The 70,363-nt window shown below is 50.0% G+C and overlaps 1 protein-coding gene across 2 annotated transcripts; it reads left to right on the top strand.

Annotated features, from left to right (window-relative positions):
• Positions 1-26,538: 26,538 nt before the first annotated feature.
• On the top strand, positions 26,539-66,632 carry LOC147108931 (neurocalcin-delta-like). 2 transcript variants are annotated; one of them, XM_086005887.1, is made up of 4 exons: positions 26,539-26,655; positions 52,552-52,946; positions 59,523-59,628; positions 61,203-66,632. In XM_086005887.1, the coding sequence occupies exons 2-4, from the start codon at positions 52,569-52,571 to the stop codon at positions 61,298-61,300; spliced, it is 582 nt and encodes a 193-aa protein (XP_085862013.1). In that variant the 5' UTR covers positions 26,539-26,655; positions 52,552-52,568; the 3' UTR covers positions 61,301-66,632. The 2 variants fall into 2 exon arrangements, with proteins under 2 accessions (XP_085862013.1, XP_085862014.1); XM_086005888.1 differs by lacking the exon at positions 26,539-26,655 and adding an exon at positions 50,867-50,999.
• The last annotated feature ends 3,731 nt before the right edge of the window (positions 66,633-70,363 follow it).

Below are 70,363 nucleotides of genomic sequence, written 5' to 3'. Positions count from 1 at the left end.
GAATGTAAGCGGGCCTTTCAGAAGTGTAAAGGCCTGATCACTTCAAGAGAAGTATTGGCTCACTACAACCCATCACTACCGATAAGACTGGCGTGTGATGCATCTCCCTACGGCGTTGGAGCGGTACTGTCACATAAATCCCTTGATGGTTCAGAGAGGCCAATAGCCGAGCGTAACTACGCCCAGATTGACAGAGAGGCCCTCAGCCTGGTGTGGGGGGTGAAGAAGTTCAATCACTACCTGCACGGACAGAAATTTACTCTACTAACTGATCATCAACCTCTTGTCTCCATTTTCAACCCTAAGAAGGGCGTCCCGATAATGACAGCACAACGGCTACAGAGGTGGTCCCTTTTCCTAGGGGCACACCAATATGACATCGAGTACAAAGGAACTAAACAGCATGGGAATGCTGATGGATTGTCGCGCCTACCGTTGTCGACGGTGGAAGAAGCACCTGCAGTGGATCCTGTGCAGATATTCCACTCGACCATAGTCGAATGTCTACCTGTGACAAATGCAAACATAGAAAAGGAAACACGAAATGACCCGACACCCTCCAGGGTCTATGATTTAACGGTGAAGGGATGGCCAGCACATGGCAAACCACTGTTGCCAGCATTCTCGCCGAGAAGAGAACAGCTGTCAGTGTGCCGAGGAACCTTGATGTGTGGATCCAGAGTAGTAATTCCACCCAAATTGAAGGATAGAGTGCTCAATGAGCTTCATGAGGGTCATCTGGGAGGAGTAAAAATGAAAAACTTAGCCAGAGCGTTTGTGTGGTGGCCAGGAATCGATAGAGAAATCGAAGAGATGACCAAGAGCTGTACAGGATGCCAGAAGGTCCAAAACGCCCCACCACAAGCCCCTCTACATCCATGGGAGTGGCCCTCATCTCCATGGCAAAGGGTACACATTGATTTTGCTGGTCCATTTATGCACTCGATGTTTTTAATTGCGGTGGATGCACATTCAAAGTGGCCAGAGGTAATAAAAATGTCCTCAACCACCACAGAAAAAACCATCACAGTCTTACGAACCATATTCGCCAGAAATGGTCCGACAATGGACCACAGTTTGTGTCTGAAGAGTTCCGGAGGTTCTTAAAGAACAATGGTGTTAAGCATTACACATCCGCCCCATATCATCCAGCCACCAATGGATTGGCTGAGAGGTTCGTTCAAACATTCAAGAAGGCTATCAAGGCAATGTGTAATGAAGACATACCCCTACAACACAAGGTGGATAACTTCTTGTTTGCCTACCGGAATGCGACACATGCGGTTACCAACCAAACTCCAGCCATGATGTTCTTCAATCGAAGACTAAAATGCCGCTTGGATTTGGTTAAGCCAAACATCAGAAGAGATGTGGAGAACAGGCAGTTTCAGAATACGAATGAAAGGCCAACCAGGAGTTTCAAGATAGGTCAACCAGTTTTGGCCCGGGACTACCGCACAGAGAAATGGCAGCCAGGAACGATCTGCACACGGCAAGGACCTCTAATGCATACCGTGGACGTTGGAGAGAGCATTGTAAGACGCCATGCTGACCAGATTCTAGAGCCACTGGAAAACGTCAAATCTACACCACGATCCTATACACCTGGTGATGAAACCAAAGTACCAATTGCATCTACCTCAGAATCGGTGATATTGGAAGCAGACGAACCAAACGACGACGTTGATCCCGAATCAACTTTGCCAGAAGAACCTGATACCCCAAAGAGGCGTTATCCGGACAGAATCAGGAAGCCTCCTCAAAGACTGAATTTATAATTGATTAACTTCAGCTAATGTGTATAGCAACTGTAATTGTAAATATGTTATTTAATTATTAATCGAATGTTATGTACTGTTTAGCCAAAAGGGGAGGAATTGTAGTGTATGTACCTTGAAGAAGGAACTATATTCTGCAGCCCCTGTATACTGCAGTACCAGTAGTGACCACCCGTGTATATAAGCCTGTGTAGTAACTTTGTATAGTAGTTCCAGTTTTGTCTCCATTCAGTAAACACCTGTTATAACCAACTCCTGCAGTCCGTGTCTTAATTACACACGGACATTACAAGTCTGGAGGTGACAAAGGCAGGGATGAGGATTTTAGCAGCAGATGGGCTGAGATGCTACAGTTATATAAAGCTCTGGTCAGACCCCACCTGGAGTCACTGTGTTCAGTTCTGGGCCCCGCTCCTCAGGAAGGATACACTGGCCTCGGAGGAGGAGCAGCGCAGATTCCCCAGAACAATACCGGGGCTAAAAGGGTTAAATTATAAGGACAGGTTGCATAGACTGGGCTTGTATTCCCTCGAGCTTAGAAGATTGAGAGGTGATCTAATCGAGGTGTTTAAAATGATTAAAGGATTCGATCGAGAGAAACTATTTCCTCTGGTGGGGGGAGTCCAGAACAAGGGGGCGTAACCTTAAAATTCGAGCCAGGCCGGTCAGGGGTGATGTCGGGAAGTACTTCTTCACACAAAGGGTAGAGAAAATCTGGAACACTCTCCGCCAAAAAGCTGTTGAGGCTGGGAGTCAATTGAAAATTTCAAAACTGAGAGCGACAGATTTTCGTTAGGCAAAAGTATTAAGGGTTACGGAACCAAGGCGGGTAGATGGAGTTAAGATACAGAACAGCCCATGAGCGAATTGAATGGCGGGACAGGCTCGAGGGGCTGAATGGCCTCCTCCTGGCCCGATGTCCTGACTGAGTCATTTGGCAGTGAGTTGACATCCTCAACATTGTCAGCGAGCGAGAGACAGAATCGGAGGCTGTCGCCACAGCTGCCAGTTTCACAGTTTCATTCCAGACATCCGACTACAATCTGGGAATCATTATAAATCCGTTTACAGACAGAGAAAGCCAGGTATTCTTTATTAGACAGAGCCTCAAAGCTTCTCGTACTCAAAGCACATTCCTGCATGTCCTTCTTCTGCCCTTCCTCACCCTGCCGCGCTCAGTAATGCTGATAGCTGCTTGTATCGCCGTGGGGCAATGTCATGTGGGACAGCAGCGGCGCTCAGTATCGGTGTGTGGGCCTGCGATAGACGCGGACCCAAGTCCCAGGCTCAGATCCCAGCCGGAGCTAGGCCGAGCAGTGAGGTGGAGAAAGGGGGAGGACCACGGGGTATTCTCCCCCCGCCCCGGAGGGCAGCGAGGGCCTGAGGGAGAGTCGTTTCCGAGCAGTGTACAGGCGACTAGCCACGGGAGAAAGGGAGAGAGAAAGGAAGAGAGAAAGAGATAGAGAGACAGAGAGAAAGAAACAAAGACTTGCCTTTCTCCAGCACCTTTCACCACCTCAGGACGTCCCAAAGCGCTTCACAGCCAATGAAGTACTTTTAAAGTGTGGTCACTGTTGTAAAGTACCACAAAATAGACTGTTAGCAACATTGAAGCCCTTGGGATTAATGGCACAGTGACAGCGAGGATATGGAATTCAGAAAACACGGCCGCCTAATTGTGCACAGCAAGGTCCCACAAACAACAATGACATAAATGTCCAGATAATCTGTTTTAGTGATGTTGGTTCAGAGATAAATATTGTCCCGGATGCCGGGCAGAACTCCCCTGCTCTTCTTCCAATAGTGTCATGGGATCTTTTACATCCACCTGAGAGGGCAGATGGGGGCTCGGTTTAATGTCTCATCCGAAAGGCGGCACTTCCGACACTGCAGCGCTCCCTCAGTACTGCCCCTCCGACAGTGCGGCGCTCCCTCAGTACTGCCCCTCCGACAGTGCGGCGCTCCCTCAGTACTGCCCCTCCGACAATGCAGAGCTCCCTCAGTACTGCCCCTCCAACAGTGCAGCGCGCCCTCAGTACTGCCCCTCCGACACTGCAGCGCTCCCTCAGTACTGCCCCTCCGACAGTGCGGCGCTCCCTCAGTACTGCCCCTCCGGCAGTGCAGCGCTCTCTCAGTACTGCCCCTCCGACAGTGCGGCACTCCCTCAGTACTGCCCCTCCGACAGTGCGGCGCTCCCTCAGTACTGCCCCTCCAATAGTGCAGCGCTCCCTCAGTACTGCCCCTCCGACAGTGCAGAGCTCCCTCAGTACTGCCTCTCCGACAGTGCAGTGCTCCCTCAGTACTGCCTCTCCAACAGTGCGGCGCTCCCTCAGTACTGCCCCTCCGACAGTGCGGCGCTCCCTCAGTACTGCCCCTCCGACAATGCAGAGCTCCCTCAGTACTGCCCCTCCGACAGTGCAGCGCTCCCTCAGTACTGCCCCTCGGACACTGCAGCGCTCCCTCAGTACTGCCCCTCCAACAGTGCGGCGCTCCCTCAGTACTGCCCCTCCGGCAGTGCAGCGCTCTCTCAGTACTGCCCCTCCGACAGTGCGGCGCTCCCTCAGTACTGCCCCTCCGACAGTGCGGCGCTCCCTCAGTACTGCCCCTCCAATAGTGCAGCGCTCCCTCAGTACTGCCCCTCCGACAGTGCAGAGCTCCCTCAGTACTGCCTCTCCGACAGTGCAGTGCTCCCTCAGTACTGCCTCTCCAACAGTGCAGCGCTCCCTCAGTACTGCCTCTCTGACAGTGCAGTGCTCCCTCAGTACTGCCTCTCCAACAGTGCAGCGCTCCCTCAGTACTGCCTCTCTGACAGTGCAGTGCTCCCTCAGTACTGCCTCTCCAACAGTGCAGCGCTCCCTCAGTACTGCCCCTCCGACAGTGCTGCACTCCCTCAGTACTGCCCCTCTGACAGTGCGGCGCTCCCTCAGTACTGCCCCTCCGACAGTGCTGCACTCCCTCAGTACTGCCCCTCTGACAGTGCGGCGCTCCCTCAGTACTGCCCCTCCGACAGTGCAGCGCTCCCTCAGTACTGCCCCTCTGACAGTGCAGCGCTCCCTCAGTACTGCCCCTCTGACAGTGCGGTGCTCCCTCAGTACTGCCTCTCTGACAGTGCGACGCTCCCTCAGTACTACAACTCCGACAGTGCAGCGCTCCCTCAGTACTGCGCTGAAGTGTCAGCCTTGATTATGTGCTCAAGTCACGGTATTGCATTAATGTTGTATTGAACTAATATTCAGTAGCACGAACTCCCAGTCAAACACACGCTCCCAGTATATCAGCTGCCCTCTCAAATGGAAAATATAAATTTTCCTTTCCTGCTGCAGGCAGATAATCAGCCCGGCTGTATATTTATGGAGAGTCAGTTTCTGATATTAAGCTATTCCATATTTCTGTTTCACTGTGTTAACCTCTCTATTGGTTAAATGGCAGTAAGGAGTCCCAGGGGAAAATTTAGATGAGATATCGATCTATAGCCAGGCGGGAAGGATGAGCAACACAAAGAAAACGGCGGCGGCTAAAGAGGGGGCGGGAAGCTGGCCCGGGCACAGCCTCACAAAAAACACAGGAAGATTCGCATTTCTATAGCGCCTTTCACAACCTCAGGACGTCCCAAAGCGCTTCACAGCCAATGAAGTACTTTTTGAAGTGTAGTCGCTGTTGGATTGTGGGAAACGCCGTCACAGCAAGGTCCCACAAACAGCAATGTGACAACAGCCAGATCATCTGTTTTTAATGATCTCGGTTGAGGGATAAATATTGGCCCCAGGACACCGGGGAGAACTCCCCGCTGCTCTTCTTCAAAATAGTGCCGCGGGATCTTTTACGTCCACCTGAGAGCAGATGGGGCCTCGGTTTAATGTCTCATCCGAAAGACGGCACCTCCGACAGTGCGCCGCTCCCTCAGTACTGCCCCTCCGACAGTGCAGCGCACCCTCAGTACTGCCCCTCCGACAGTGCAGCACTCATTCAGTACTGCCCCTCCGACAGTGCGCCGCTCCCTCAGTACTGCCCCTCCGACAGTGCGCCGCTCCCTCAGTACTGCACCTCCGACAGTGCGGCGCTCCCTCAGTACTGCCCCTCCGACAGTGCGCCGCTCCCTCAGTACTGCACCTCCGACAGTGCAGCAGTCATTCAGTACTGCACCTCCGACAGTGCAGCACTCCCTCAGTACTACAACTCCGACAGTGCGGCACTCCCTCAGTACTACCCCACCGACAGTGCGGCGCACCCTCAGTACTGCCCCTCCGACAGTGCAGCGCACCCTCAGTACTGCCCCTCCGACAGTGCAGTATTCCCTCAGTACTGCACCTCCGACAGTGCAGCGCTCCCTCAGTACTGCCCCTCCGACAGTGCAGCGCACCCTCAGTACTGCCCCTCCGACAGTGCAGTATTCCCTCAGTACTGCACCTCCGACAGTGCAGCGCTCCCTCAGTACTACAACTCCGACAGTGCGGCACTCCCTCAGTACTACCCCTCCGACAGTGCGGCGCACCCTCAGTACTGCCCCTCCAACAGTGCAGCTCTCACTCAGCACTGCCCCTCCGACAGTGCGACACTCCCTCAGTACTGCCCCTCCGACAGTGCAGTGCTCCCTCAGTACTGCCCCTCCGACAGTGCGGCGCTCCCTCAGTACTGCCCCTCCGACAGTGCGGCACTCCCTCAGTACTGTCCCTCCGACAGTGGGGCGCTCCCTCAGTACTGCCCCTCCGACAGTGCGGCGCTCCCTCAGTACTGTCCCTCCGACAGTGCGGCGCTCCCTCAGTACTGCCCCTCCGACAGTGCGGCGCTCCCTCAGTACTGTCCCTCCGACAGAGCGGCGCTCCCTCAGTACTGCCCCTCCGACAGTGCGGCGCTCTCTCAGTACTGCCCCTCCGACAGTGCGGCACTCCCTCAGTACTGCCCCTCCGACAGTGCGGCGCTCCCTCAGTACTGCCCCTCCGACAGTGCGGCGCTCCCTCAGTACTGCCCCTCCGACAGTGCGGCGCTCCCTCAGTACTGCCCCTCCGACAGTGCGGCGCTCCCTCAGTACTGCCCCTCGGACAGTGCGGCGCTCCCTCTGTACTGCCCCTCCGACAGTGCGGTGCTCCCTCAGTACTGTCCCTCCGACAGTGCGGCGCTCCCTCAGTACTGTCCCTCCGACAGTGCGGCGCTCCCTCAGTACTGTCCCTCCGACAGTGCGGCGCTCCCTCAGTACTGCCCCTCCGACAGTGCGGCGCTCCCTCAGTACTGTCCCTCCGACAGTGCGGCGCTCCCTCAGTACTGTCCCTCCGACAGTGCGGCGCTCCCTCAGTACTGCCCCTCCGACAGTGCGGCGCTCCCTCAGTACTGTCCCTCCGACAGTGCGGCGCTCCCTCAGTACTGACCCTCCGACAGTGCGGCGCTCCCTCAGTACTGCCCCTCCCACAGTGCGGCGCTCCCTCAGTACTGCCCCTCCGACAGTGCGGCGCTCCCTCAGTACTGCCCCTCCGACAGTGCGGCGCTCCTTCGGTACTGCCCCTCTGACAGTGCAGCGCTCCCTCAGTACTGCCCCTCCGACAGTGCGGCGCTCCCTCAGTACTGCCCCTCCGACGGTGCAGTATTCCCTCAGTACTGCCCCTCCGACAGTGCGGCGCCCCCTCAGTACTGCCCCTCCGACAGTGCGGCGCTCCCTCAGTACTGCACTGGGAGTGTCAGCCTGGATTTTTGTGCTCAAGTCTCTGGAGAGGGCATTGAATCCACAACCTTCTGACTCAGAGGCGAGACCCAGACACCAGCTGTTCCTCCAGGGCCCTGGGAATTGGGTTGCCATCCCTCCAGGATCGGCCTGGAGTCTCCAGGAATTTAAGATTAATCTCCAGGACACGGCTGGGAGCAACAGCCAGGAGAAAAATCACAGGGTCATTGGACAAAATCGTGTCTTTTTCATGTTCTTTGAACACTTCTGTTTATTAGTTTAAAAATTATTGGAGACGCGAGGTTGGAAAGCAGCTGTGTGACTGACCGTCAAGAATCATCCAATCGGGTATTGAAGAATCTGTTCCCTGTCCAATTGGCCGTGGGAAGGCGTGGCATCCTGAGGATGGACCAATGGCGGGAGAGTAGGGGCGGGGCTCTTCACGGTGGGAGGTCATGTGACGAGAGCTCCAGGAATAGACCCAACCAGAGTTGGCGACTCTATCTGGGAAGGATGTGTCAGGACGGAGCAGGGGGTGAAATCCGCCTGCTCCGGGAGCACGATCCGAACACCGCGGCCGATCTTCCTCTCCATTGACGTCAATGGATATAAAGATCAGGAGCGCTGTAAATCGGGTCTGCTGATTCGCTATGAGCCCGTTTCGCGTTAGCGCTGTAGACGGATTTCACCCCCAGAGTTGGAGAGTGTCTTTGGCTGGGGGTGGGGCGGGCAGTCATCCCCACCTTCCGAGTCAGGAGGTGGAGGGTTCGAACCCCGCTCCAGACTGTCCCGACGAGCAGAGACCGGAGCCCTGGCTCGGAATTCCGGGTTGAGATCCAGCGGGATCCTCACTTCCAGTGGGTGTGGGTGGCACCCCCCGTGCCCATCGCGTGGGGTTGTGAGAGCCCAGAAACCCCTCCCATTGTATAGGACTATCAGCTGGGGTGAAGTGGTCACGAATCACTGAAAGTTTACATGCAGGTACAGCAAGCAATTAGGAAAGCAAATGGTACGTTGGCCTTTATTACAAGAGGATTTGACTATAAGAGTAAAGATGTCTGACTGCAATTATACAGGGCCTTGGTGAGACCACACCTGGAGTATTGTGTACAGTTTTAGGCCTAGAAATTCAGTGGGCTGCGCCCAAAGAGGGCACTTAGTGGGTTTAGCGCCACTGGCCACGCCTCCCGCTAAATTTAGCAGGGCGCTAATGGCGGCGCTAGCCGTTAGCGCTGCACTGCCACCGATGACGTCATCGGTGTGCGCAGCGCCCCACTACCGCCCCGATCGCCAAATTTGGTAGCGCCCCCTGCTTTAACGCCGGTCACAATTTGCGACCGGTTCAGGGGGGCCTACCTGCAGCGGTAGAGGCGCTGAGGTGCGGGGCGGCCATTTTTTTTGCTGGCCACCTGCCAGCTCCTCTTCGCGCTGTGTCCCAAGAGCCCGGCACTTCTCCTCGGTGCCCGGCTCTTTTGCCGGCACTCGCGATTGCCGATCGCGCTGCAGCAGGCCCCTCCCCTTTAAGAAGGGGTGGAAGGCCTGCAGTACCGCAGTGCGCCGTGCCGCTGTGGCACGTTGCACTGCGATTTTCAGTTACAGCGCCCCAAGAGGAATGCGGGGCACCTCGAGTAGCGCCGCGCTTCCATTTGGGGCTCTGAAACTGAATTTCCGGCGGGCGCTCGCGACTCCTTCCGGGGCGGTACTTCCGGCGCCCTGGCGAGACTACGGGGCGCCAGTGAATTTCTAGGCCTTAGTCTCCTTACCTAAGGAAGGATGTACTTGTCATAGAGGGAGTGTAACGAAGGTTCACCAGACTGGTTCCTGGGATGGGGGGATTGTCCTATGAGGAGAGATTGAGTAGACTGGGCCTATATTCTCTAGAGTTTAGAAGAATGAGAGGTGATCTCATTGAAACATACAAAATTCTTACAGGGCTTGACAGGGTAGATGCAGGGAGGATGTTTCCCCTGGCTGGGGAGTCTAGAACCAGGGGTCACAGTCTCAGAATAAGGGGTCGGCCATTTAGGACTGAGATGAGAAGAAATTTCTTCACTCAGAGGGTGGTGAATCTTTGGAATTCTCTACCCCAGAGGGCTGTGGAGGCTCAGTCATTGGGTATATTCAAAACAGAAGTCGATAGATTTCTGACTAGTAAGGGCATTGTAACTGGTTTTTGCGGCGGCCAATTTCCTACGGCCCCTGCCGCAATCACCAATTATTGTAAGTGATTTCGCCCTGCCCGTAGCGAGCACGCAAACCCCCTTACTACAAGTTCTGGATGATCGGGATTACTGAGGACAGATTTGAACACGGACAGCGTTTTCGGGCTCACCCGTACTGTGTTTATTAAGTTAACAAAAACCACTGCACTCGCATACAGTACGAGCAGTGTGAACACAACAGTACAGTTTAAAACAGTACAACCCTGGCTTGTCCAACAAGCCCCTGCCGTGCTGACTTACCATGGCCTAAAAACACTCTCCCGTGAACTGAACTATCACAGGACCCTTCCAATGCTAAACCCCCTCTGGTTTGGTGGGAACATACAGGCACCCCCCCCCCCCTCACAAAGCTAAGTGATCTTGTGGGTGTGTAGGCTTGGCAATGCTCACTTAGATTGCCCTTTTGATCTTGCCTGCAGCTTCCTCCCGTACGTCTCGGCTACCTGGTTCCGTACTGGCCTTTGGCATGCGAGTCCCAGCCTCAGTCGAAGTCCGTCTCAGTTGGAAGAGCAAGGCTCTGCTCCCCTTCATGTTCCGTTGTGTGGAGGGCAGGAGAGAGAGAGAGAGCTATCCAAACTGCTGTCTTTTATACCCCTCCAATACACAGACCGCAGCCTGTGGTATTAATGGACACATGGCCTGGGGGAATGGTTTTCGATCTTTTGAATGGTTTTTGATCTCTTTTCGATCTTCCTGCCGATTAACTTAACGAGTTCATCTTGACTAGAACAATGAGTCGTCAGCCTTGTTAATCAAGACTTGGGAGTGGGCCTCTCGGGCCATTGTTCCCAAGGACAGTTCGTTTCCATACGAGTGAGTCATCTCCAGCTTGAGTGGGTTTTACACTGCTCCCCCCCCCCCCATCACCCCCCCCACCCCCATCACCCCCCCCCCCCCCGCCAAACAGCCTGTCCAGTTTTTAATAGGGGTTAAAAATCCATGAAGTCTGCATCGACTGCTACAGGATCAAGGGATATGGCGATCGGGCCGGTGAATGGAGTTGAGGCAGAAGATCAGCCATGATCTCATTGAATGGTGGCGCAGGCTCGAAGGGCCGAATGGTCGACTCCTGCTCCTATTTCTTAGGTTCTTAGGAGTGGGACTAATTGGATCACCTTTTCAAAAGAGCTGGCACAGGCACGATGGGCCAAATGGCCGCCTTCTGTGCTGTAAGATTCTACAGGAGACACTTATCTGCTCAAAGACTACACCGGGCAGTCAGAGAGCGATGCTCTTAAACTGACCTCACTGCATCAAAGTGTTCTTAGCTCTTTATATAATTAAACAGTCTCCAATTTGACAGACAGTTCTGAAGAGGCAGCTGCCCACTTTAAGTGGGCATTAACATTAACATGGGCTGTCACGGGCTCTCGTTAACGTGCTTTATACACTGGGTAATTGATTACCCCGAATGATCATTAAACCACAGCTGGAAATGATGGGAGCCATTGATTTTCTTTTTATCTGTGAGTATTTAGATTTCAGTGTTTCCTCCCTCCAACTAAGCACTGCTTCCCCCATCCCTGAGTCAGAAGGTTGTATATAAAACAACAACAACTTGTATTTATATAGCGCCTGTAACGTAGTAAAACGTCCCGAGGCGCTTCACAGGGAACGATTATCAGACAACATTTGACACCGAGCCACATAAGGAGATATTAGGGCAGGTGACCAAAAGCTTGGTCAAAGAGGTCGGTTTTAAGGAGCGTCTTAAAGGAGGCGAGAGAGGCGGAGAGGTTTAGGGAGGGAATTCCAGAGCTTGGGGCCCAGGCAGCTGAAGGCACGGCCGCCAATGGTGGAGCGATTAAAATTGGGGGATGCGCAAGAGGCCAGAATTGGAGGAACGCAGAGATCTCGGGGGGTTGTAGGGCTGGAGAAGGTTGCAGAGATAGGGAGGGGCGAGTACATGTGTGTATTATTATGTTACGACACTGAAGTATCAGCCTAACGTATGTGCTCAAGATTCTGGACAGGGCTTGAATCCACCCATATATATATGTCGTACGGCAAGGGAAGTGATTGGCAATGTTCAAATGACCAAGGCCAGATTGCTGAGCCGTGCATAGTTATGGAAGTGGCTTGGTGTAAGTCTGAGAATAGCCCACCAGCAGTTGAATAAAGCACCAATTTACCCATAGTTTCCACTTGTGGGGGAGACCAGAACTAGGGGTCCATCAATATAAGAGAGTCACTAATAAATCCAATCAGGAATTCAGGAGAAACTTCTTCACCCAGAGAGTGGTGAGAATGTGGAACTCGCTACCACAGGGAGTGGTTGAGGTGAATAGTATAGATGCATTTAAGGGGAAACTAGATAAACACATGAGGGAGAAAGGAATAGAAGGATATGGTGATAGGGTGAGAGATGAAGAGGGGTGGGAGGAGGCTTGTGTGGAGCATAAAAAAAAATAGAAATAAAGAAAGACTTGCATTTATATAGCACCTTTCCCCACCTCAGGATGTCCCAAAGCGCTTTACAGCCAATGAAGTACTTTTTGAAGTGTAGTCACTGTTGTAATGTCGGGAAACGTGGCAGCCAATTTGTGCACAGCAAGCTCCCACAAACAGCAATGTGATAATGACCAGATAATCTGTTTTAGTGATATTGATTGAGGGATAAATATTGGCCCCAGGATACCGGGGAGAACTCCCCTGCTCTTCTTCAAATACTGCCCGTGGGATCTTTTACATCCACCTGAGAGCAGATGAGGCCTCGGCTTAACGTCTCATCTGAAAGACGGCACCTCCGACAGTGCAGCGCTCCCTCAGTACTGCCCCTCCGACAGTGCAGCGCTCCCTCAGTACTGCCCCTCCGACAGTGCAGCGCTCCCTCAGTACTGCCCCTCCGACAGTGCAGCGCTCCCTCAGTACTGCCCCTCCGACAGTGCAGCGCTCCCTCAGTACTGCCCCTCCGACAGTGCAGCGCTCCCTCAGTACTGCCCCTCCGACAGTGCAGCGCTCCCTCAGTACTGCCCCTCCGACAGTGCAGCGCTCCCTCAGCACTGCACTGGAGTGTTGGTCTTTGGAAAAAAGGGACATCACCTTAAAATCAGAGCCAGGCCATTCAGGAGAGAAGTTAGGAAACACTTTGACATAAGAAAACTACTAGGCACTTGGTCTGAATATTAAACAAAGCTTTAATCAACTGTTTTTCAACATGGAGGTCTAGTTGTGTCCTTCACTAGTTCCTGTTAAAGAATGTCCTGCGCAAGCTGGGCCCATGCCCGAGTATTTATACTCTCCCTGGACAGCGCCACCAGCAGGCCACCCAGTATTACTTCATAAGTAATTTTCACATGACTGACAAGATTCATGTCACACTTCTTCACACAAAGGGTGGTGGAAGTGTGGAACCCCCTCCCACACAAAGCAGTAGATGCCAACTCAATTAATAACTTTAAATCTGAGATGGATTGATTTTTGCTAGACAAGGGTATAAAAGGATACAGAGCCAAGGCGGGTGGGTGGAGTTAAGATACAGATCAGCCAGGGAATTAGGGGTTACGGGGAGAGGGCAGGGAAGTGGACGTGAGTCTAGATTTGGATCAGCCATGATCCTATTGAATGGTGGAGCAGGCCCGAGGAGCTGAATGGCCTCCTCCTGTCCCCATGCTCTTTTAAGACCCTTCTTAAAACCTCCCTCTTTGACCAAGCTTTTGGTCACCTGTCCTAATATCTCCTTATGTGGCTCGGTGTCGAATATTGTCTGATAATCGCTCCTGGGAAGCGCCGTGGGAGGGGTTACTACATTAAAGGCGCTGTATAATTGTTGTTGAGTGTGCCCAGCATTTTCCAGATTTATGACTGAAATAATCTCCCACTCTCTCCCTGTCCCTTCTATTCTGGTCTATTGTGCACATTAAATCCATCGTGCAGTCAATAGATCATTAACGGAATCACTGGCAATGCTGCTTTGATCAGCTTTCAGTCCCTCAAATGTCAAAAGTTGCTGAGACTAACATTTAATGCAAGGTTGGCCTCTCACTGACGGGCTCGGGACCAGGGCTGGACAGAAGGGGGGGCCGCCCACTCGCACAGCACCTCACCCAATGATCTTCCCACCACCGCTGAATCCATTTAGTAATTGGGTCGTCCAGGACCCACTCGCACGGCGGGGGGCAATTCATCCGTGAGAACTTTCTACAGAGGAACAAGAGGAGGCCATTCAGCCCCTGGAGCCTGTCCCATCATTCAATGAGATCGTGGCTGATCTATGCCTCAGCCCCATCTACCCGCCTCTGCTCCATGCCCCTCAATAGCCCCACCCCACAAACATCTGTCGATCTCGGGCTCGAAAACTCCAACCGACCCCCGGCATCCACGGCCTTTTTGGGGAGAGAGTTCCAGATGTGCGAGAAAAATTGCTTCCCGATTTCACGAAATGGCCAAGCACTAATTTTAAGATGGTGCTCCCAGTAAACAGTAAATGTGGTGAAAGGAGTGTAAAATTTAATAAGCAAAGTACACGAGGAGAAAGTGAGATCTTGCCAGTGAAGCTCACACCGCACTGGATCTCGAAAAACAGCACCATCGTTCTTTTCCAAAGCAATCCCGAAGCACAATCATAAAAAGAGGTTTTTTAATTTGGGAGGGGGGTAAAGAGGCAAAGGGAGAAAGCGGAGGAGAGATCGATCAGAGACACATTCTGAGACTATTCACAACCACTTACTGGAACCGGACCCAACGGCTGGGAAGCAATTGGCAAAGCCAATCGCTCTCGACATTCAGCGCTGATGGGCTATATACGGTGCGAGAGGGGTATGTGCACCTCTATCCGCTCCCCTTCTGCCCCCTTTCCCCAAAGTGCCCAGTGGGGAGCAGGAAGTTCTGCAGTCGTTGCCTCGCTGTAGTTATCAGCTCTACGGGCACAACAATGCTTCCTTCGCCAGTCCAACCTGTGCCTGCACCATGAATGAAAAGGCCTCAATAAAATGAGCTCTTCATTAGGAACAGAGGGAGGCCATTCAGCCCCTCGAGCCTGTTCCGCCATTCATGGCTCATCTGTATCTTAACTCCATCCACCCGCCTTGGTTCTGTAACCCTTAATACTCTTACCCAACAAAAATCTATCAATATAACAACAGAAAATGCTGGAAAAACTCAGCAGGCCCGGCAACATCCGTGGAGAGAAAATAGAGTCAACGTTTCAGGTCAAAACCCTTTGTCAAGACTGAAGAAGCACAGGAAATGAAATAGATTAAAAGGCCAGTTTGGGGGCTGGGAGAGAACAAAAGAGAAGAGACATTAAGAGGTATTCAAAACCAGACGAGATGGTGGTGGGACTAGTGGAGACAAAAGACGGCTCTAGATTAGGTGTGAAATGCGCTGGCAGAATGGGAGACAGCTGCCATGTGGGAGAGAGAAAAAGGGGGAAAGGCCAAAACAAAGGTGTGGATAAAAAATATATATAAAAATGTAATAGGGGCCGAGGTTATGAGCTAAAATTGTTGAACTCGATATTGAGTCCGGAAGGCTGTAAAGTGCCTCATCGGAAGATGAGGTGCTGTTCCTCGAGTTTACGCTGAGCTTCCGTGGAACAATGCAAGAGGCCAAGGACGGTGAGGTCCGAGTGGGAATGGAGCGGTGAATTGAAATGACAGGTGACCGGAAGCTCGGGATCACCCTTACGGACTGAACGTTTTGCTATCGTAAAAATCTATCAATCTCCGTTTTGAAATTTCTCATTGACTCCCTAACCTCAACAGCTTTTTGGGGGAGAGAGTTCCAGACTTCCACCAGCCTTTGTGTGAAGAAGTGCTTCCTGACATCACCCCTGACTGGCCTGGCTCTAATTTTAATAGTTTCTCTCTCTCGACCCGATCAAACCCCTTAATCATCTTAAACACCTCGATTAGATCACCCCTTAATCTTCTATACTCGAGTGAATACAAGGAGGGGAGGGGATAAGTTTGAGGGAGGTGTGAGGGGGAGGCGGGAGGGGAGCAAGTCCTCCCTTTTTACAGTAAATGATGCCGAAGTTGACACTATCAATGGGAGTTAAAGATCGGAGAGTTTTTGGGTGTGGTGTTGCTGCCCTCCTCTGGATAGTTCCAATATTGCAGCACACTGTCGACATCGGCAGATTCCACCTGTACCTGTGCCATTATTCGCCCTTTGCTGCATCTGTTCTGGGTTATTTCTTTTTAAGTTTTTTTTTAACTAAAGTGCACGATCACATAAATAACTCAGTCTCTAACCAGGGACTTCAGACGATGCAAGCTTTATATTGATGCATCATTTAGCTGCCATTTCATCCTAATGTTATAGAACCATAGAATTATTTTGTTTATTCGTTTATGGGATGTGGGAGTCGCTGGCAAGGCTGGCATTTATTGCCCATCCCTAGTTGCCCTCGAGAAGGTGGTGGTGAACCGCCTTCTTGAACCGCTGCAGTCCGTGTGGTGAAGGTGCTCCCACAGTGCTGTTAGGGAGGGAGTTCCGGGATTTTGACCCAGCGACGATGAAGGATCGGCCGATATATTGCTAAGTCAGGATGGTGTGTGACTTGGAGGGGAACTTGGAGGTGGTGGTGTTCCCATGCGCCTGCTGCCCTTGTCCTTCTAGGTGGAAGAGGTCGCGGGTTTGGGAGGTGCTGCCGAAGAAGCCTTGGCGAGTTGCTGCAGTGCATCGTGTAGATGGTACACACTGCAGCCACGGTACGCTGGTGGTGGAGGGGGTACCAATCAAGCGGCCTGCTTTGTCCTGGATGGTGTCGAGCTTCTTGAGTGTTGTTGGAGCTGCACTCATCCAGGCAAGTGGAGAGTATTCCATCACACTCCTGACTTGTGCCTTGTAGATGGTGGAAAGGCTTTGGGGAGTCGGGAGGTGAGACACTCGCCGCAGAGACGTGAGTTCAAATCCCACCACGGCAGCTGGGGAATTTAAATTCAGTTAATTAAATAAATCTGGAGTAAAAAGCTAGCATCAGTAATGGTGGCCATAAAACTAATCGGATTGTCGTAAAAACCCATCTGGTTCACTAGTGCCCTTTAGGGAAGGAAATCTGCCGTCCTTACCCGGTCTGGCCGATATGTGACTCCAGATCCACAACAATGTGGTTGACTCGTAACTGCCCTCCGAAATGGCCGAGCGAGTCACTCAGTTGTAACAAACCGCGACAAAACAAAAATAAGAATGAAACCGGACGGACCACCCGGCATCGACCTCGGCATCAACTACGGACACGACAACGGCACACCCAGCCCAGTCAACCCTGCAAAGTCCTCCTCACCAACATCTGGAACTTGTGCCAAAATTGGGAGAGCTGTCCCACAGACTAGACAAGCGACAGCCTGACATAGTCATACTCACAGAATCATACCTTTCAGTCAATGTCCCAAACTCCTCCATCACCATCCCTGGGTATGTCCTGTCCCACCGGCAGGACAGACCCACCAGGGGTGGTGGCACAGTGGTATACAGTCGGGAAGGAGTGGCCCTGGGAGTCCTCAACATTGACTCTGGACCCCATGATGTCTCATGGCTTCAGGTCAAGCATGGGCGAGGAAACCTCCTGCTGATTACCACCTACCGCCCTCCCTCAGCTGATGAATCAGTACTCCTCCATGTTGAACACCACTTGGAAGAAGCACTGAGAGTAGCAAGGGCACAGAATGTACTCTGGGTGGGGGACTTCAGTGTCCATCACCAAGAGTGGCTCGGTAGCACCACTACTGACGGAGCTGGCCAAGTTCTGAAAGACATAACTGCCAGTCTGGGCCTGCAACAGGTGGTGAGAGAACCAACATGAGGGAAAAACCTACTTGACCTCGTCCTCACCAATCTACCTGTCGCAGATGCATCTGTCCATGACACGATTGGTAGCAGTGACCACCGCACAGTCATTGTGGGGACGAAGTCCCGTCTTCACACTGAGGACACCCTCCATCGTGTTGTGTGGCATTACCACCGTGCTAAATGGGATAGATTCAGAACAGATCTAGCAGCTCAAAACTGGGCATCCATGAGGCACTGTGGGCCATCAGCAGCAGCAGAATTGTATTCCACCACATGGCCCAGCATAACCCTCACTCTACCATTACCATCAAGCCAGGGGACCAACCCTGGTTCAATAAGGAGTGTAGAAGAGCATGCCAGGAGCAGCACCAGGCATACCTAAAAATGAGGCCTACATGCAACGCAGGACTACATGCATGCTAAAAAGCAGGAGCAGCATGCTATAGACAGGGCTAAGCGATCCCACAATCAACGGATCAGATCAAAGCTCTGCAGTCCTGCCACATCCAGTCGTGAATGGTGGTGGACCATTAAACAACTAACGGCAAGGGGAGGCTCCATGAATATCCCCATCCTCAATGATGGTGGAGCCCAGCACGTGAGTGCAAAAGACAAGGCTGATGCGTTTGCAACCATCTTCAGCTAGAATTGCCGAGTGGATGATCCATATCGGCGTCCTCCTGAGGTCCCCACCATCACAGAAGCCAGTCTTCAGCCAATTCGAATCACTCCACATGATATCAAGAACCGGCTGAGCGCACTGGATACAGCAAAAGCTGTGGGCCCCGGTAACATCCTGGTTGTCGTGCTGAAGACTTGTGCTCCAGAACTAGCCGCGCCTCTAGCCAAGCTGTTCCAGTACAGCTATAACACTGGCACCTATCCAACAATGTGGAAAAGCAGGACAAATCCAACCCGGCCAATTACCGCCCCATCAGTCTACTCTCAATCATCAGTAAAGTGATGGAAGGTGTCATCGACAGTGCTATCAAGCGGCACTTACTCACCAATAACCTGCTCACTGATGCCCAGTTTGGGTTCTGCCAAGACCACTCGTGTCCCGACCTCATTACAGCCTTGATCCAAACATGGACAAAGGAGCTGAATTCCAGAGGTGAGGTGAGAGTGACTGCCCTTGACATCAAGGCAGCATTTGACCGAGTGTGGCATCAAGGAGCCCTAGTAAAACTGAAGTCAATGGGAATCGGGGGGAAAACGCTCCACTGGCTGAAGTCATACCTAGCACAAAGGAAGATGGTTGTGGTGGTTGAAGGTCAATCATCACAGCCCCAGGACATCGCTGCAGGAGTTCCTCAGGGCAGTGTCCTAGGCCCAACCATCTTCAGCTGCTTCATCAATGAACTTCCCTCCAACATAAGGTCAGAAATGGGGATGTTCGCTGATCACTGCACAGCGTTCAGCGCCATTCACAACTCCTCAGATAATGAAGCAGTCCATGCCCGCATACAACAAGACCTGGTCGACATTCAGGCTTGGGCTGGTAAGTGGCAGGTAGCATTCGCGCCACACAAGTGCCAGGCAATGACTATCGCCAACAAGCGAGAGTCTAACCACCTCCCCTTGACATTCAAAGGCATTACTATCGCCGAATCCCCCACCATCAATATCCTGGGGGTCACCATTGACCAGAAACTTAACTGGACCAGCCACATAAATACTGTGGCTACAAAAGCAGGTCAGAGGCTGGGTATTCTGCGGCAAGTGTCTCACCTCCTGACTCCCCAAAGCCTTTCCACCATCTACAAGGCACAAGTAAGGAGTGTGATGGAATACTCTCCACTTGCCTGGGTGAGTGCAGCTCAAACAACACTCAAGAAGCTCGACACCATCCAGGACAAAGCAGCCCGTTTGATTGGCACCCCATCCACTACCTTAAACATTCACTCCCTCCACCACCGGTGTACCGTGACTGCAGTGTGTACAATCTACAAGATGCACTGCAGCAACTCACCAAGGCTTCTTCGGCTGCACCTCCCAAACCCGTGACCTCTTCCACCTAGATGGACAAGGGCAGCAGGCGCATGGGAACACCACCATCTGCAAGTTCGCTTCAAGTCACACACCATTCTGACTTAGAAGTATATCGCCGATCCTTCATCGTCGCTGGGTCAAAATCCTGGAACTCCCTCCCTAACAGCACTGTGGGAGTACCTTCACCACACGGACTGCAGTGGTTCAAGAAGGCGACTCACCTTCTCAATTAGGGATGGGCAATAAATGCTGGCCTTGCCAGCGATGCCCACGTCCCACAAACGAGCAAAAAAAAGAATACCTAGCTTCTGACCTGCTCTTGTTGCCACAGTATTGATGTGGCTGGTCCAGTTAAGTTTCTGGTCAATGGTGATCCCCAGGGTGTTGATGGTGGGGATTCGGCAATGGTAGTTCCGTTGAATGTCAAGGGGAGGTGGTTAGGTTCTCTCTTGTTGGAGATAGTCATTGCCTGGTGGTTGTGTGCCGCGAATGTTACTTGCCACTTATTAGCCGAAGCCTGAATGTCATCCAGGTCTTGCTGCATGCAGGTATGGACTGCTTCATTATCTGAAGAGTTGCGAATGGAACTGAACACTGTGCAGTCATCCGCGAATATTCCCACATCTGACCTTATGATAGAGGGAAGGTCATTGATGAAGCAGCAGAAGGTGGTTGGGCCTAGGACACTGCCCTGAGGAACTCCTGCAGCGATGTCCTGGGGCTGTGATGATTGAACTTCAACCACCACAACATTTGTGCTAGGTATGGCTCCAGCCAGTGGAGAGTTTTCCACCTGATTCCTGATTTCCAACACCAGATTTCTGATTGGTCCCCTTGGAGGACAAGACACGCCCAACAGTTTGTCTGGAATGTGTAATTTGATCCAGCCTGCTGTAGACAATCCCACAATGTATAATTTGATCCAGTGCAGAATGTGGAAGTATAGTCAGCTTTGTGAAGATCCTCTGTTAATAGTATTCTGCAATTGGAATTATAGTTTTCCTTAGCTGGTAAAATAAAATACATTATACTCTAATTAGTGCGTTAGTTAATTCTTTGGAGTTTTATTTTCTTTTTCCTTTGGGAAATGATAAAAAATTCTTTCATTCTGGATGAAGGGTCCGTGGGTGTATCCAACCTTCTGACACACCAGTGAGCTCACACTGGGGCGAGGCCGTTCACCTGCTCCGTGTGTGAGAAAGGATTCACTAATTCATCCGGTTGGAAGAACGTGAGCCACACCTAACAGAGGGGGGAAAATGTGATCTGTCTTTCCATCTGGATCACCTTCATGCTCTCATCTGGCCCCACCACCCGTAGACCTGGATCACGTTTTTCCCCCCATCACCACTGTGCTTTCCGTACTCTAACCTGCCACCCCGAGCTCCTCTCTCCCACCCTCCTCTCTCCCACCCTCCTCTCTCCCACTCTCCTCGCTCCTCTCTCCCACCCTCCTCTCTCCCACACTCCTCGCTCCTCTCTCCCATCCTCCTCGCTCCTCTCTCCCATCCTCCTCGCTCCTCTCTCCCATCCTCCTCTCCCCCACTCTCCTCGCTCCTCTCTCCCACCCTCCTCTCTCCCACACTCCTCGCTTCTCTCTCCCATCCTCCTCGCTCCTCTCTCCCATCCTCCTCGCTCCTCTCTCCCACCCTCCTCTCTCCCATCCTCCTCGCTTCTCTCTCCCACCCTCCTCGCTCCTCTCTCCCACCCTCCTCGCTCCTCTCTCCCACCCTCCTCTCCCCCACTCTCCTCGCTCCTCTCTCCCACCCTCCTCTCTCCCACCCTCCTCGCTCCTCTCTCCCACCCTCCTCGCTCCTCTCTCCCACCCTCCGAGCTCCTCTCTCCCACCCTCCGAGCTCCTCTCTCCCACCCTCCGAGCTCCTCTCTCCCACCCTCCTCTCTCCCATCCTCCTCGCTTCTCTCTCCCACCCTCCTCGCTCCTCTCTCCCACCCTCCGAGCTCCTCTCTCCCACCCTCCTCTCCCCCACTCTCCTCGCTCCTCTCTCCCACCCTCCTCTCTCCCACACTCCTCGCTCCTCTCTCCCACCCTCCTCGCTCCTCTCTCCCACCCTCCTCGCTCCTCTCTCCCACCCTCTGAGCTCCTCTCTCCCACCCTCCGAGCTTCTCCCCCCCTCCAATCCCCTGTCCTCTCCTCTCCCCCACCCTCCGATTCCCTGTCCTCCTCCACCGCCCCACCCTGTCTGATCTCCCTCTCCTCTGCCCCGTCAGATCTCCCGACCTCCTCCCCAAACACACGCAGCTAAAACAGGCTGGAACTTCAGTGTCTGAAGCCCCGGCCCTGTGGCTGCAGAGCTCGAGTCTGGTCCCCAAACCCAGACTACCACCCCGAGGCCGCGGCCTACTGCTCAGGCCTGCGCCCACCAGCTGCGCCACAGATCGCCAGCGATGGGAGGACATGGGCCACAACGTTGGAGCACATTCGCGGTTCCCGTGGGGGGCGGGTCCGCAGGCTGACGCTAAAGACCATGCAAATAGTCACCGTGCATAATCAAGGGAGGCTCAATGCTCACCCATTATTGGGCCTCAGGCCTCATTTCAATACTTTGGGTGAGCTGCCAGGGCCCTTCACATCCTGTGGTCATGAAAGGTGCTATATAAATGCAAGTTCTCTATCTTTATCTCTCAGCTGGCCTGTAACTAAAGTGCCAAGTTGAGCAAATTGAATATAAATAAAGGCTCACATTTCTAGTGTCTTTCACAACCTCAGGATGTCCCAAAGCACTTCACAGCCAAGCAAGTACTTTCTGAAGTGTAGTCACTGTTGTAATGTAGGAAACGCAGCAACCAATTTGTGCACAGCAAGCTCCCACAAACAGCAATGTGATAATGACCAGATAATCTGTTTTTAGTGATGTTGATTGAGGGATAAATATTGGCCCCAGGACACTGGGGAGAACTCCCCTGCTCCTCTTTAAAATAGTGCCAAGGGATCTTTTACATCCACCTGAGAGAGCAGACGGGGCCTCGGTTTAATGTCTCATCCGAAAGACGGCACCTCCGACAGTGCGGCGCTCCCTCAGTACCGCCCCTCCGACAGTGCGGCACTCCCTCAGTACTGCCCCTCCGACAGTGCAGCGCTCCCTCAGTACTGTCCCTCTGAAAGTGCGGCGCTCCCTCAGTACTGCCCCCTCTGACAGTGCGGCGCTCCCTCAGTACTGCCCCCTCTGACAGTGCAGCGCTCCCTCAGTACTGCCCCTCTGAAAGTGCGGCGCTCCCTCAGTACTGCCCCTCTGACAGTGCAGCACTCCCTCAGTACTGCCCCTCTGACAGTGCGGCGCTCCCTCAGTACTGCCCCTCCGACAGTGCGGCGCTCCCTCAGTACTGCCCCTCCGACAGTGCAGCGCTCCCTCAGTACTGCCCCTCTGACAGTGCGGCGCTCCCTCAGTACTGCCCCTCTGACAGTGCGGCGCTCCCTCAGTACTGCCCCTCCGACAGTGCGGCGCTCCCTCAGTACTGCCCCTCTGACAGTGCAGCACTCCCTCAGTACTGCCCCTCTGACAGTGCGGCGCTCCCTCAGTACTGCCCCTCCGACAGTGCAGCGCTCCCTCAGTACTGCCCCTCCGACAGTGCAGCGCTCCCTCAGTACTGCCCCTCTGACAGTGCGGCGCTCCCTCAGTACTGCCCCTCTGACAGTGCAGCGCTCCCTCAGTACTGCCCCTCCGACTGTGCAGCGCTCCCTCAGCATTGCATTGGGAGTGTCGGCCTGGATTTTTGTGCTCAAGTCCCTGGAGTGGGACTTGAACCCACAACCTTCTGACTCAGAGGCGAGTGTGCTGCCCACTGAGCCAAGGCTGTATAGAACAACAGCTGAGCAGGAAGGTGTCAAGATGGTTTCTTAGGAACAATGGGGGTGAAATTGGTCTTCGCCAGTAACGTGAAACGGGCTCATAGCCAATGGTCCCGTTATTTTTTTTTTGGGTGCACGGCCCCCTGTAACGGGCTGCGGCCCATTCAACACCTCGCAGACGCGGTTTTTCCCATTGAAAATCCGGTGATCCGGCTGCGCGGGAGCCCTAGAGCGCTACGCAGCCATGGAACTTAAAGGGAACATTGCTCATAGCGAATCGGCAGCACTTTTACACCACATCCCATTTTCTAATTCAGTTCAAGTTTTGGAATGATACAGCACAGGAGGAGGCCATTCGGCCCATCGTGCCTGTGCCAGCTCTTTGAAAGAGCTCTCCAATTAGTCCCACTCCCCCCTGCTCTTTCCCCAGAGCCCTGCAATTTTCACCTTTTCAAGTATTTATCCAATTCCCTTTTGAAAGTTACTATTGAATCTGCTTCCACTGCCTTTTCAGGCAGCGCATTCCAGATCACAACAACTCGCTGCGTGAAAAAATGTTTCCTCACCTCCCCTCTGGTTCTTTTGCCAATTACCTTAAATCTGTGTCCTCTGGTTACCGACCCTCCTGCCACTGGACACAGTTTCTCCTTATTTACCCTATAAAAACCCCTCATAATTTTGAAGACCTCTATTAAATCTCCTCTTAATCTTCTCTACTCTAAGGAGAACAATCCCAGCTTTCTAGTCTCTCCACAGAACTGAAGTCCCTCATCCCTGGAACCATTCTGGTAAATCTCCTCTGCACCCTCTACAAGGCCTTGTGTGTTGGTCTATGAGTGCATCATGGATCTCCAGGTGTTGCAATGTGTGTGTGTGTCACTTTGTACTTGTGAGCGTGAGTCATTGTGTGTGTGAGTGAGTGAGTTTGAGTGTGTGAGTGTATGTATGTGTGACTGTATGTGTGCAAGTGTGTGTGAGTGAGTGAGTTTGAGTGGGTGCATGAGTGTGTGTGTCAGTCACTGTGTGAGTGAGTGTGTGTCAGTGTCACTGTATGAGTGTGTCAGTCTGTGTTTCAGTGAGTGTGTGTGTGTCAGTCACTGTATGAGTGTGTCAGTCTGTGTTTCAGTGAGTGTGTGTGTGTCAGTGTCACTGTGTGAGTGTGTGTGTGTGTCAGTGCCACTATATGAGTGTGTCAGTCTGTGTGTCAGAGAGTGTGTGTGTCAGTCTGTGTGTCAGAGAGTGTGAGTGTGTCAATCTATGTGTCAGAGAGTGTGAGTGTCAGTCTGTGTGTCAGAGAGTGTGAGTGTGTCAGTCTGTGTGTCAGAGAGTGTGAGTGTGTCAGTCTGTGTGTCAGTGTGAGTGTGTCAGTCTGTGTGTCAGAGAGTGTGAGTGTGTCAGTCTGTGTGTCAGAGAGTGAGTGTGTCAGTCTGTGTGTCAGTGTGAGTGTGAGTGTGTCAGTCTGTGTGTCAGAGTGAGTGTGTCAGTCTGTGTGTCAGAGAGTGTGAGTGTGTCAGTCTGTGTGTCAGAGAGTGTGAGTGTGTCAGTCTGTGTGTCAGTGTGAGTGTCAGTCTGTGTGTCAGAGAGTGTGAGTGTGTCAGTCTGTGTGTCAGAGAGTGAGTGTGTCAGTCTGTGTGTCAGTGTGAGTGTGAGTGTGTCAGTCTGTGTGTCAGAGTGAGTGTGTCAGTCTGTGTGTCAGAGAGTGTGAGTGTGTCAGTCTGTGTGTCAGAGAGTGTGAGTGTGTCAGTCTGTGTGTCAGTGTGAGTGTGAGTGTGTCAGTCTGTGTGTCAGAGTGTGAGTGTGTCAGTCTGTGTGTCAGAGAGTGTGAGTGTGTCAGTCTGTGTGTCAGAGAGTGTGAGTGTGTCAGTCTGTGTCAGTGTGAGTGTGTCAGTCTGTGTGTCAGAGTGTGAGTGTGTCAGTCTGTGTGTCAGAGAGTGTGAGTGTGTCAATCTATGTGTCAGAGAGTGTGAGTGTGTCAGTCTGTGTGTCAGAGAGTGTGAGTGTGTCAGTCTGTGTGTCAGAGAGTGTGAGTGTGTCAGTCTGTGTGTCAGTGAGTGTGAGTGTGTCAGTCTGTGTGAGTGTGTCAGTCTGTGTGTCAGAGAGTGTGAGTGTGTCAGTCTGTGTGTCAGTGTGAGTGTGTCAGTCTGTGTGTCAGTGTGTGTGTCAGTGTGTGTGTCAGAGAGTGTGAGTGTGTCAGTCTGTGTGTCAGTGAGTGTGAGTGTGTCAGTCTGTGTGTCAGAGAGTGTGAGTGTCAGTCTGTGTGTCAGTGAGTGTGTCAGTCTGTGTGTCAGAGAGTGTGAGTGTGTCAGTCTGTGTGTCAGAGAGTGTGTGTGTGTCAGTCTGTGTGTCAGTGTGAGTGTGTCAGTCTGTGTGTCAGAGAGTGTGAGTGTGTCAGTCTGTGTGTCAGAGAGTGAGTGTGTCAGTCTGTGTGTCAGTGTGAGTGTGAGTGTGTCAGTCTGTGTGTCAGAGTGAGTGTGTCAGTCTGTGTCAGAGAGTGTGAGTGTGTCAGTCTGTGTGTCAGAGAGTGTGAGTGTGTCAGTGTGAGTGTGAGTGTGTCAGTCTGTGTGTCAGAGTGTGAGTGTGTCAGTCTGTGTCAGAGAGTGTGAGTGTGTCAGTCTGTGTGTCAGAGAGTGTGAGTGTGTCAGTCTGTGTCAGTGTGAGTATGTCAGTCTGTGCGTCAGAGAGTGTGAGTGTGTCAGTCTGTGTGTCAGAGAGTGTGAGTGTGTCAGTCTGTGTGTCAGTGTGAGTGTGTCAGTCTGTGTGTCAGAGTGTGAGTGTGTCAGTCTGTGTGTCAGAGAGTGTGAGTGTGTCAGTCTGTGTGTCAGAGTGTGAGTGTGAGTGTGTCAGAGAGTGTGAGTGTGTCAGTCTGTGTGTCAGAGTGTGAGTGTGTCAGTCTGTGTGTCAGAGTGTGAGTGTGTCAGTCTGTGTGTCAGAGAGTGTGAGTGTGTCAGTCTGTGTCAGAGAGTGAGTGTGTCAGTCTGTGTGTCAGAGAGTGTGAGTGTGTCAGTCTGTGTGTCAGTGTGAGTGTGTCAGTCTGTGTGTCAGAGAGTGTGAGTGTGTCAGTCTGTGTGTCAGAGAGTATGAGTGTGTCAGTCTGTGTGTCAGAGAGTGTGAGTGTGTCAGTCTGTGTGTCAGGGAGTGTGAGTGTGTCAGTCTGTGTGTCAGAGAGTGTGAGTGTGTCAGAGAGTGTGAGTGTGTCAGTCTGTGTGTCAGAGAGTGTGAGTGTGTCAGTCTGTGTGTCAGCAGCCCCCTCAGTCCCAGGGCAGTATTGCAGCAGTAAAGCCGCAGTTTGCAATCCTCTGTAACTTCCTCTTCCTTTTGTCCTTTTAAGGTCTGTTCTCTGATGTCACTCAGTCACTTTCCGGGGCCGCTTGCCGCGAAACTGGCGTCAGTTTCAGGCCGGGATCCAGCCCGGGGCCGGGAGACTGCGGGACACCGGTGAGACTCGGAGCCGCAGCCCAGCGCCCGGTGAGTGACAGCAGGCGCTCAAATTCCGCTCCGAATGGAGAATTAAAGCGATTAGAAACACAGAAGACAAAAGGAAACGAGACCGAGAAGTGATCGAGTGTGAAAGCAAGTGTGCAAAAGTGCAAAGGAGTAAGGGTGGGTGTGAGCGAATGAGAGCCTGCAGGGATGATTGTGAAGCAGTCATGTGTGTGAGATTGTTCGATGAGCGAGTGATTTATAACAAAACTGTGTGTGTGCGTGTGAGAAAATGAGTGTGAGAGCATTAGCATGTCAAGGCGGGTGTGAGAGAGCTGGTGTGTGGGAGAATGAGTGAGAGATGCAGGGTGTGAGAAGTAGTGTGCAAGAGTGTGAGAAAATGAGTGAGCAGAAGGGAATGAGTGTGTAAAAATGTATGTGAATCGGGGTGTGATAGGATGTGAGAATCAGTGTGCAGATCAGAATGTGAGTGTGATCGAGTGCGAATCAAAATTGAGTGCCAGAGAATCAGCGTGTGAGAATCAGAATGTGAGTGTGAGAGAATCTGTGAGCTTGTGAGAATTGGAGTGTGAAAGAATCAGTGTGCGAACCCAAATGAGAGAATCGGTAAGTGTGTAAAAAATCCGAGTGTGTAAAACTGAGTGTGAGAGAATCCAAAAGGTTAGAGTCAGTGAGCAAAACCAAGTGACCGAATCAGTAACTGTGAGAATCAGTGTGAGGGGGATCAGTGTGTAAGGATGTGTGAGTGTCAGAATCAGTGTGAAAAAGTGTGTAAGAGTGTGAGGGGTACGAGAGCGGTGTGTGGATCTGCTCTGATCACACCCAGATATCGCTGGGATGTGAAATTCATGGGTTTTTTATTGGCTACTAATTAGGATCTGTACAGAGCTTTGTAGGGTTAGTGTTTAGGGTCAGCGCTGTTGCTTAGGGTATTCGGGGTCAGGAGCAGCCTATATGGACAGTGTTTAGGTTTTATAAGGTGTGTGTGATGATACTGAACCAGTAACTCAAGTTCAAATCCCAGTATGGCAACAGCTGATATTAAATTCAACAAATCTGGTAAATTGGAGCATTAGGGTCAGTTATGGGGTTTAGGGTTTTGTTTTAGGGTCAGTGATGGGGTTTAGGGTTTAGTTTTAGGGTCAGTGATCGGGTTCAGGGTTTAGTTTTAGGGTCAGTGATGGGGTTTAGGGTTTAGTTTTAGGGTCAGTGATGGGGTTTAGGGTTTAGTTTAAGGGTCAGTGATGGGGTTTAGGGTTTAGTTTTAGGGTCAGTGATGGGGTTTAGGGTTTAGTTTTAGGGTCAGTGATGGGGTTTAGGGTTTAGTTTAAGGGTCAGTGATGGGGTTTAGGGTTTGGTTTTAGGGTCAGTGATGGGGTTTAGGGTTTAGTTTTAGGGTCAGTGGGGTTTAGGGTTTAGTTTTAGGGTCAGTTATGGGGTTTAGGGTTTGGTTTTAGGGTCAGTGATGGGGTTTAGGGTTTAGTTTTAGGGTCAGTGGGGTTTAGGGTTTAGTTTTAGGGTCAGTTATGGGGTTTAGGGTTTAGTTTTAGGGTCAGTTATGGGGTTTAGGGTTTGGTTTTAGGGTCAGTGATGGGGTTTAGGGTTTAGTTTTAGGGTCAGTGATGGGGTTAAGGGTTTGGTTTTAGGGTCAGTGATGGGGTTTAGGGTTTAGTTTTAGGGTCAGTGGGGTTTAGGGTTTAGTTTTAGGGTCAGTGATGGGGTTTAGGGTTTAGTTTTGGGGTCAGTGATGGGGTTTAGGGTTTAGTTTTAGGGTCAGTGATGGGGTTTAGGGTTTAGTTTTAGGGTCAGTGATGGGGTTTAGGGTTTAGTTTTAGGGTCAGTGATGGGGTTTAGGGTTTAGTTTAGGGTCAGTGATGGGGTTTAGGGTTTAGTTTTAGGGTCAGTGATGGGGTTTGGGGTTTAGTTTTAGGGTCAGTGATGGGGTTTAGGGTTTAGTTTTAGGGTCAGTGATGGGGTTTAGGGTTTAGTTTTAGGGTCAGTGATGGGGTTTAGGGTTTAGTTTTAGTGTCAGTGATGGGGTTTAGGGTTTAGTTTTAGGGTCAGTGATGGGGTTTAAGGTTTAGTTTTAGGGTCAGTGATGGGGTTTAGGGTTTCGTTTTAGGGTCAGTGATGGGGTTTAGGGTTTGGTTTTAGGGTCAGTGACGGGGTTTAAGGTTTAGTTTTAGGGTCAGTGATGGGGTTTAGGGTTTCGTTTTAGGGTCAGTGATGGGGTTTAGAGTTTAGTTTTAGGGTCAGTGATGCGGTTTAGGGTTTAGTTTTAGGGTCAGTGATGGGGTTTAGGGTTTAGTTTTAGGGTCAGTGATGCAGTTTAGGGTTTAGTTTTAGGGTCAGTGATGGGGTTTGGGGTTTAGTTTTAGGGTCAGTGATGGAGTTTAGGGTTTCGTTTTATGGTCAGTGATGGGGTTTAGGGTTTCGTTTTAGGGTCAGTGATGGGGTTTAGGGTTTAGTTTTAGTGTCAGTGATGCGGTTTAGGGTTTAGTTTTAGGGTCAGTGATGGGGTTTAGGGTTTAGTTTTAGGGTCAGTGATGGGGTTTGGGGTTTAGTTTTGGGGTCAGTGATGCGGTTTAGGGTTTCGTTTTAGGGTCAGTGATGGGGTTTAGGGTTTAGTTTTAGGGTCAGTGATGGGGTTTAAGGTTTAGTTTTAGGGTCAGTGATGGGGTTTAGGGTTTCGTTTTAGGGTCAGTGATGGGGTTTAGGGTTTGGTTTTAGGGTCAGTGACGGGGTTTAAGGTTTAGTTTTAGGGTCAGTGATGGGGTTTAGGGTTTCGTTTTAGGGTCAGTGATGGGGTTTAGAGTTTAGTTTTAGGGTCAGTGATGCGGTTTAGGGTTTAGTTTTAGGGTCAGTGATGGGGTTTAGGGTTTAGTTTTAGGGTCAGTGATGCAGTTTAGGGTTTAGTTTTAGGGTCAGTGATGGGGTTTGGGGTTTAGTTTTAGGGTCAGTGATGGAGTTTAGGGTTTCGTTTTATGGTCAGTGATGGGGTTTAGGGTTTCGTTTTAGGGTCAGTGATGGGGTTTAGGGTTTAGTTTTAGGGTCAGTGATGCGGTTTAGGGTTTAGTTTTAGGGTCAGTGATGGGGTTTAGGGTTTAGTTTTAGGGTCAGTGATGGGGTTTGGGGTTTAGTTTTGGGGTCAGTGATGCGGTTTAGGGTTTCGTTTTAGGGTCAGTGATGGGGTTTAGGGTTTAGTTTTAGGGTCAGTGATGGGGTTTAGGGTTTAGTTTTAGGGTCAGTGATGGGGTTTAGGGTTCAGTTTTAGGGTCAGTGATGGGGTTTAGGGTTTCGTTTTAGGGTCAGTGATGGGGTTTAGGGTTTAGTTTTAGGGTCAGTGATGGGGTTTAGGGTTTAGTTTTAGGGTCAGTGATGGGGTTTAGGGTTTAGTTTTAGGGTCAGTGATGGGGTTTGGGGTTTAGGTTTGGGGTCAGTGATGGAGTTTAGGGTTTAGTTTAAGGGTCAGTGATGGGGTTTAGGGTTTAGTTTTAGGGTCAGTGATGGGGTTTATGGTTTAGTTTTAGGGTCAGTGATGGGGTTTAGGGTTTAGTTTTAGGGTCAGTGATGGAGTTTAGGGTTTAGTTTTAGGGTCAGTGATGGGGTTTAGGGTTTAGTTTTAGGGTCAGTGATGGGGTTTAGGGTTTAGTTTTAGGGTCAGTGATGGGGTTTAGGGTTTGGTTTTAGGGTCAGTGATGAGGTTTAGGGTTTAGTTTTAGGGTCAGTGATGGGGTTTAGGGTTTAGTTTTAGGGTCAGTGATGGGGTTTAGGGTTTAGTTTTAGGGTCAGTGATGGGGTTTAGGGTTTAGTTTTAGGGTCAGTGATGGAGTTTAGGGTTTAGTTTTAGGGTCAGTGATGGGGTTTAGGGTTTAGTTTAAGGGTCAGTGATGGGGTTTAGGGTTTAGTTTTAGGGTCAGTGATGCAGTTTAGGGTTTAGTTTTAGGGTCAGTGATGGAGTTTAGGGTTTAGTTTTAGGGTCAGTGATGGGGTTTAGGGTTTAGTTTTAGGGTCAGTGATGCAGTTTAGGGTTTAGTTTTAGGGTCAGTGATGCAGTTTAGGGTTTAGTTTTAGGGTCAGTGATGGGGTTTAGGGTTTAGTTTTGGGGTCAGTGATGGGGTTTAGGGTTTAGTTTTAGGGTCAGTGATGGGGTTTAGGGTTTAGTTTTAGGGTCAGTGATGGGGTTTAGGGTTTAGTTTTAGGGTCAGTGATGGGGTTTAGGGTTTAGTTTTAGGGTCAGTGATGCAGTTTAGGGTTTAGTTTTAGGGTCAGTGATGGGGTTTAGGGTTTAGTTTAAGGGTCAGTGATGGGGTTTAGGGTTTCGTTTTAGGGTCAGTGATGGGGTTTAGGGTTTTGTTTTAGGGTCAGTGATGCGGTTTAGGGTTTAGTTTTAGGGTCAGTGATGGGGTTTAGGGTTTAGTTTTAGGGTCAGTGATGGGGTTTAGGGTTTAGTTTTAGGGTCAGTGATGCGGTTTAGGGTTTAGTTTTAGGGTCAGTGATGGGGTTTAGGGTTTAGTTTTAGGGTCAGTGATGGGGTTTAGGGTTTAGTTTTGGGGTCAGTGATGGGGTTTAGGGTTTAGTTTTAGGGTCAGTGATGGGATTTAGGGTTTAGTTTTGGGGTCAGTGATGGGGTTTAGGGTTTAGTTTTAGGGTCAGTGATGGGGTTTAGGGTTTAGTTTTAGGGTCAGTGGGGTTTAGGGTTTAGTTTTAGGGTCAGTTATGGGGTTTAGGGTTTGGTTTTAGGGTCAGTTATGGGGTTTAGGGTTTGGTTTTAGGGTCAGTGATGGGGTTTAGGGTTTAGTTTTAGGGTCAGTGGGGTTTAGGGTTTAGTTTTAGGGTCAGTTATGGGGTTTAGGGTTTGGTTTTAGGGTCAGTGATGGGGTTTAGGGTTTAGTTTTAGGGTCAGTGGGGTTTAGGGTTTAGTTTTAGGGTCAGTTATGGGGTTTAGGGTTTAGTTTTAGGGTCAGTTATGGGGTTTAGGGTTTGGTTTTAGGGTCAGTGATGGGGTTTAGGGTTTAGTTTTAGGGTCAGTGATGGGGTTAAGGGTTTGGTTTTAGGGTCAGTGATGGGGTTTAGGGTTTAGTTTTAGGGTCAGCGGGGTTTAGGGTTTAGTTTTAGGGTCAGTGATGGGGTTTAGGGTTTAGTTTTGGGGTCAGTGATGGGGTTTAGGGTTTAGTTTTAGGGTCAGTGATGGGGTTTATGGTTTAGTTTTAGGGTCAGTGATGGGGTTTAGGGTTTAGTTTTAGGGTCAGTGATGGGGTTTAGGGTTTAGTTTAGGGTCAGTGATGGGGTTTAGGGTTTAGTTTTAGGGTCAGTGATGGGGTTTAGTTTTAGGGTCAGTGATGGGGTTTAGGGTTTAGTTTTAGGGTCAGTGATGGGGTTTAGGGTTTAGTTTTAGGGTCAGTGATGGGGTTTAGGGTTTAGTTTTAGGGTCAGTGATGGGGTTTAGGGTTTAGTTTTAGTGTCAGTGATGGGGTTTAGGGTTTAGTTTTAGGGTCAGTGATGGGGTTTAAGGTTTAGTTTTAGGGTCAGTGATGGGGTTTAGGATTTCGTTTTAGGGTCAGTGATGGGGTTTAGGGTTTGGTTTTAGGGTCAGTGACGGGGTTTAAGGTTTAGTTTTAGGGTCAGTGATGGGGTTTAGGGTTTAGTTTTAGGGTCAGTGATGGGGTTTGGGGTTTAGTTTTGGGGTCAGTGATGCAGTTTAGGGTTTAGTTTTAGGGTCAGTGATGGGGTTTAGGGTTTAGTTTTAGGGTCAGTGATGGGGTTTAGGGTTTCGTTTTAGGGTCAATGATGGGGTTTAGGGTTTAGTTTTAGGGTCAGTGATGCAGTTTAGGGTTTAGTTTTAGGGTCAGTGATGGGGTTTAGGGTTTAATTTTAGGGTCAGTGATGGGGTTTAGGGTTTCGTTTTAGGGTCAGTGATGGGGTTTAGGGTTTCATTTTAGGGTCAGTGATGGGGTTTAGGGTTTAGTTTTAGGGTCAGTGATGGGGTTTAGGGTTTAGTTTTAGGGTCAGTGATGGGGTTTAGGGTTTAGTTTTAGGGTCAGTGATGGAGTTTAGGGTTTAATTTTAGGGTCAGTGATGGGGTTTAGGGTTTAGTTTTAGGGTCAGTGATGGGGTTTAGGGTTTAGTTTTAGGGTCAGTGATGGGGTTTAGGGTTTAGTTTTAGGGTCAGTGATGGGGTTTAGGGTTTAGTTTTAGGGTCAGTGATGGGGTTTAGGGTTTAGTTTTAGGGTCAGTGATGGGGTTTAGGGTTTAGTTTTAGGGTCAGTGATGCGGTTTAGGGTTTAGTTTTAGGGTCAGTGATGCGGTTTAGGGTTTAGTTTTAGGGTCAGTGATGGGGTTTAGGGTTTAGTTTTAGGGTCAGTGATGGAGTTTAAGGTTTAATTTTAGGGTCAGTGATGGGGTTTAGGGTTTAGTTTAAGGCTCAGTGATGGGGTTTAGGGTTTAGTTTTAGGGTCAGTGATGCGGTTTAGGGTTTAGTTTTAGGGTCAGTGATGGGGTTTAGGGTTTAGTTTTAGGGTCAGTGATGCAGTTTAGGGTTTAGTTTTAGGGTCAGTGATGGGGTTTAGGGTTTCGTTTTAGGGTCAGTGATGGGGTTTAGAGTTTAGTTTTAGGGTCAGTGATGCGGTTTAGGGTTTAGTTTTAGGGTCAGTGATGGGGTTTAGGGTTTAGTTTTAGGGTCAGTGATGCAGTTTAGGGTTTAGTTTTAGGGTCAGTGATGGGGTTTGGGGTTTAGTTTTAGGGTCAGTGATGGAGTTTAGGGTTTCGTTTTACGGTCAGTGATGGGGTTTAGGGTTTCGTTTTAGGGTCAGTGATGGGGTTTAGGGTTTAGTTTTAGGGTCAGTGATGCGGTTTAGGGTTTAGTTTTAGGGTCAGTGATGGGGTTTAGGGTTTAGTTTTAGGGTCAGTGATGGGGTTTGGGGTTTAGTTTTGGGGTCAGTGATGCGGTTTAGGGTTTCGTTTTAGGGTCAGTGATGGGGTTTAGGGTTTAGTTTTAGGGTCAGTGATGGGGTTTAGGGTTTAGTTTTAGGGTCAGTGATGGGGTTTAGGGTTCAGTTTTAGGGTCAGTGATGGGGTTTAGGGTTTCGTTTTAGGGTCAGTGATGGGGTTTAGGGTTTAGTTTTAGGGTCAGTGATGGGGTTTAGGGTTTCGTTTTAGGGTCAGTGATGGGGTTTAGGGTTTAGTTTTAGGGTCAGTGATGGGGTTTGGTGTTTAGGTTTGGGGTCAGTGATGGAGTTTAGGGTTTAGTTTAAGGGTCAGTGATGGGGTTTAGGGTTTAGTTTTAGGGTCAGTGATGGGGTTTATGGTTTAGTTTTAGGGTCAGTGATGGGGTTTAGGGTTTAGTTTTAGGGTCAGTGATGGAGTTTAGGGTTTAGTTTTAGGGTCAGTGATGGGGTTTCGGGTTTAGTTTTAGGGTCAGTGATGGGGTTTAGGGTTTAGTTTTAGGGTCAGTGATGGGGTTTAGGGTTTGGTTTTAGGGTCAGTGATGAGGTTTAGGGTTTAGTTTTAGGGTCAGTGATGGGGTTTAGGGTTTAGTTTTAGGGTCAGTGATGGGGTTTAGGGTTTAGTTTTAGGGTCAGTGATGGGGTTTAGGGTTTAGTTTTAGGGTCAGTGATGGAGTTTAGGGTTTAGTTTTAGGGTCAGTGATGGGGTTTAGGGTTTAGTTTAAGGGTCAGTGATGGGGTTTAGGGTTTAGTTTTAGGGTCAGTGATGCAGTTTAGGGTTTAGTTTTAGGGTCAGTGATGGAGTTTAGGGTTTAGTTTTAGGGTCAGTGATGGGGTTTAGGGTTTAGTTTTAGGGTCAGTGATGCAGTTTAGGGTTTAGTTTTAGGGTCAGTGATGCAGTTTAGGGTTTAGTTTTAGGGTCAGTGATGGGGTTTAGGGTTTAGTTTTGGGGTCAGTGATGGGGTTTAGGGTTTAGTTTTAGGGTCAGTGATGGGGTTTAGGGTTTAGTTTTAGGGTCAGTGATGGGGTTTAGGGTTTAGTTTTAGGGTCAGTGATGGGGTTTAGGGTTTAGTTTTAGGGTCAGTGATGGGGTTTAGGGTTTCGTTTTAGGGTCAGTGATGGGGTTTAGGGTTTCGTTTTAGGGTCAGTGATGCGGTTTAGGGTTTAGTTTTAGGGTCAGTGATGGGGTTTAGGGTTTAGTTTTAGGGTCAGTGATGGGGTTTAGGGTTTAGTTTTAGGGTCAGTGCTGGGGTTTAAGGTTTAGTTTTAGGGTCAGTGATGGAGTTTAGGGTTTAGTTTAAGGGTCAGTGATGGGGTTTAGGGTTTAGTTTTAGGGTCAGTGATGGGGTTTAGGGTTTAGTTTTAGGGTCAGTGATGGGGTTTAGGGTTTAGTTTTAGGGTCAGTGATGGGGTTTACGGTTTAGTTTTAGGGTCAGTGATGGGGTTTAGGGTTTAGTTTTAGGGTCAGTGATGGGGTTTAGGGTTTAGTTTTGGGGTCAGTGATGGGATTTAGGGTTTAGTTTTAGGGTCAGTGATGAGGTTTAGGGTTTAGTTTTAGGGTCAGTGATGGGGTTTAGGGTTTAGTTTTAGGGTCAGTGATGGGGTTTAGGGTTTAGTTTTGGGGTCAGTGATGGGGTTTAGGGTTTAGTTTTAGGGTCAGTGATGGGGTTTAGGGTTTAGTTTTAGGGTCAGTGATGGGGTTTAGGGTTTAGTTTTAGGGTCAGTGATGGGGTTTAGGGTTTAGTTTTAGGGTCAGTGATGGGGTTTAGAGTTTAGTTTTAGGGTCAGTGATGGGGTTTAGGGTTTAGTTTTAGGGTCAGTGATGGGGTTCGGGGTTTAGTTTTAGGGTCAGTGATGGGATTTAGGGTTTAGTTTTAGGGTCAGTGGGGTTTAGGGTTTAGTTTTAGGGTCAGTGATGGGGTTTGGCGTTTAGTTTTAGGGTCAGTGATGCGGTTTAGGGTTTAGTTTTAGGGTCAGTGATGGGGTTTGGGGTTTAGTTTTAGGGTCAGTGATGGGGTTTAGGGTTTAATTTTAGGGTCAGTGATGGGGTTTAGGGTTTAGTTTTAGGGTCAGTGATGGGGTTTAGGGTTTAGTTTTAGGGTCAGTGATGGGGTTTAGGGTTTAGTTTTAGGGTCAGTGATGGGGTTTAGGGTTTAGTTTTAGGGTCAGTGATGGGGTTTAGGGTTTAGTTTTGGGGTCAGTGATGGGATTTAGGGTTTAGTTTTAGGGTCAGTGATGGGGTTTAGGGCTTAGTTTTAGGGTCAGTGATGGGGTTTAGAGTTTAGTTTTAGGGTCAGTGATGGTGGTTTAGAGTTTAGTTTTGGGGTCAGTGATGGGATTTAGGGTTTAGTTTTAGGGTCAGTGATGGGGTTTAGGGTTTAGTTTTAGGGTCAGTGATGGGGTTTAGGGTTTAGTTTTAGGGTCAGTGATGGGGTTTAGGGTTTAGTTTTAGGGTCAGTGATGGGGTTTAGGGTTTAGTTTTGGGGTCAGTGATGGGATTTAGGGTTTAGTTTTAGGGTCAGTGATGGGGTTTAGGGCTTAGTTTTAGGGTCAGTGATGGGGTTTAGAGTTTAGTTTTAGGGTCAGTGATGGGGTTTAGGGTTTAGTTTTGGGGTCAGTGATGGGATTTAGGGTTTAGTTTTAGGGTCAGTGATGGGGTTTAGGGTTTAGTTTTAGGGTCAGTGATGGGGTTTAGGGCTTAGTTTTAGGGTCAGTGATGGGGTTTAGAGTTTAGTTTTAGGGTCAGTGATGGGGTTTAGGGTTTAGTTTTAGGGTCAGTGATGGGGTTTAGGGTTTAGTTTTAGGGTCAGTGATGGGTTTAGGGTTTAGTTTAGGGTCAGTGATGGGGTTTAGGGTTTAGTTTTAGGGTCAGTGATGGGGTTTAGAGTTTAGTTTTAGGGTCAGTGATGGGGTTTAGGGTTTAGTTTAGGGTCAGTGATGGGGTTTAGGGTTTAGTTTAGGGTCAGTGATGGGGTTTAGGGTTTAGTTTTAGGGTCAGTGATGGGGTTTAGGGTTTAGTTTTAGGGTCAGTGATGGGGTTTAGAGTTTAGTTTTAGGGTCAGTGATGGGGTTTAGGGTTTAGTTTTAGGGTCAGTGATGGGGTTTAGGGTTTAGTTTTAGGGTCAGTGATGGGGTTTAGGGTTTAGTTTAGGGTCAGTGATGGGGTTTAGGGTTTAGTTTTAGGGTCAGTGATGGGGTTTAGGGTTTAGTTTAGGGTCAGTGATGGGGTTTAAGGTTTAGTTTTAGGGTCAGTGATGGGGTTTAGGGTTTAGTTTTAGGGTCAGTGATGGGGTTTAGGGTTTAGTTTTAGGGTCAGTGATGGGGTTTAGGGTTTAGTTTTAGGGTCAGTGATGGAGTTTAGGGTTTAGTTTTAGGGTCAGTGATGGGGTTTAGGGTTTAGTTTGGGGTCAGTGATGGGGTTTAGGGTTTAGTTTTAGGGTCAGTGATGAGGTTTAGGGTTTAGTTTTAGGGTCAGGGGAGCGTGGGGCAGGGGGAGTGGATGAGAGTTTAATTTTGATACTTAAAGAAGAGATGGAAGGCGTGAGCTCGGTGATTTCCCTAGCCTGGATTGTTTACCCTGATTTACACCCATTTTACATTGGGGCGTATTGTAATGAGATTCACAGGCAATCCCGGGGGAATGGGCAGGTTTTCGGGACTAACTTCCAGGATGTTCCCATGCAGGGAATTCAGGGCCTACGAGTGAATAACAGGCGGCTAATTCTCACAGTAATGACACCGAGAAAGAGTCAGCACCTTCAGTAGGGGAAGACTTAAAAGAAAGACCTGCATTTCTATAGCGCCTTTCACAACCTCAGGATGTCCCAAAGCGCTTTACAGCCAATGAAGTACTTTTTGAAGTGTAGTCACTGTTGTAATGTAGGAAACGCGTCAGCCAATTTGCGCACAGCAAGCTCCCACAAACAGCAGTGTGGTAATGACCAGATATTTTGTTTTTAGTGATGTTGGTTGAGGGATAAATATTAGCCCCGGGACACTGGGGTAGATCTCGGGGATCTGTTACCTGAGAGAGCAGACGGGGCCTCGGTTTAACATCTCATCCGAAAGACGGCACCTCCGACAGTGCAGCACTCCCTCAGCACTGCACTGGAGTGTCAGCCTGGATTATGTGGTCAAGTCTCCGGAGTGGGACTCGAACCCTCGACCTACTGGCTCAAGCGTGCTACCCACTGAGCCATGGCCAACACAAGGAATAGTGAGCAGAAGAGTATCATATTTACACTGAGTCATGTCTAGAAATACAAGAATTTACTTCCCACACATTGGTGGATATGCGGGACTGACTCACAGCAAAACCGGGAACATTGTTCAATTCACTCCTTCAAAAAGGAGCTGCATGGATTTCTGATTGGGAACAGGAGTGAGGTTCTGTCCTGCCAGGGTGGAGGGAATACTGTCTTTCAGGATCTGCGCAGGGGGTTGAATGATGGAGATGTGAGGCTGGATGTTGCTGGGGGAAGCGGGGTTTATGCTGCAGCTGTACAAAACCCTGGTTAGACCACACCTGGAGCACTATGAGCAGTTCTGGGCACCACACCTTAGGAAGGATATATTGGCCTTGGAGGGAGTGCAGCGTAGGTTTACCAGAATGATACCCGGACTTCAAGGGTTAAGTTACGAGGAGGGAATTACACAAACTAAGGGTTGTATTCCCTAGAATTTAGAAGGTTAAGGGGTGATCTGATCGAAGTTTTCAGGATATTAAGGGGAACAGATAGGGTAGATAGAGAGAAACTATTTCCGCTGGTTGGGGAGTCTAGGACTAGGGGGCAGAGTCTAAAAATTAGAGCCAGACCTTTCAGGAGTGAAATTAGGAAACACTTCTACACACAAAGGGTGGTAGAAGTTTGGAACTCTCTTCCGCAAACAGCAATTGATGCTGGATCAATTGTTAATTTTAAATCTGAGATTGATAGCTTTTTGTTAACCAAAGGTATTAAGGGATATGGGCCAAAGGCGGGTATATGGAGTTAGGTCACAGATCAGCCATGATCTCACTGAATGGCGGAGCAGGCTCGAGGGGCTGAATGGCCTCCTCCTGTTCCTATGTTCCTAAGTACACAGAACGTTCCTTCAGCAGATTAAACAGGAGGGTGTATCCATGACAGGGTAGGTTGTACACGATGTGAAAGGGAGCAGCATTTAATAACAAAAAATGCAAAGAAGCTCTCCCAGTTGCAGGCTGTGTGCTTCAGCACAAACTCCCCCTTCCCCAATACCCCAATGTCAACAGGATATTGGGGTGCGTTTCCCCATGGCTAGGTCACGAGCAGCCCCAAATCCCTTCCCTTCCCCCCCCAACCGCCACCGGGACCTCCGCCACCAGGGCCTCCGCCACCGGGACCTCCGCCACCGGGACCTCCGACACCATGACCTCCGCCACCGGGACCTCCGACACCAGGACCTCTGCCACCGAGACCTCCGCCACCGGGACCTCCGCCACCCCTTCAGGTTCAAATCGAACGTTTCATTCCTTCATTGCCCAGGGTCGTTTGGTTCTGGTTCCTTCTTTCACACCTCGGCCAGTGTCATTCCGCTAATTAAAGATGAAAATGCTGGAACTTTATGGCACCACAGAAAGGAAATGATAGATTTAAGAAAACCTGTCAGCTGAATCGCAGTTTTATCTCCCAGCTGCTGCTGGATTGCTTGTGCTTGTTCGGTTTATTTTTATCTCTACCATATTCTATTAAAATTGCTCATCTAACCGGATCCGTTTTGTAAATTCTACTTTTTCTCCTGCTGTAAGTCCCCTGTTCCGAAGCAGCCTGATTGACGCCTTCAAGTCAATGTGAAGTGGTTTTTTTCCGATGTGAATCAGTCCAGGGCGGCAGCATAAGTGAGGAGACAACGATGCATATTAAAGCCCCCTGCGAGGGTCGCGACTCCTCCAGCATACTGTCCGGCACCCGGTTTGAGTCAGCGCCATGGGCAGTATAACTCCAGCCCAAAGCAGAGCAAAGGCTGCTAATGTGGGTCCTCTGTTAGGTGGACGAGAAATGATGCAGAATCTATGCGGGTCCACAGTATCAATAACTGGGACTCTGAGATCAACTGACCCTTCCTGGGCTGGGCGTTGCTTTGAATTGCGGGGGGGGGGGGGGTGGCTGCGGTTAGAGCCTCTGACGAAGGGCCCCAGTCCTGAAACGTTGACTGTGTTTCTCTCTCCACGGATGTTGCCGGGCCTGCTGAGTGTTTCCAGCATTTTCTGTTGTTATTTCTGGCGGTTAAGCTGCTGGACTAACAACCCTGAGATCTGTGAGTTCAAATCATGGCAGGTTATGAAAAAAAAATGTAATCTAGCCGTCTCTGGGTAGAAAATAACCATGAAAAGCTGCCAGAATGTTGTAGAAGAAACCCAACTGTTTCACCATTGACCATTAGAGGAGCGAGTCTCCTTCCTTACCTGGTCTGGACTACGTTTGACTCTTGTGTCCGTGACACGTCAAGAAAGAAAGACTGGCAGTTATATCGCGCCTCTCATACCTCAGAACCTTTCAAAGCGCTTTACAGCCAATCGCATGTAGTCACTGTTGTAATGTAGAAAACACGGCAGCCAATTTTTAGCACAGCAAGCTCCCACAATCAGCAATGTGATAATGACCAGATCATCTGTTTTTAGTGATGTTGGTTGAGGGATAAATATTGGCCCCAGGACTTCTCCCCTGCTCTTCTTCGAAATAGTGCCTGTGGGACCATTTACACCCACCTCAGAGAGCAAATGGAAACTCGGTCTAACATCTCATCTGAAATAAGGCACCTCCGACAGTGCAGCACTCCCTCAGTACTGCCCCTCCGACAGTGCAGCAGTCCCTCCAGTACTGCCCCTCCAACAGTGCAGCGCTTCCTCAGTACTCCCCCTCCGACAGTGCAGCGCTCCCTCAGTACTGCCCCTCCGACAGTGCAGGGCTCCCTCAGTACTCCCCCTCCGACAGTGCAGCGCTCCCTCAGTACTGCCCCTCCGACAGTGCAGGGCTCCCTCAGTACTCCCCCTCCGACAGTGCGGCGCTCCCTCAGTACTGCCCCTCCGACAGCGCGGCACTCCCTTAGTATTGTCCCTCTGACAGTGCGGCGCTCCCTCAGTACTGCCCCTCCGACAGTGCAGGGCTCCCTCAGTACTCCCCCTCCGACAGTGCGGCGCTCCCTCAGTACTGCCCCTCCGACAGCGCGGCACTCCCTTAGTATTGTCCCTCTGACAGTGCGGCGCTCCCTCAGTACTGTCCCTCCGACAGTGCAGCACTCCTTCAGTACTGCCCCTCCAACAGTGCAGCGCTCCCTCAGTACTGCCCCTCCGACAGTACAGCGCTCCCTCAGTACTGCCCATCCGACAGTGCAGGGCTCCCTCAGTACTCCCCCTCCGACAGTGCAGCACTCCCTCAGTACTAACCCCACTGCCCTCTGAGTGAAAACATTTTCTTCAAATCCCCTCTAAACCTCCTACCAATTATTTTAAATCTATGTCCCCTGGTTTTGGACCCCTCTGCTAAGGGAAATAGGTCCTTCCTATCCACTCTATCTAGTCCCCTCATAATTTTATACACCTCAATTAAGTCTCTCCTCAGCCTCCTCTGTTCCAAAGAAAACAACCCCAGCCTATCCAATCTTTCCTCATAGCTAAAATTCCCCAGCCCAGGCAACATCCTTGTAAATCTCCTCTGCACCCTCTCTAGTGCAATCACATCCTTCCTGTAATGTGGTGACCAGAACTGCACGCAGTACTCTAGCTGAGGCCTAACTAGTGTTTTATACAGTTGAAGCATAACCTCCCCTGCTCTTATATTCTATGCCACGGCTAATAAAGGCAAGCATTCCGTATGCCTTCTTAACCACCTTATCTACTTGGCCTGCTACCTTCAGGGATCTGTGGACATACACTCCAAGATCCCTCTGTTCCTCTACACTTCTCAGTGTCATACCATTTAATGTGTCTTCCCTTGCCTTGTTAGCCCTCCCCAAATGCATTACCTCACACTTCTCCGGATTGAATTCCATTTGCCACTGTTCTGCCCACCTGACCAATCCATTGATATCTTCCTGCAGTCTGCAGCTTTCTTCTTCATTATCAACCACACGGACAATTTTTGTATCATCTGCAAACTTCTTAATCATACTTCCTACATTCAAGTCTAAATCATTGATATATACCACAAAAAGCAAGGGACCCAGGACTGATCCCTGCGGAACCCCTGGAAACAGACTTCCAATCAAAAAAACACCCTTCGACCATTACCCTTTGTTTCCTGCCTCTGAGCCCATTTTGGATCCAACTTGCCACTTTGCCTTGGATCCCATGGGCTTTTACTTTTGTGCCCAGTCTGCCATGTGGGACCTTATCAAAAGCCTTGCTAAAATCCACATAGACTACATCAAACGCACTACCCTCATCGAACCGCCTTGTTACCTCCTCAAAAAATTCAATCAAATTAGTCAGACACGACCTTCTCTTGACAAATCCATGCCGACTGTCCCTGATTAATCCGTGTCTTTCTAAATGAAGATTTATCCTGTCTCTCAGAATTTTTTCCAATAATTTTCCCACCACCGAGGTTAGTTGACTGGCCTGTAATTACTCAGTCTATCCTTTTCTCCCTTTTTAAACACTGGCACCACATTAGCAGTCCTCCAGTCAGAGAGGATTGAAAAATGATGGTCAGGGCCTCTGCTATTTCCTCTGTTACTTCTCTTAACAGTCTGGGATACATTTCATCCGGGTCTGAGGATTTATCGACTTTCAAAGATACTAAACCCCTTAATATTTCCTCTTTCCCAATGTTTATTTCATCTAATATTTCACACTCCTCCCTGATAGCAATGTCTGCTTCGTCCCTCTCCTTTGTGAAAACAGACGCAAAGTATTCATTAAGAACCCTACCCATGTCTTCCACCTCCACACACTGGGGGGGAGGGAGGGGAACTTGGAGGTGGCGGTGTTCCCATGCGCCTGCTGCCCTTGTCCTTCTAGGTGGAAGAGGTCGCGGTTTGGGAGGTGCTGCCGAAGAAGCCTTGGCGAGTTGCTGCAGTGCATCTTGTAGATGGTACACACTGCAGCCACGGTGCGCCGGTGGTGGAGGGAGTGAATGTTTAAGGTGGTGGATGGGGTGCCAATCAAGCGGGCTGCTTTGTCTTGGATGGTGTCGAGCTGCACTCATCCAGGCAAGTGGAGAGTATTCCATCACACTACTGACTTGTGCCTTGTAGATGGTGGAAAGGCTTTGGGGAGTCAGGAGATGAGACACTCACCGCAGAATACCCAGCCTCTGACCTGCTCTTGTTGCCACTGTATTTATGTGGCTGGTCCAATTAAGTTTCTGGTCAATGGTGACCCCCAGGATGTTGATGGTAGGGGATTCGGCGATGGTAATGCCGTTGAATGTCAAGGGGCGGTGGTTAGTCTCGCCGTGTCTCGTCGTGTCGCAGTGTGCGTCACCGTGTCTCGCCGTGTCTCGTCGTGTCGCAGTGTGCGTCACCGTGTCTCGCCGTGTCTCGGCAGCAAGGCCTGTTTCTGGGAATATTGCATGCAGCACATTAAGAGAGGGTGAGGCTCACTGTAACGTGAGATTTCCTCATCGGGGTCACGGGAGCTTTGAACACAGCTATCACTTCCCCCGGGGAACAGGAACTGTTGAGTGCTGTTTTTGCATCTGTTTTGCCGTTTATGCTCATATTGTCTGCTGCGTTTCCTACATTACAACAGCGACTACACTTCAAACAGTACTTCATTGGCTGTAAAGTGCTTTGGGACGTCCTGAGGTTGTGAAAGGCGCTATAGAAATGCAAGTTATTTCTATTTTAATTAGTTATATGTAAATTGATTCTTCCTTAATATATATGTTAGAAAAAAAAATCTTCTCCACCCAACCCTAATATATATTAAATTAAATTATTAAAAGTTTATTGTGCTCATAATAATGCTTTAGTTGGTAATCTGAATACCTGCTGTGGAACTGAGCCGTTAGACCAGCTCCGCCGGAGAGAGCAGACGGGGTCTCGGTTTAACGTCTCATCCGAAATATGGCACCACAGGGCAGTGCTCCCTCAGTACTGCCCCTCCGACAGTGTGGCGCTCCCTCAGTACTGCCCCTCCGACAGTGTGGCGCTCCCTCAATACTGCCCCTCCAACAGTGCGGCGCTCCCTCAGTACTGCCTCTCCGACAGAGCGGCACTCCCTCAATACTGCCCCTCCAACAGTGCGGCGCTCCCTCAGCACTGCCCCTCCAACAGTGCGGCGCTCCCTCAGTACTGCCCCTCCGACAGTGCGGCGCTCCCTCAGTACTGCCCCTCCGACAGTGCGGCGCTCCCTCAGTACTGCCCCTCCGATAGGGCAGCGCTCCCTCAGTACTGCCCCTCCAACAGTGCGGTGCTCACTCAGTACTGCCCCTCCAACAGTGCGGCGCTCCCTCAGTACTGCCCCTCCGACAGTGCGGCGCTCCCACAGTACTGCCCCTCTGATAGGGCAGCGCTCACTCAGTACTACCCCTCCGACAGTGCGGCACTCCTTCAGTACTGCCCCTCCGACAGTGCGGCACTCCTTCAGTACTGCCCCTCCGACAGTGCCATGCTCCCTCAGTACAGCCCCTCTGACAGTGCAGCACTCCCTCAGTACTGCCCCCCTACAGTGCAGCACTCCCTCAGTACTGCCCCTCCTACAGTGCAGCATTCCCTCAGTACTGCCCCTCCGACAGGGCAGTGCTCCCTCAGTACTGCCCCTCCGACAGTGTGGTGCTCCCTCAGTACTGCCCCTCCGACAGTGCGGCGCTCCCTCAGTACTGCCCCTCCAACAGTGCGGCGCTCGCTCAATACTGCCCCTCCAACAGTGCGGCCCTCCCTCAATACTGCCCCTCCAACAGTGCGGCGTTCCCTCAGTACTGCCCCTCCGACAGTGCGGCGCTCCCTCAGTACTGCCCCTCCGATAGGGCAGCGCTCCCTCAGTACTGCCCCTCCAACAGTGCGGCGCTCACTCAGTACTGCCCCTCCGACAGTGCGGCGCTCCCTTAGTACTGCCCCTCCGACAGTGCGGCGCTCCCACAGTACTGCCCCTCTGATAGGGCACAGTACTGCCCCTCCGACAGTGCGGCACTCCTTCAGTACTGCCCCTCCGACAGTGCCATGCTCCCTCAGTACAGCCCCTCTGACAGTGCAGCACTCCCTCAGTACTGCCCCCCTACAGTGCAGCACTCCCTCAGTACTGCCCCTGACAGTGCAGCACTCCCTCAGTACTGCCCCTCCTACAGTGCAGCGCTCCCTCAGTACTGTCCCTCCAACTGTAGGGCGCTCCCTCAGTACTGCCCCTCCGACAGTGCGGTGCTCCCTCAGTACTGCCTCTCCGACAGTGCAGCGCTCCCTCAGTACTGCCCCTCCGACAATGCAGCGCTCCCTCAGTACTGCCCCTCCGACAGTGCGGCACTCCCTCAGTACTGCCCCTCCGACAATGCAGCGCTCCCTCAGTACTACCCCTCCGACAGTGCAGCGCTCCCTCAGTACTGCCCCTCCGACAGTGCAGCGTTCCCTCAGTACTGCACTGGGAATGTCAGTCTAGGTTTTGTGCTCAAGTCTCTGGAGCGGGTCTGTGAACCCATGATCTTCTGACTCAGAGACGTGAGTGTTACCAACTGAGCCAAGCCCAGCATTCCTGCTCCTGATTACAACTATTAACAGATTAATGGACCTTTTGCTGTTTTTGTTGACCATTGATACTTGTCTCAATGGAATTGATCCACTCGACAAATTCTCGTGCAAGAAACACAGTGAAGGATGAGAAGGTTGCAGAGCATAAGAACAAAAGTAATAGGAGCAGGAGTCGGCCACTTGGCCCCTCGCGCCCACTCCACCATTCAACAGGATCACGGCTGATCTTCTCCCTCAACTCCACCTTCCTGCACGATCCCCATATCCCTTAGTTCCTTTATTTCCGAAAAATTTATCGAACTCTTGAATACACTCAACGACTGAGCATGCACAGCTCTCTCGATTCCAAAGATTCACCACCCTCTGAGTGAAGACATTTCTCCTCATCTCAGTCCTAAATGCCCGACCCCTTATTCTGAGACTGTGACCCCGTGTTCCAGATTCCCCAGCCAGGGGAAACATTTTCCCAGCATTAACCCTGTCAAGCCCCTTAAGAATTTTACACGTTTCAATTAGATCACCTCTCATTCTTCTAAACTCTAGAGAATATAGGCCGAGTCTACTCAATCTCTCCTCATAGGACAATCCCCCCATCCCAGGAACCAGTCTAGTGAACCCTCGCTGCACTCCCTCTAAGGGAGCCTTTCCTTAGGTAAGGAGACCAGAACTGTACACAGTACTCCAGGTGTGGCCTCACCAATGGCCTGTATAATTGTAGTAAGGCTTCTTTACTCTTATACTCTAATCCCTTTGTAACAAAAGCTAACATACCATTTGCTTTCCTAATTGCTTGCTGTACCTGCGTGTTAACTTTCTGTGATTTATGTACAAGGACACCCAGGTCCCTCTGAGTGCAAACATTTCCCAGTCTCTCACCATTCAAAAAATATTCTGCCTTTTAGTTTTTCCTACCAAAGTGGATAACTTCACACTTCCCCACACTGTATTCCATTTGCCATGTTCTTGCCCACTCAGTCAACCTGTCTATATCTCTCTGCAGCCTCTTTGCGTCCTCCTCACCGCTTACTTTCCCACCTAACTTTGTATCATCAGCAAACTTGGATACGTTACACTCAGTCCCTTCATCTAAGTCATTAATATAGATTGTGAATAGCTGAGGCCCCAACACTGATCCTTACGGTACCCCGCTAGTTACAGCCTGCCAACCTGAAAAAATCCCATTTATTCCTACTCTCTGTTTTCTGTCCCTTAACCAACCCTCAATCCATGCTAATATATTACCCTCAATCCCATGAGTCCTAATTTTGTGTAATAACCCCTTGTGTGGCACCTTATCGAATGCTTTTTGAAAATCCAAATACACCACATCCACTGGTTCCCCCTTATCCATCCTACTAGTTACATAAGAACACGAGACATAGGAGCGGGAGTCGGTTATTCGGCCCCTCGAGCCTGCTCCTCCATTCAATAAGATCATGGCTGATCTGATCTTGGCCTCAACTCCACTTCCCTGCCCGCTCCCCATAACCCTCGACTCCCTTAGAGTTCAAAAATCTGTCTATCTCCACCTTAAATATATTCAATGACTCCGCCTCCACAGCTCTCTGGGGAAGAGAATTCCAAAGATTCACGACCCTCTGAGAGAAGAAATTCCTCCTCATCTCTGTTTTAAAAGGGTGCCCCCTTATTCTGAAACTATGCCCCCTAGTTCTAGATTCCCCCTCGAGGGGAAACATCCTCTCTGCATCTACCCTGTGAAACCCCTTCAGAACCTTATATGTTTCAATAAGATCCCCTCTCATTCTTCTAAACTCCAATGAGTATAAACCCAACATCTTCAAAAAACTCTTACAGATTTCTCAAACATGATTTCCCTTCCATAACACCAAGTTGACTCTGCCTAATCATATTATGATTTTCTAAGTGCCCTGTTACCACATCCCTAATAATGGATTCTAGCATAAACGTAATGTGCCTATTTTTATAATATGGAGCCTTTTCAATTTCAGTCGCCCTTCTCTAAGCTGAACCTTTCCCATTGGAATTCCAATCTTATTGCTTTTGTAACGTGAGTGACACTTTGCTCAGGTAACAGGAAGTTTAAAAATAATTATAATTTAAAACAAGGTTATGATATTAATCTGGGGCAGGGCAACAGTAGTCTTGTCGCACGACAGGAAGCGTGTACTTACTGCACTTCCTGTTTCAGAGTTCGAATGCTCATCTATATTTGGATTGAATACGCATGACTCACTCCCATCGCTCCACCATCGGCGGCCGTGCCTTCTGTTGCCTGGGCCCTAAGCTCTAGAATTCCCTCCTTAAATCTCTTCGCCTCTCCACCTCTCGCTCCTCCTTTAAGACGTTCCTTAAAACCTACCTCCTTGACCACCTGCCCTAATATCTCCTTATGTGGCTCGGTGTCAATTTTTGTCTGGTGACGCTCCCTGTGAATCGCCTTGGAATATTTTTACTCCATTAAAGGCGCTATATAAATGCAAGGCTTTCGATAAGGCCCCACATAAGAGATTAGCGTGCAAAATTAAGGCACATGGGATTGGGGGCAAGGTATTGACTTGGATAGAGAACTGGTTGACGGACAGAAAGCAAAGAGTTGGAATAAACGGGTCGTTTTCCGAGTGGCAGGCAGTGACTAGTGGGGTACCGCAAGGATCGGTCCTAGGACCCCAGCCGTTCACAATATATATTAATGATCTGGACGAGGGAATTGGATGTAATATCTCCAAATTTGCAGACGATACAAAGCTGGGTGGGAGGGTAAGCTGTGAGGAGGATGTTGTGAAACTCCAGTACGATTTGGACAGATTGGGTGATTGGGCAGAAACATGGCAAATGCAGTATAATGTGGATAAATGTGAGATTATCCACTTTGGTGGCAAAAACAGGAAGGCAGATTATTATTTGAATGGCAATAGATTGGGAGAAGGGGAAGTGCAAAGAGACCTGGGTGTTCTTGTGCACCAGTCGCTGAAGGTAAGCATGCAGGTGCAGCAGGCGGTTAAGAAGGCAAATGGTATGTTGACCTTCGTAGCAAGAGGGTTCGAGTACAGGAACAAGGATGTCTTGCTACAGTTGTACAGGGCCTTGGTGAGACCGCACCTTGAGTACTGTGTGCAGTTTTGGTCGCCTTACCTGAGGAAGGACGTTCTTGCCATGGAAGGAGTGCAGCGAAGATTCACCAGGCTGATACCTGGGATGGCAGGAATGACGTATGAGGAGAGATTGGGTCGATTGGGCTTATACTCACTGGAGTTTAGAAGATTGAGAGGGGATCTCATCGAAACTTATAAAATTCTGTCAGGCCTGGACAGACTAGATGCAGGAAGGATGTTTATGATGGCCGGGGAGTCCAGAACCAGGGGTCATAGTCTAAGGATAAGGGGTAAGCCATTTAGGACTGAAATGAGGAGGAATTTCTTCACCCAGAGAGTGGTGAACTTGTGGAATTCTCTGCCACAGAGGGCGGTGGAGGCCAGTTCATTAAATATATTCAAAAAAGAGTTGGATATATTTCTTAAGGCTAAAGGGATCAAGGGATATGGGGAGAAGGCAGGGGCAGGGTACTGAATTTGGATGATCAGCCATGATCTCATTGAATGACGGAGCAGGCTCGAAGGGCCGAATGGCCTACTCCTGCTCCTATCTTCTATGTTTCTATGTAAGGTGTAGCATTAGTTCTAGTATGCACTGTGCGAGCGATGGCCAGGCGAGCGGGGGCGGGGCGGTTGGGGGGGTGGTGGGGGAGGCGGGAGGTCTCCAGGAATATGTCCCACCAGAATTGGCAACCCTAGGACAGATCGACCGTGGCTAATCTATGTTCAGATACCTGCTGATCACAGCAGACTTTGCTCAGAAAGCGGAGATCTCGCAGTCAGTCAAACGTGAAGAGAAGGGAGAGGTGACAGCAGGCAGCTGTCGTGTAGAGGAGAGTAGGCGATTATGCGTCCCACATTAGTTCATCAAAGTGTGCAAATACGAAAGACTCGATATAAGTACAATTAGCTGAAATTTCAACATGTTTCTATCTGCCTCTGAGGTCCTTCGATTTTTAAAATGAGCTTTGCTGAAATATATAGTCAGGTCCCTAGTTTTGTTTCAATATAATTGCCTGTTATTTTCACCATTGTTCTGGAGTCCCAGACTCCAGCCCCTGGTCACTGGCAGCTGTGTCTCAAAGGCAAGTATTCACTCCCTTCCTGTATCACTGTAACTCCCGGTCGCATTGACTCACAGTACAAGCTCATTTACGCCCCCTGACCCAATTATTACTTGCACGCATTGGCGGGGGAGGGGGGGGTGCGGTGGGATATTAAACCCCACTCACCCCTCCATCACCCCAGCTGGTGGACAGCGGGTGGGTGAGCAGTTAATGTGGAGCGGGGGATTTACCCACTGTCTTCCAGCCCTGATTGAGCCAGTTCCAATTTTAAATTGAAATCAGGAAGGACACCTGCCCCCAAACATCAGGCTGTCCCAAAGCGCTTTACAGCCAATGAAGTACTTTTTGAAGTGTGGTCACCGTTGTAATGTTAATATTGCCCCTCCGACAGTGCAGCGGTCCCTTGGTACTGCCCCTCCGACAGTGCAGCGCTCCCTCAGTACTGCACCTCTGACAGTGCGGCGCTCCCTCTGTATTGCCCCTCCGACAGTGCGGCACGCCCTCAGTATTGCCCCTCCCACAGTGCGGCACTCCCTCAGTATTGCCCCTCCGACAGTGCGGCACTCCCTCAGTGCTGCCCCTCCGACACTCCCTCAGTATTGCCCCTCCGACAGTGTGGCGCTCCCTCAGTACTGCCCCTCCGACAGTGCGGCACGCCCTCAGTATTGCCCCTCCCACAGTGCGGCACTCCCTCAGTATTGCCCCTCCGACAGTGCGGCACTCCCTCAGTGCTGCCCCTCCGACACTCCCTCAGTATTGCCCCTCCGACAGTGTGGCTCTCCCTCAGTACTGCCCCTCCGACAGTGCAGCCCTCCCTCAGTACTGCCCCTCCGACAGTGCAGCGCTCCCTCAGTATTGCCCCTGCGACAGTGTGGCACTCCCGCAGTATTGCCCCTCCGACAGTGTGGCGCTCCCTCAGTACTGCCCCTCCGACATTGCAGCGACCCCTCAGTATTGCACTGGGAGTGTCAGCCTAGATCTTGTGCTCAAGTCCCTGGAGTGGGACTTGAACCCACAACCTTCTGACTCAGAGATGAGAGTGCTGCCCACTGAGCCACGGCTGACACCAAGGTGGATCACTAGCCGTGGAAGTGCCTACAGTGAAGGAAAGGGGGCAGGGAGGGAATAGCTAGGATTCTGTAAAGAGTGCATTTAATGAGTGCGTGCGTGTGATGTGTCAGCGATGGCCTGTAAACGAGCTTCCGAAACTTCACCTTGTGGGTTTGCAGTCTTTAGTAGATTCCTCCGTGCAGCTGTCCCCAGCATCCTGTCAACCTGGGCGCAGCGCTCCGCAAATAGGCAGCTCGGATGTGGTCGCTGAAATGTGACATTGAGTTGTAGCCTTGCGCTCGCTGCTGTGTGTTCTGTACAGAAACAGAAAAAGAAAAATAACTCGAACCACACAAGGTAGGCTAGCAGAGCTGGGAATCAGCAAAATAGCTCCTCATACCATCTAAAGTCCCCAGCAAAACATTCAACGAGTATAACTTAGGTAGATATAAGTGAAGGTCCAAGACTGAAGGGAAGGTGTAACTTTAATGTTCGGGCTCTCTCTTTGCAAACTGTTTCTAGTGGCAGGAGGGTCGGTAACCCGAGGACGCAGATTTAAGATCATTGGCAAAAGAACCAGAGGGGAGGTGAGGAGAATTTTTTTATACAGCGAGTTGTTGTGATCTGGAACGCGCTGGCTGAAAGGGCGGTGGAAGCAGATTCAATAGTAACTTTCAAAAGAGAATTGGATAAATACTTGAAAGGGAAAAATTTGCAGGGCTACAGGGAAAGAGTAGGGGTGTGGGGCTGATTGGAGAGCTCTTTCAAAGAGCCGGCACAGGGTGCGATGGGCCGAATGGCCGCCTCCTGTGCTACAAGATTCTATGACGATAAAAATCAATAACCTCAATGACTAATATTAATAACACAACCCCGGTCCTCCTTTCTGACATGGTGTCAGCCTTGGCTCAGTGGGCAGCACTCTCACGGCTGAGTCAGAAGGGTGTGAGTTCAAGCCCTGCTCCACAGACTTGAGCACACAATCCAGCCTGTGACACCCAGTGCAGAACTGAGGGAGCGCCGCACTGTCAGAGGGGCAGTACTGAGGGAGCGCCGCACTGTCGGAGGGGCAGTACTGAGGGAGCGCCGCACTGTTGGAGGGTCAGTACTGAGGGAGCGCCGCACTGTCGGAGGGGCAGTACTGAAGGATCGCCACACTGTCGGAGGGGCAGTACTGAGGGAGCGCCGCACTGTCGGAGTGACAGTACTGAGGGAGTGCTGACCTGTCGGAGGGGCAGTACTGAGGGAGCGCTGCCCTGTCGGAGGGGCAGTACTGAGGGAGCGTTGCACTGTCGGAGGGGCAGTACTGAGGGAGCGCCGCACTGTTGGAGGGGCAGTAGTGAGGGAGCGCCGCACTGTCGGAGGGGCAGTACTGAGGGAGCGCCGCACTGTCGGAGGGGTAGTACTGAGGGAGCGCCATACTGTCGGAGCGGCAGTACTGAGGGAGCGCCGCACTGTCGGAGGGGCAGTACTGAGGGAGCACCGCACTGTGGGAGGGGCAGTACTGAGGGAGCGCCGCACTGTCGGAGGGGCAGTACTGAGGGAGTGCTGCAGTGTTGGAGGGGCAGTACTGAGGGAACGCTGCACTGTCGGAGGGGCAGTACTGAGGGAGTGCCGCATTGTCCGAGGAGCAGCACTGAGGGAACGCTGCACTGTCGGAGGGGCAGTACTGAGGGAGCGCTGCACTGTCGGAGGGTCAGTACTGAGGGAGTGCTGCACTGTCGGAGGTGCCGTCTTTCGGATGAGACGTTAAACCGAGGCCCCGTCTGCCCCCTCGGGTGGATGAAAAAGATTCCACGACACCTTTTGGAAGAACAGGGCCGTTCTCCCCGATGTCCTGGGGCCAATGGTAACCCTCAACCAACATCACTAAAACAGATATTCGGGTCATTCTCAACATTGCTCTTTGTGGGAGCTTGCTGTGCAGAAATTGGCTGCTGGGTTTCCTACAACAGCGACTACACTTCAGAGGTACTTTGTTTGCTCTGAAGTCCTTTGGGGCACCGCGCATTCGTGACAAGCGCTGTCTCAATACAAGTGTTTCATTCTATAATACCGGTCAGTGCACTCCAGGAATGATTCACTGTGACAAGCAACTCTGACAAGGCAATACTGCTGTTCTCTCCCTTCCTATTTCAGTCACGCTGCGGGTGAGGATGGGGAAACAGAACAGCAAGCTGCGCCCCGAGGTGCTGCAGGATTTACGGGAAAACACAGAGTTCACGGAGAATGAGATTCAGGAATGGTACAAGGGATTCGTGAAGGACTGTCCCAGTGGCTACCTGACGATGGACGAGTTCAAAAAACTCTACGGCAACTTCTTTCCCTACGGCGACGCCTCCAAGTTCGCGGAGCACGTTTTCCGTACCTTTGACGCCAACGGAGACGGCACGATAGACTTCCGCGAGTTCATCATCGCGCTGAGCGTGACCTCCCGCGGGGGCTTGGAGCAGAAGCTGAAGTGGGCCTTCAACATGTATGACGTCGATGGGAATGGTTATATCAGCAAATCCGAGATGTTGGAGATTGTCCAGGTACGTGATTCTACAACAAAAGAAGGAGGATTTTCTTTACCTGGATCTTTCCCGCTCTTTGCCAGTTCCTTTGCGTTTCTTGCTGCCCTGCTTCCCTTTCAGAATAGCTCCGATTTCACACTAACGTTCCCACCTTTTCCCCAACCCAATGCCGAGAAGGATCCGGGCAGGAGCTGGGATCGCTGCTTGGATTCGCTATACTGTCGTAGAAATTGATTCCACTGGTGGGAGGGTCGGTAACCAGAGAACAGGTTAAGTGAGTGGGCAATGAAGTGGCAGGTGGAGTATAATATGGGGACATGTGAGGTTATTCACTTTGGTAGGAAGAATAGAAAAACCAGAATATTTTTTAAATGGTGAGAAACATAGAAACATAGAAGATAGGAGCAGGAGTAGGCCATTCGGCCCCTCGAGCCTGCTCCGCCATTGAATGAGATCATGGCTGATCATCCAAACCCTAGCGCCCGGTCCCTACACCGACAGCCATCTCACCCAAGCCCTATCCCCATAACCCCGTAACCCCACGTATTTAATCCCCCCTAACACTAAGGGTCAATTTTTATCATGGCCAATCAACCTATGTTTCAGGGGATGGTCACACCTATGAAGTTAATTACTGCAGATGTAGTCCGTGGTCAGGGACAGGACGGTGTGACTACGAGTGAGGAAGGTACAGGGATCCAAGATGTAGTGTTGAAGGAGACGCAGCCCTTGTTCTTGTCCAGCAGGATCGAGGTTCTTACTCCCTGTGAGGGCGGGAGCGGGGACTGCAGGGAGGATGAGCAACCTGGCCACAGCACCGTGGTACAGGGGGCCATTCAAGTGGAGGGAGTAAAAAGAAATGTTGTAGTGGTAGGGGATAGTATCATTAGGGGGATAGATAGGGTTCTCTGCAGTCAAGAGCGGGAGTCCCGAAGGCTGTGTTGCCTGCCTGGTGCCAGGGTTAAGGACATCTCTTCTGGGCTGGAAAGAAACTTGGAGTGGGAGGGGGAGGATCCAGTTGTCGTGGTCCATGTTGGTACAAACGACGTAGATAGGACAAGGAAGACGGTTCTGTTAAAGGAGTATGAGCAGCTAGGGGTCAAATTAAAAAACAGAACCTCAAGGGTAATAATCTCTGGGTTATTACCTGAGCCACGAGCGAATTTGGCTAGGATAAATAAAATTAAAGAGTTAAATGCGTGGCTCAAAGACTGGTGTGGGAGAAATGGGTTTTGCTTCTTGGGACACTGGCACCAGTACTGGGACAGGAGGGAGCTGTTCTGTTGGGACAGACTCCACTTGGCCAGTGCTGGGACTAGAGTCCTGGCGAATCATATAACTAGGGCTGTAGAGAGGGCTTTAAACTAATTAGTGGGGGGGAGGTTTCTAGAGAGCAAATAATAGAAATGACAACAGAGAAGGTCATAGACTTAGGTAGCAGTGGGGGAATTAAAAAACAGAACGTGTCAGGAAGGGACAGAAGGTATGGAGTAAAAAGTAAAGTACTAAAAAGGGAAAAAACAGGAACTAAGTGTTACAAAACATATTTGAAACTTCTTTATCTGAATGCACGTAGCATTCGTAACAAAATGAATGAGTTAACGGCACAAATAATGACATATGGGTATGATCTTGTGGCCATTACAGAAACATGGCTGCAGGGTGACCATGACTGGGAATTAAACATACCAGGTTATTTAACAATCAGGAAGGACAGGCAGGAAGGGAGAGGAGGTGGGGTGGCTATGTTAATAAAGGAAGGAATCACTATAATACAGAGAAATGATATTGGGTCAAAGGAGCAGGATAGTGAAACAGTTTGGGTGGAGATAAGGAATAATAAGGGGAAAAAAACACTAGTGGGTGTAGTCTATAGGCCTCCGAACAGTTGCAACTCTGTTGGACGGAGTATTAATCAGGAAATAGTTGAGGCTTGTAATAAGGGAACAGCTATAATTATGGGGGATTTTAATTATCATATTAACTGGGCAAATCAAATTGGGCAGAGCAGCCTTGAGGAAGAGTTCATTGAGTGTATTAGGGATGGGTTTCTTGAGCAGTATGTAACTGAACCGACCAGGGGGCAAGCAACCTTAGATTTGGTCCTGTGTAATGAGACAGGATTAATTAAAAATGTCCTAGTAAAGGATCCCCTTGGAAGGAGTGACCATAACATGGTTGAGTTCCATATTCAATTAGAGGGTGAGAAGGTTGGATCTCAAACAAGCGTGCTGAGCTTGAATAAAGGAGACTATGAAGGTATGAGAGCGGAATTAATTAGAGTGGACTGGGAAAATAGATTAAAGGATAAGACAGTACATGACCAGTGGTGTACATTTAAGGAGTTATTTTACAACTTCCAAAAAATATATATTCCACTGAGGAAAAAAGGGTGTAAAAGAAAAGATAGCCATCCGTGGCTAAGTAAAGTAATTAAGGATAGTATCCGACTAAAAACAAGGGCATATAAGGTAGCCAAATCTAGTGGGAGGATGGAAGATTGGGAAGTCTTTAAAAGACAGCAAAAAATAACTAAAAGATTGATTAAGAAAGGGAAGATAGATTATGAAAGTAAATTAGCAAAAAATATAAAAACAGACAGTAAAAGTTTCTATAGTTATATAAAAAGAAAAAGGGTGGCTAAAGTAAATGTTGGTCCCTTAGAGGATGAGACCGGGAAATTAATGGTGGGAAACATGGAGATGGCAAAAACACTGAACAATTATTTTGTATCAGTCTTTACAGTAGAGGACACTAAGAATATCCCAACACTGGACAAACAGGGGGCTCTAGGGGGGGAGGAACTAAATACGATTAAAATCACTAAGGAAGTGGTACTTGGTAAAATAATGGGACTCAAGGCGGATAAATCCCCTGGACCTGATGGCTTGCATCCTAGGGTCTTGAGGGAAGTAGCGGTAGGGATTGTGGATGCATTGGTAATAATTTTCCAAAACTCACTGGACTCAGCAAAGGTCCCGGCAGATTGGAAAACTGCTAATGTAACACCCTTATTTAAAAAGGGTAGTAGGCAGAAGGCTGGAAACTATAGACCTGTTAGCCTAACATCTGTGGTTGGTAAAATGTTAGTCCATTATTAAGGAGACAGTAATGGGACATTTGGATAAACATAATTTAATAGGACAAACTCAGCATGGTTTCATGAAGGGGAAGTCATGTTTGACAAATTTGCTGGAGTTTTTTGAGGAAGTAACATACAGGGTGGATAAAGGGGAACCAGTGGACGTAGTGTATTTAGACTTCCAAAAGGCATTTGACAAGGTGCCACACAAAAGATTATTGCTCAAGATAAAAAATCACGGGATTGGGGGTAATATTCTGGCGTGGGTGGAGGATTGGCTCTCTAACAGAAAGCAGAGAGTTGGGATAAATGGTTCGTTCTCAGATTGGCAACCAGTAACTAGTGGTGTTCCGCAGGGGTCAGTGCTGGGTCCCCAACTCTTTACAATCTATATTAACGATTTGGAGGAGGGGACCGAGTGTAACATATCAAAGTTTGCAGATGATACAAAGATGGGACGGAAAGTAGTGAGTGAGGAGGACATAAAAAACCTGCAAAGGGACATAGACAGGCTAAGTAAGTGGGCAGAGATTTGGCAGATGGAATACAATACTGGAAAGTGTGAGGTTATGCACTTTGGCAGGAAAAATCATAGAGCAAGTTATTATCTTAATGGCAAGAAACTGGAAAGTACTGTAGTACAAAGGGATCTGGGGGTCCTGGTGCACGAAACTCAAAAAGTTAGTATGCAGGTGCAGCAAGTGATTAAGAAGGCCAATGGAATGTTGGCTTTTATTGCTAGGGGGATGGAATATAAAAACAGGGAGGTATTGCTGCAGTTGTACAAGGTATTGGTGAGACCGCACCTGGAATACTGCATACAGTTTTGGTGTCCATACTTAAGAAAGGACATACTTGCTCTCGAGTCAGTACAAAGAAGGTTCACTCGGTTAATCCCGGGGATGAGGGGGTGGTCATATGAGGAGAGGTTGAGTAGATTGGGACTCTACTCATTGGAGTTCAGAAGAATGAGAGGCGATCTTATTGAAACATATAAGATTGTGAAGGGGCTTGATCGGGTGGATGCGGTGAGGATGTTCCCAATGATGGGTGAAACTAGAACTAGGGGGCATAATCTTAAAATAAGGGGCTGCTCATTCAAAACTGAGATGAGGAGAAACTTCTTCACTCAGAGGGTGGTAGGTTTGTGGAATTTGCTGCCCCAGAAAGCTGTGGAAGCTACATCATTAAATAAATTTAAAACAGAAATAGATAGTTTCCTAGAAGTAAAGGGAATTAAGGGTTACGGGGAGCGGGCAGGAAATTGGACATGAGTCTAGGTTCGGAATGGTCATGGCCCTGTGGGTAGTGGAGTGGGCCCAGGGGCCGTGTAGCCTTGTTCTGCTCCTACTGTGTTCTAATTCTGTGTTAGATTTCAGGAGATGGTATTATTCCTGTTCCTGGCTGGGGTGGAGATCGCCTTTACAGAAGGTAAGTACTGTAGAAAATATAGGGACAGAGTGATCTCCTGGAAGAATTTCGATCGCCTAGATTGGTCGGAGAGGAATTTCCCAGATTTTTTTCTCCCAAATTGGCCATTGGGTCTTTATCTGGTTTTTCGCCTCTCCCGGGAGATCACATGGGTTCGGGTGAATGCAGAGTGATAGAAGATTTGAGGTTAGGATCAGATCAGCCATGATCTTATTGAATGGTGGAGCAGGCTCGAGGGGCCGATTGGCCTACTCCTGCTCCTATTTCTTATGTTCTTATGTTCAACCTAACCCGCACACCTTTGGACTGTGGGAGGAAACCGGAGCACCCGGAGGAAACCCACGCAAACACGGGGAGAATGTGCAAACTCCACACAGACAGTCACCCCAGGCCGGATTTGAACCCGGGTCCCTGGCGCTGTGAGGCAACAGAAACTATTAAATGTTGCCTTTCAGAGAGATTTGGGTGTCCTCGTACAGGAAACACAGAAAGTTAGCATGCAGGTACAGCAAGCAATAAGGAAGGCAAATGGCATGTTGGCCTTTATTGCAAGGGGGTTGGAGTATAAGAGTAAGGAAGTCTTGCTCCAATTGTACAGGGCCTTGGTGAGACCACACCTGGAGTACTGGGCACAGTTTTGGTCTCCTTATCTAAGGAAGGATATACTTGCCTTGGAGGCGGTGCAACGAAGGTTCACTAGATTGATTCCTGGGATGAGAGGGCTGTCCTATGAGGAGAGATTGTGTAGAATGGGCCGATACTCTCTGGGGTTTAGAAGAATGAGAGGTGATCTCATTGAAACGTACAAGATTCTGAGGGGGATTGACAGGGTAGATGCTGAGAGGTTGTTTCCCCCTGGCTGGAGTGTCTAGAACCAGGCGGCACAGTCTCAGGATAAGGGGTCGGCCATTTAAGACTGAGATGAGGAGGAATTTCTTCACTCAGAGGGTGGTGAATCTTTGGAATTCTCTGCCCCAGAGGGCTGTGGATGCTGAGTCGTTGAGTATATTCAAGACTGAGATCGATAGATTTTTGGACTCTAGGGGAATCAAGGGATATGGGGATCGGGCGGGAAAGTGTTGAGGTCAAAGATCAACCGTGATCTTATTGATTGGCGGAGCAGGCTCGAGGGGCCGAATGGCCGACTCCTGCTCCTATTTCTTATGTTCTTATATATTCTTAACACAGGTTTAAGGTGATTGGCAAAAGAACCAGTGGGGAGATGAGGAGAAATGTTTTTACTCAGCGAGTGGTTAGGATCTGGAATGCGCTGCCTGAAAGGGCGGTGAAAGCAGATCCAATAGTAACTTTCAAAAGGGAATTGGATAAATAGTTGAAGGGAAAAAAATTACTGGGCTATGGGGAAAGAGCAGGGGAGTGGGACTAATTGGAGAGCTCGTTCAAAGAGCCGGCACGATGGGCCGAATGGCGGCCTCCTGTGCTGTAAGATTCTATGATGATAAAAACATTAAGAACCTCAATAATTAATACTTCCACATCCTGAGACTCTCAAGTAAGTGGTCTTTTATTTTCTATACACTTACCTATCTCGTGTATCTTTATAAAGATCTCCACCCCAAAACCTCCTTTGCAGGATCTCACTAATTAGCTCCTTAACTCTACCAAGGGGCACACGAGGCACTTGTTTCCGCGGAGCTGAGTTAAGAATTCTTGGGGCACTGGGCTGACGTTGGTCTCGGGCGTGGGTGCCGACCGACTTTGGGCAACCCTAACCAATTGGGCATGTGGTGCTCTCCCAGCGCGGACCGAGTGCGGCGCTCTCCCGGCGCGGACCGAGCGTGGCGCTCTCCCGGCCCGGATCGAGCACAGCGTTCTCCCAGTGCGTACCGAGCGCGGCGCACTCCATATTGGACCCTTCGGCGCCGAAAAATCGGGCATAGTTTGATCTGATTTCTGGGCCGCTGCCTTCAAGAGAGGAAGCGGTTAAAAATAAATAAATAAAATAAATCCTCTCGGCGGTTTGAGCGGGAGCACGTGCAGCCCATTGCCTCGCCAGGCGGGCGAGGGTTTCAGAACTGTGGGGGCCTTCAGTACTGATGGGCTTTGTTCTCCTCGGCCAGGCTATCTACAAGATGGTTTCGTCGATGATGAAGTTGTCCGACGATGAAGCTACCCCAGAGAGAAGAACCGAAAAAATCTTCCGTCAGATGGACACCAATGCAGATGGTAAGTGGATGGGCCGAAGGGCCTCTTTCTGTGCTGTATGACTCTATGGAGGCGCAGTCAACAAGCCGTTCTTTACCATCCTGCCAAGTTGGGATGGAGTAAGCATGGAATCATAAAAAGATTCTACATTTATACAGCACCTTTCACAACCGCCAGGTGCCTCAAAGCGCTTTACCGCCAATGAAGTACTTTTGAAGTGGAGTCACTGTTGTAATGTGGGAAACACGGCAGCCAATTTGCGCACAGCAAGCTCCCACAAACAGCAATGTGATAATGACCAGATAATCTGTTTTTTTGTTGATTGAGGGATAAATATTGGCCACCCAGGGAGAACTCCCCTGCTCTTCTTCGAAATAGTGCCATGGGATCTTTTACATCCACCTGAGAGAGCAGACGGGGCCTCGGTTTAACGTCTCATCTGAAAGACGGCACCTCCGACAGTGCAGCGCTCCCTCAGCACTGCCCCTCCGACAGTGCGGCGCTCCCTCAGTACTGCCCCTCCGACAGTGCGGCGCTCCCTCAGTACTGCCCCTCCGACAGTGCGGCGCTCCCTCAGCACTGCCCCTCCGACAGTGCGGCGCTCCCTCAGTACTGCCCCTCCGACAGTGCGGCGCTCCCTCAGCACTGCCCCTCCGACAGTGCGGCGCTCCCTCAGTACTGCCCCTCCGACAGTGCGGCGCTCCCTCAGCACTGCCCCTCCGACAGTGCGGCGCTCCCTCAGTACTGCCCCTCCGACAGTGCGGCGCTCCCTCAGCACTGCCCCTCCGACAGTGCGGCGCTCCCTCAGTACTGCCCCTCCGACAGTGCGGCGCTCCCTCAGTACTGCCCCTCCGACAGTGCGGCGCTCCCTCAGTACTGCCCCTCCGACAGTGCGGCGCTCCCTCAGTACTGCCCCTCCGACAGTGCGGCGCTCCCTCAGTACTGCCCCTCCGACAGTGCGGCGCTCCCTCAGTCCTGCACTGGAGTGTCAGCCTAGCTTTATGTGCTCAAGTCCCTGGAGTGGGACTTAAACCCATGACCTTCTGACTCAGAGGCAAGGGTGCGGCCCACTGAGCTACAGCGGACACTGTGCCGGCTCTTTGGAAGAGTTATCCAATTAGTCCCACTCCCCCTGCAAATGTTTTCCGTTTCAAGTATTTATCCAATTCTCTTTTGAAAGTTATTATTGAATCTGATTCCACCGCCCTTTCAGGCAGCGCATTCCAGATCATCACAACTCGCTGCGTTAAAAAAATTCACCTCATCTCCCCTCTGGTCTTTCTGCCAATGATCTTCAATCTGTGTCCTCTGGTTACCGACCCTCCCGCCAGTGGGAACAGTTTTCTCCCTATTTACTCTAAGTTAGTTGGAACGTTTCAAGAGTAATAGGGTTGTGAAATAAGTTCCCAGGGAAGGACGTTGGAGCAGATATTGGGAAGAATGGTGGAACATTGGGCTGAAGAAATGATTCAGTATGTTTCTGGGGAGAGAGGTTGGTGGGGTCGCTCTATCAGAGTCAAGCTTGTTGGCAGGATCGTGGTTTTTCCCGTTCCTGTACATTTTCATTCTTAACCGCCTACGCTTATTTTTTCTAGGCAGACTTTCTCTAGAAGAGTTTATCAATGGAGCGAAGAAGGACCCATCCATCGTCCGCCTCTTGCAATGCGACCCCAGCACGGCGGGCCAGTTCTGAGACACTGCCAGCCCCGCGGGACAGATTCGGTTACTCCACGCCATTCCTATCAATGGCGACCCAGAGTGGACCGGCAAGAACACAGCGGAACATGAAGTTATGCTCGGGCCAACGGAACACTAGCGTCTGCCAAAACTGGGCATCCTTCCACGCGATGAAGAAACTGCATGAAGAAACAGATTTGCAACTTATAGTACAGTAAATGTGTAAATGTGTCAAAATAAGGGGAAGCTGAGCTGGTCAACCAAAAGAAAATACTGTCTCGTCTTTATTTGCACCATGCACTGTTGTGGATTTAGTGTAACTAGACAACAGAGCAGAGTGAGTGTGTTTTATTAGATTTGTCTGATCCATTGTTTGCTTTTTACAGGTGAATCATTTTTTTTATTTTTAACTGCACTGAGATCTAGTTTGTATTTGACAAAACCAGAGAGGCCCAAAATCTGGCAGGTTAATGTTTACAGTTATGTATCAAGGACATGAAAAAGCCATCAGGTTCATACCTGCTTCTCCCCATCTGTGGCCAATTCCATCCCCATGTACCAACTCTCCCTCTTCCTCTCCCCTACCTCCCAGGGATCAGCAAATAAACCTATCGCCAGTTCAGTAGACCCCTGTGAAACATTCCCTCTCTCACCCCTTCATTGGGGATCCGGAAGCCCCAAACCCATAATTATCACCCAAAATGATTCACACCAACTTTCCATGTGATGTGATGACCCCTGTTTCCGTCTATCACCTTCCTGTAGGACTGTAAAGAATCCCCCTTCGCTCGGGAATGCTCCTCTACAGGTTTACACCCTGTGGGGAAAAGTAAAACTCCAAGAGCTCCTGCCTCCCTCCCTGCTCGCTCAGGTTACATGGGTGGCCCCTAGATCTACCTTACCCCGTCACGTCAAACACACTATCTACAGTAATGTTGTCCCTAGCTTTAGCAATCTTAAATATCTGGGTCAGGTCGGCTCCAAGTCTCTCCAGTGCGTACAAACCCAAGCACCAAGGATACCTTCATAGCTCAATGCACTCAGGCAGTCGCCCTCGCTTCTCTGCGCTTTCGCCAGAGTAACAACGTCTTTGCTGACTTGGCCCAAAATATGTAAAATGGTGTCTTGCCAAAATTTCTATGGCCCTATTATTGTGTTCCTAGTTTCATAATGAATGGCCTGAGCAAAACAGCCCAGGACCCTGTTTGCCTTGACTTTGGCATCCTGAAACTTATGCTACTTTCCATCATCTTGTCCACCACCAAGGGTAGACTCACTGGTCTACAGTTCTCTGGATTTGAATTAGGTGACCACATGTGCTTTCCTACAAGCCTCTGACACTGCCCCAGATCTCAGTGAGCTTTTCAAAATATCTTGCCACAGCATCACGCAAAACCTCCGCCATTTCTTCCAACATTCTAGGGTCAATTAAATCTGGCCCCACCTCTTTTTTTCTATACCTTGACTTAACAAGTTTCCCCCTTGGGGAAAAGCAAACAGTCTCCTTGGGTCTTCATCCAATCTACTGGACAAGGGGCGGATCCAACGTTCTCACAATTTAACACCACTACAGAATAACTTCTGTGATACCTTTGTCATGATTTATAACTGTCCCCAGGTCATTCTGCAATTGTCCAATTAGTTCCTTGACTGACCTTTGACTCTGAATATAAACACATTGTTAGGGGGGGAATTTCCTGGTGGGGGGTCTCCCGCCCGTTCACCGGAAGAACCTCGGAAACCCCAGAAAAACGTTCTCCCTCCAAAATGCTTTCCTATTTTCCATGGTCCTCTTCCCTAGAATCATTTCAGACCACATGTCCAAAAATGTGCATTTTTTATTTACTAATTTAAGAATCCAATGAGCCATATCTGGATTACCAATTAGCCACAAGGGTAGTGGCTAACGCATTGGGCAGCACTGTCTTAAGTCAATGCTAACTGCTTTTTATGCTGTTTGTGGGGCTATTACTCCATTTGTAACTTCTAAAATGCCTAGTCTTTAATGCCAGTCGCCAGAGTCCGTTCCCCGTGTAGCCATCGTGCCTTCCTCCTATTGTATACTCTGCGCCTTCCCTTTGTTTCGGGATTTTCTTTAAAGTATGCATCGAGTGATGGACTAGTAATCCAGAGGCTGAGACTAATGATCCGGAAAGATGAGTTCAAATCCAAACACAGCGGCTGGGGAATTTAAATTCAAAATAATTAATTAAATCTGGAATTAATTAAAAGCTAGTGTCAGTAATGGTGACCATGAAACTATCGGATTGTCATTAAAAACCCTTCTGGTTCACTAATGTCCTTTTAGGGAAGGAAATCTACCGTCCTTACCCGGTCTGGCCGACATGTGACTCCAGACCCACAGCAATGTGGTTGACTCTTAACTGCCCTCTGAAATGGCCGAGCGGGCCACTCAGCTGTGCTCAAGGCGGCGGCTCACCACCACCTTCTCGATGGCGATTAGGGATGGGCAATAAATGCTGGCGATGCCCACATCCCGTGAATGAATTTTATAAAAATTACAGACTTGGGTTTGTTACACGTTTAAGAAACGACATGCCGTTGTGATATTAAAGAAAACAAAGATGTTCCCACAGCCATTTCTCCCCCCTTCAAAATATCTCAGCGCTGAGGAGGCCATCCTGCCCCAAAAGATATGAAATGCCGTCCGTGATTATGGTTATCTGCCCAAAATCTCAGTCTCACAACAAAGCATCACTGCCAGTTTTCCTACTTTTTTTCCCCCCTATTGTGTCTGAATAAGCACTCCCAATGGGTGTGGTAATAACTGGTTGCGTTTAGCTCCAGGCCCTCTAGAATGTTTTGTCAAACTAATACAAGAGAAGACAAGGAGTCCAGTTGCTCCAATGTGCTTCCTCCCTTCAGAGGGTCACTTTTTGTTCAGTGAACAATATGCAAGTGCCATACGTCATCAACCCCAATTGCCAGCCACCACTCGTGCTCCTGTTGCTCAGGTTGTTGCTCTCGGTCTGCCACGGACCACTCCTCTTTCTCCCGAGGTGAGTCACCGAGACCCAGCTTATTCCGTCCTGCACTGTAACACAAGAAGACTTGTCTCGCAAAAATAGGATTCAGCCCTCTCACTGCAGCAACATTTAGGCTTGCCAACTCTGGTTGGCCGTCTTCCTGGAGGTGTCGCCAACCGTCCTGCCCCTCCCCCCCCACCATTGGTCGCCCGACATGTCCATCCTCGCGGTGCCCCGCCCCCGCGGCCAATCGGAAAACGAACAGACTCTTCATTACCCGATTGAATGATTCTTGACTGTCAGTCAAACAGCCTTTTTTTTCCCATCTCTGATATTTTTGTAACTAATAGACAAAAGTGTTCAAAGATAATTTGTTTTTAAATGTATTAACAGCCAGCTGCTTTTTCTCCCGGATGTTGCTTGCTGCAGTGTCCTGGAAATTAATCTTCAACATTCCCACCTCTGCATTCATTGTGTTCAATGTTTATTCAGTGCTCTGAATTAAGAAATGTTCTGTACATTTACCTGATTCTACATTACAATCAGAATTAGAAACTAGTTTTGTAGAGTGTGTGTATATGAAAGATGAGAGTTTTTGAAAAGGGAACAGATATACAAGGGCCAATCTTCACCCCAAACAACATAGTGCAGATGCTGGAAATCTAAAATAAAAACAGAAAGTGCTGGAGACGCTCAGCAGGTCAGGCAGCATCTGTGTAGAGTTATCCTTTCAGCCTCGAGGAACAGCACCTCATCTTCCGATTAGGCACTTTACAGCCTTCCGGACTCAATATCGAGTTCAACAACTTCAGATCATAACCTCGGCCCCTATTATATTTTTATATTTTTTATCCACACCTTTGGTTTGTGACTTTTCCTTTTTTTTCTCTCTCTCCCACATGGCAGCTGTCTTTCACTCTGCCAGCGCATTTCACACTTCATCTAGAGCCATTGTCTGTCTCTTTACCTGTCCTATTACCATCTCGTCTCACCTTGAATATCTCTTAATGTCTCTTCTTTCATCCCCTCCCCCATTTCCCAGCCCCCAAACTGCCTTTTGTTTCATTTCCTGCCTTTTCTCTCAGTTCTGTAGAAGGGTTTCGACCCGAAGCGTTGACTCTGTTTCTCTCTCCACGGATGTTGCCTAGCCTGCTAAGTTTTTCTGTTGTTATTTCGGATTTCCAGCATCCACAGTATTTTGCTATTGTATCCTTTCAGGCCAATGAGCCGTTGTCAGGACCCCAGATCTGAAACTTTATCTGACATATCCGCCAGTGTTCACACCCCTGCTTGCTATCGAGTGACTCCCTGCGGGGTCACCGTGCGTGTCGGGCGAGGGGGAAGATCAGGAATGCCCCACACAGTCAAATAGTTCACCACCTTGATGACGCAGGACCACTTGGACAGGGTGCCACGTCCCGTAGCACTGGAGCAAGACTTGATGTCTTTGGGAGAGGTGGGGAGAAAGTTGAGTGGGGGGTGTGTGCGGGGGAGTTTTGAAAGTTTCTGTTAAACTTTACGCTGCCCTAGTTATATTAGAATCTGGAGCTAGCTGACTGCAGGTCCTGAGCTTCCTGGTGTCCACCATTATCCTAAAGTGGTGAGAGATGGACATGGCCTGTAAGCTGAGCCAAACCCAACAGATGGAGCTTGTGTTACACTGCAAGTATGTGATTTCCACACCGCACCACACACCTTACCTTACCATCCCTAGCCACACCACTCTGGGACTGATGGGATAGATGGTCTAAGACTATTGGGGAAGGAGCCCATCTTATGTTCATTAATAAATAGACATTCTTATTATGAACACAGCTAGCTTTTGCTAGACACTTTTATTGAGCACATGTGGACTAGGTACAGTATCTGTAGAGGCTTCCATCTTGACTGCTGCCTTGTGAGTAGCCTAGTGCCTCATGGGTAATGTAGTCTTAATATACATACAGCTCTACGGCTCCACCTAGTGTCCACTGTAGAATGACATGTTATTGATCATTACAGTCCTGGGTAAAGGCAGCAATTCTGGGCTTATTTTGTTCAACCAATTTCCCCGAGAGTAAAATCTTTCTGCAGAGTTCCCGTTGAAGAATTTCCAGTCTGTCTGCTTTACTGAATAAAAGCTCAGGTTTATGAAGGGAATAGAACTGATCAGCTTGCTTAAAGTTTAACCGTAGTCGTTGATATTTAAATTGCATTTTTTTTTTCGGTATTTGTGCAAGTTGTTTGTTGATTTGTTCGACCTCAGGCTGGTTCTGCACTGTATCCTTTAAATCATGGAGTCAGTGTTAAATGTCAGAAAGGGATAGGACTTTTTTTTTGCCTTTATCTGAATAAACATTAAAACTGTACAAGTTGCCTAAGCAGGCTCGTCTTGGGATTCAGTTTTTTTATAAAGCGCTGTTGTATTTTTAATTCATTCTCGGGATCTGGGCATCGCTGGCAAAGCCGGCATTTATTGCCCATCCCTAGTTGCCCCTTGAGAAGGTGGTGATCACGTGGCCGGGCAGCGACCTGGGGGTCCCATGCAGTCTGCTCACCGATGTTCCCTTTAAGCTGCGCAGCACTCCAGAGAGGTCCCTCACAGCCGGCTCACCGGCTTTTAAATGGGGAAAAGACTGGGCCGCGGGGCCCCTTAAAGGGGGCCGCGCACCCAAAATAAATTAAAGGAACATTGCCGCTCACCAGCTCTTATACGGGAGAAACAGCACATGCGTAAAAATCTGAATGGGCCGCGCAGCCAGTTAAAGGGACCGCGCAACTAAATAACAATTAGAGGGAACATTGGTGGTGACGTGCCTTCTTGTACTGTAAACCAATCATTATATGGTGAAATATCAATCGTGTTTCGTGTATTGTCACGCGTTCTCTGATTGTTTTAAGAGAAAGTCATTTTCTTAATCCAGGAACAGGGAAAGACCGTGAGGTCGAACAAGCTCACCTACCCTCCTTTGCACCAGACAGTGTCAGCCATGGCTCAGTGGGCAGCACTCTCCCCACTGAGTCAGAAGGTTGTGGGTTCAAGTCCCACTCCAGAGACTTGAACACAAAAATCTAAGCTGACACTCCCAGTGCAGTGCTGAGGGAGTGCCATACTGTCGGAGGTGCCGTTAAACTCTGGCCCCGTCTGGCCCAGTCAGGTGGACATAAAAGGCCATAATATAAAATCAGCTTACTGAGGATGTGAGAAATCTGAAATATAAACAGAAAATGCTGGAAATACTCAGCAGGTCAGGCAGCCTCTGGGGAGAGAGAAACAGAGTTAACGTTTCAGGTCAATGATCTTTTGTCAGAACTGGAAAAAGTTGGAGATGTAACAGGTTTTTCAGCAAGTGCCCGGTCAGGGAAAGGGGGGAGGGGAGGAAAGAACAAAAGGGAAGGTCTGTGATAGGGTGGAAGGCAGGAGAGATTAAAGACAAAAGGGACGATGGAGCGAGGCAAAAGGGAGTGGTAATGGGACAAGTAAAGAAACAAAAGATGAGTCTAAAGGAGCTGTAAATGGTAACAGCAGACCATTTAGTCCAAAGTTAAGAACATAAGAAATAGGAGCCAGGAATAGGCCATTCGGCCCATCGAGCCATTCAATAAGATCATGGCTGATCTTCTATCTCATCTCCACTTTCCCGCCCTATCCCTGGATTCCCTGAGTGTCCAAAACTCTATTGCTCTCTGTCTTGAATATACTCGACGACTGAGCCTCCACAGCCCTCTGGGGTAGAGAATTCCAAAGATTCACCACCCTCCGAGTGAAGAAATTCCTCCTCATCTCAGTCCTAAATGGCCGACCCCTTATCCTGAGACTGTGACCCCCCCCGGTTCTAGACTCTCCAGCCAGGGGAAACACCCTCCCTGTTAGGGACGAAGATTGGTTGGCTTGTGCAAGGGCTGATGACACCTTGCTGCAACTCCGCAATGGGTTAAACCCTTCAGGGAAGGAGCAGGGAAAAAAAAAATGTGGGCGCTCTCACAAAATGATGAAAAAGGGTGTCTCTGATTTCTCTCATACTCCAGTCTTACAAAGTACAGAATTTCCACCTCGAAACTCGTTTCACGGGCACACATGCTGTGGTAATCGGTGCTGGGCGCAAAGATTAGAGGAGTGTTCTGTGTACTAAATGGAAGCTGGTCAGGAATTTCCCCTCCGACTCGATTCCCGGGTAGGTGCACTGAAGTCAGGTGGACTGTGGCCAAATGCAAGGGGAAATTAAGGTTTGAGCGCAGGAACTGTTCCGAAACTAAAACCCGAAACAGCAAATTCTCCAGTCCTGCATTTTACCATTTGCAAGCAGTTAGTTCCTTAAATCAGGCACTGAACTGTTCCATTGTCGCTAGGAAATTAAAAAAAGAATTTGCATTTATATAGCGCCTTTCACAACCTTAGGATGTCCCGAAGTGCTTTACAGCCAATGAAGTTCTTTTTGAAATGTAGTCACTGTTGTAATGTAGCAAACACAGCCGCCAATTTGGGCACAAGAAGATCTCACATACAGCAATGTGATAATGATCAGAGAATCTGTTTTTTTGGTGATGTTGGTTGAGGGATAAATATTAGCCGGGACTCTTCCTCAAAATAGTCCCATGGGATTTTTTTTAATCCACCTGAGGGGGCAGATGGGGTCTTGGTTTAACGTCTCATCCGAAAGACAGCACATCCAACAGTGCGGCGCTCCCTCAGTACTGCCCCTCCGAAAGTGCGGCGCTCCCTCAGTACTGTCCCTCTGACAGTGCAGCGCTCCCTCAGTACTGCCCCTCCGACAGTGCGGTGCTCCCTCAGTACTGCCCCTCCGACAGTGCAGCGCTCCCTCAGTACTGAGCCTCCGACAGTGCGGCGCTCCCTCAGTACTGCCCCTCTGACAGTGCAGCGCTCCCTCAGTACTGCCCCTCCGACACTGCAGCGTTCCCTCAGTATTGCCCCTCCGACAGTGCGGCGCTCCCTCAGTACTGCCCCTCCGACAGTGCAGCACACCCACAGTACTGCCCCGCTGACAGTGCGGCACTCCCACAGTACTGTCCCTCCGACAGTGCCACGCTCCCTCAGTACTGCCCCTCCGACAGTGCGGCGCTCCCTCAGTACTGCCCCTCCGACAGTGCGGCGCTCCCTCAGTACTGCCCCTCCGACAGTGCGGCGCTCCCTCAGTACTGCCCCTCCGACAGTGCAGCGCTCCCTCAGTACTGCCCCTCCGACAGTGCGGCGCTCCCTCTGTACTGCCCCTCCGACAGTGCAGCGCTCCCTCAGTACTGAGCCTCCGACAGTGCAGTGCTCCCTCAGTACTGCCCCTCCGACAGTGCAGCGTTCCCTCAGTATTGCCCCTCCGACAGTGCGGCGCTCCCTCAGTACTGCCCCTCCGACAGTGCAGCACACCCACAGTACTGCCCCTCTGACAGTGCGGCACTCCCACAGTACTGTCCCTCCGACAGTGCCACACTCCCTCAGTACTGCCCCTCCGACAGTGCGGCGCTCCCTCAGTACTGCCCCTCCGACAGTGCAGCGCTCCCTCAGTACTGCCCCTCCGACAGTGCCACATTCCCTCAGTACAGCCGCTCCGACAGTGCGGCGCTCCCTCAGTACTGCCCCTCCGACAGTGCGGCGCTCCCTCAGTACTGCCACTCCGACAGTGCGGCGCTCCCTCAGTACTGCCCCTCCGACAGTGCAGCGCTCCCTCAGTACTGCCCCTCCGACAGTGCGGCACTCCCTTAGTACTGCCCCTCCGACAGTGCAGCGCTCCCTCAGTACTGCCCCTCCGACAGTGCGGCGCTCCCCCAGTACTGCCCCTCCGACAGTGTGGCTCTCCCTCAGTACTGCCCCTTCGACAGTGCGGCGCTCCCTCAGTACTGCCCCTCTGACAGTGCAGCGCTCCCTCAGTACTGCCCCTCCGACAGTGCGGCGCTCCCTCAGTACTGCCCCTCCGACAGTGCGGCATTCCCTCAGTACTGCCCCTCCGACAGTGCAGTGCTCCCTCAGTACTGCCCCTCCGACAGTGCAGCGTTCCCTCAGTATTGCCCCTCCGACAGTGCGGCACTCCCTCGGTACTGCCCCTCCGACAGTGCAGCACACCCACAGTACTGCCCCTCCGACAGTGCGGCACTCCCACAGT

This window comes from Somniosus microcephalus, chromosome 13 (genome assembly GCF_052327205.1).
Source record: "Somniosus microcephalus isolate GS21.2 chromosome 13, FLI_Smic_1.0, whole genome shotgun sequence".
Classification (NCBI taxonomy): domain Eukaryota; kingdom Metazoa; phylum Chordata; class Chondrichthyes; order Squaliformes; family Somniosidae; genus Somniosus; species Somniosus microcephalus.
This window is presented reverse-complemented; position numbering and strand designations above follow the sequence as displayed.

Coding starts and splice junctions, on each gene's coding strand:
- LOC147108931 (XM_086005887.1), top strand. CDS start 52,569: ATGGGGAAACAGAACAGCAAGCTGCGCCCCGAGGTGCTGCAGGATTTA. Junction 52,947..59,522: donor AGATGTTGGAGATTGTCCAG/GTACGTGATTCT, acceptor CTCCTCGGCCAG/GCTATCTACAAGATGGTTTC. Junction 59,629..61,202: donor GATGGACACCAATGCAGATG/GTAAGTGGATGG, acceptor TATTTTTTCTAG/GCAGACTTTCTCTAGAAGAG.